This window comes from Syzygium oleosum, unplaced genomic scaffold, assembly GCF_021117445.2.
Source record: "Syzygium oleosum isolate NSW1041296 unplaced genomic scaffold, Sole_v2.1 Sole_v2.01, whole genome shotgun sequence".
NCBI classification, from domain to species: domain Eukaryota; kingdom Viridiplantae; phylum Streptophyta; class Magnoliopsida; order Myrtales; family Myrtaceae; genus Syzygium; species Syzygium oleosum.
The window spans coordinates 28098263-28169756 of NW_026607485.1; the positions used below are offsets into that span (position 1 = coordinate 28098263).

Consider the following 71494-nt stretch of genomic DNA (forward strand, 5'->3'; position numbering starts at 1 on the left):
GGTTTGCGCACCCGCATGATCACCTCACATGTTAGTGACTAAGTTAAAATGAATCCAGACCGCATGCATAAACATTTTTTGAAAAGTAAAGGTACCGAAAGGGCGTTAGATTAGATCTAGCGTAATCAAGTCCCTGAGCTTAGAATCTCTGGTTCGTAGGAATAAAACATATCTCCCTATGTTTTATTTAGGTTTCTAATCGACCTACCACAAATAGATTAGTGGCGACTCCAAGCATGAAAACTTTTGCATGTTAAAAACTTAAATCCTAAGTTGCGAATTGGTAGGGCTTGGGAGGGCTCGAGTTAAGCTTAGACTTAATAATCTATTAGCCCGAGAGAAATTTTTGGTCGCGACACTGGCAAACTTACTATTGTAATCCATAGGAACATTTGCCGGTTTGGCCCCCATTTTCCCTGTTTCTTTTAACAAGTTCAGAATGTACTTTCTCTGTGACAGAAACAAACCCTTGTGAGAGCTGGCTACTTCAATTCCTAAGAAATACCTTAGTTTTCCAAGATCTTTGATATCAAATTCTCGACGAAGATATTGTTTGAGAGCCTCAATTCCAGATTTATTGCTTCCGGTGATAACAATATCATCAACGTAGACGAGTAAAATTACAATACCACCCTCATCAGATTTGGTAAACATTGATGAGTCGGCCATACTTCGTACAAACCCAAACTTTGTAAGTGCACCACCGAGCTTGCCGTACCATGCTCGAGAGAGACTGTTTAAGTCCGTAGATGGACTTCCTTAATTTGCAAACCATCCTTTCTTCATTTTGCAAGGCATGACCGGGGAAGATCCATATACACTTCTTCTTCAAGGTCTCCATGAAGAAATGCGTTTTTCACGTCCATTTGACAAAGCGACCACCCACAATTGATCTTACGGACATAAGAACACGAACCGTATTCATCTTCACAACTGGAGCAAATGTCTCCTTGTAGTCAATGCCGTAGGTCTGGGTGTAGCCTTTAGCTACAAGGCGAGCTTTATACCTTTCGACTGAGCCATCACTATTGTATTTAATCTTGTAAATCCAACGACAACCAACAGAGCGCTTTCCATCAGGTAATCGCACCACATCCCAAGTGTGATTTTTATCAAGCGCCTGGAGTTCCTCCTTCATAGCTGTAATCCACACTGATTGATGTTTGGCTTCTTCATAACTGTTGGGTTCTTTTAAACTTTCAAGAGTAGATAAGAAACACCAAAATTGATGCGAAATTTTGTCATAATTGACATAGTCTTGGATGGGATACTTGACGTGTGATATGTGGTAAAATCTCGAAGTCTAGCAGAGGGCCTAGAAATCCTCATAGATCGGCGAACCGGTGGTGAAGATGCTCCTAAAAATTCTTCTGTCATGATTTCTTCCCGGAGTGAGTTTCAACCCATCGGCTCTAGATTTTGTTGTAGCTCGGTGTCATGTTCTAATCGTCCTCCATCCCTTGTTTCTAAAGTGGGTACATTCGTGGGTACCACAGGTGAAGCAAGCAATAGGGACGAGGGCAGGTGAAGCAAAGAATAGGGACAGGGGCAACTTCTCCATAATCCGTTGAGAGTTTGGTGTACTCCCCCGAAGTTGGCTCCCTGTCGAATAATACATATTAGTCTCATCAAAGTGAACATCACGGGATATATAGAGGCGCTTTGTGGTGGGCTCGTAACACTTGTATCCCTTTTTAGCTAAAGAATAGCCAACGAACACGCACTTCCGAGCACGTGGATCGAGTTTACCATCGTTCGAGTGAACATAGCATGTACGCCAAAAATCCTCAAATGTGAGACATTGAACTTCTTCCCATATAAAATTTCTACCGGAATCTTATATTCAAGCACTCGGCTAGGGAGCCGATTAATAATATAGCAACCGGTGAGAACAATCGTCTCCAATATGTTTTGGGCATATTCCCCAAAAAGTAAGGCCCGAGTAACTTCTAGAAGATGACGATTTTTCCTTTCTCGCTATGCCATTCTGTTGGGGCGTCCCAACACAGGAAGTTTGATGAATAATACCCAAGTTGCGCAAATAAGCTTGAAATGCTTGATTGGTGTATTCCGTCCCATTATCCGTGCGCAACACTTTCATGTTTGTCTTAAATTGATTGTGTATCATAGCACAAAATTCTGAAAAACAATAAGAACCTCACTTTTGGTTTTGAGCAGATACACCATGTAGCGCGAGACTTATCATCAATAAAAGAGATGAAATATCTATAGCCATCCCGAGACTCAATGGGAGCACTCCACACATCGAATGAATTAAATCAAATAATTTTGAAGAGAAATGTGTACTCTTAGGAAAAGGAAGTCTATGTTGTTTGGCGAAATGACAACAATCACATGAACTAGAATCATGAGATAAAGATCTATCAAGAGTGTGTAAAATCGATCGACGGATGACCCATGCGTCTATGCCATAGTTCCGACATCTTCTTAGCATTCTGGATTGCACTCAATGCCTTGGGGTATTGATCTATGACATAGAGTCCATTCTCGCAACCTCCCTTCACCAATCGTCCTCTTGGTGATGCAATCCCGAAGTAACACCTTAGAAGCGAAAAAATGACATTGCAGCTCCATTCTTTCGTACACTTACTAATGGATAATAAATTTGAAGATAAATCGGTACGATCAAAGCGATAGAACTCTTAGACAACATCTTAAATTTTCCCGCTCCTTGTGTCGGGACCCGTGCTCCATTAGCAACAAGAATAGGAGGATAATCATTGGAGACAACTTTAACCATTATTTGATCCGAATTACACATATGGTCAAGTGGCACCCGAGTCTATAACAAACCGATTTTTGAACCGAGTCAAGAACACCTTACAGTAAGTTTGAACCATGTGGCTTGATTCAAGCGTAGATGAGCCAGCTTGATCCAATTGCCTTAATGTTGGACCCTTGGCCCCGCAAAAGTTGTTGAAATTGATTCGCAAGACTTTCAAGTTTGGCCTTGAATTCGTCGGGTTAATTGGATCATTTTGGGCAACCAATTTTGCTTCGGCCCCTTCTCTCTACCAACCCGCAAGTGAGGATGAAGAACCCAAGATCGGTCCTTGGTGTGACCATCACGATCACGTGTTCGCAGTGGAAACGACCGGTTTTCTTGTCTTTCCCTTGGCAAATCTAGTGACAGCCTCCGCCGATTTGTTGGTTACGACATTGTGGGCCGAAATCTCAGCAGCTTGCTTTTACGTCGCCGGGCTTGGATTCATGACTCGACGCCTTGTTTCCTCTCCCCGGATCGTGGCACGACTTCGGTGAGGACGGCAAGATTGGGCTCATGAGGATATGTCGTCTAAGATTATCGTATTCGGCCGAAGGCTAGCCGTGTTGAAAGATCCGATCTTCCTCCTCTCTGCGAACATAATCGCAGCGGATTGAGTGGCGGGGCGTGACTGTCGGAGCTCGTCCCACCTCCTCTTGAAATTTCCGAGGTGTAAGGTAAATGATTGATTCTCTTCTTGCCTTGAACTTGCCAATTCTTGATGGATTTCAAAAATCCGAGAGGCATTTTGAGTTGACCATACATTCCAACCAACGCATCCCATAGTGCTTGATGAATTGGAGTATGCAAAAATCTCGTAGATTTGGGGCTCCATGGAGTTGAAGATCCAGGACATGACAGAGTTGTCACCGGCCAGCCACTCTTCGTATCCGGGATCATCTTCTCGGAGGAGCTTTGATTTTACCATTGATGTGGCGAGTTTCGAACGGCCTCAAAGAGCTACGGTTTGCTCGTGACCAAGGAAGAAAATTCCTTTCGTTCGAAGCATGTTCGTGAGACGTTGGTTGTGAGATTCTTTTAAGACCTTTGGTAGAAGGAGTTGCGTCGGCAATTTCTTGCCGCATCCTGTTCTCCCATGGTGACAACACAAAGCAACAAGGTAACTAGAAAAAATCGTCGAAACAAACAATAATAAAGTTAGGCTTGAACCCGCTCGATACCATGATAAATTTAGAGACAAAGAACGCAAACACAATTTAATGAGGTTCGGCTAAGTAAGCCTACGTCTCTGGGAATCCTCTCTCAAAGTTTCTTTTGTTATAAATTCTTTGAGAGAGGGACTGCCTTTTTATTGATAGAGGTACATAATTGTTTCGTAATTACGGGAATATACGAGTAACAATTGAACAAGGAAAGAACACCAAATCAGGAGAATATCCTATAATTTTCTCCTACCAAAATAGGAGGATCCTGTTGATTCGGTCAACAGCATATTTATATGGTTTGACGTGCTTGCAATTTCCTAATTTTGAGCGAATTAAAACAATGGCTGGAGATCCTTACGTCATGAATTCCGCTGTTGATTATATTTGTTGCATGAATGTTTTATTTGTTGATTTACATCATGCCATGCTATATGATTGCTAGAAAGGATGTGATCATTGTTTTAGATATTTTTTGTGAATTATCTAGTCTAGTGGGAGTTCGTAGGTTGGTAGAATTAGAAGAAATTCTCACCTAGAACTTAAAATTTGCACAAATTAAACAAGTTAATGATAGTAGAACAATCGTACGCCGAAGCTGATTGGGAACATCGTGAACTTTCGTTTTGGTGTCTTTTGTTGAATTATCATTAATTTAGTTTGTCTTTGCTGCAAATTAAAACGTGTGTTTATGTAGAAAATGTGCTAGTATTGATTCTGCGTTTATTATGTCAATGTGTAGTAGATAGTGATTATGGCTTCGGCATCCAAGACCATTGTGGCTGACCTCAATAAGGGTGAGAAGCTGAACGGTGACAATTATGATATTTGGCACCGAAAAGTTCAATATATCCTTGAGGAACAAGAGGTTTTGGAAACCCTCAACCACACCATGGATGAACCTGAGCATGGAACTTCTGCTCAACACAAAAGAGATCAAGAAGCTTTTCAAGCTTGGAAAAAGAAAAATAGCATTGCTCGCATCACGTTGCTGAGCTGTATGTAAGATGATCTCATATGTGAGTTTGAAAGTTATGACAAAGCTCAAGCAATATGGGTTGCATTGAAAGATAAGTTTGGGGTACGTCTGCCACTAAGTTGAGGAGGCTCACCATCAAGTTTGACACGTACCGGAAGTGCCCAAATTTAACAATGAGGCAGCATCTTCGGGAGATGTCAAACATGGTACGTGAATTGAAGTCGGCAGGTCATTCCCTAACTGATGAACAGCAAGTTCAGGCTGTTATAAGGTCTCTTCCTGACAGTTGGGAACACATGAAAATCAATACGACGCACAATGAAAATATCGTCACTTTTGGTGATATTGCGCGTCATTTGGAATTAGAAGATGAGCGCCTAGAGGTCGCAAAATTCTCTACCCATGCTTATGTTGTTGAATCAGGTTCGCAGAAAGCTTCGGGCTTTAAGCGCAAGAGGAACGATAAATTCAACAACAAAGGGAAAGAGACTGATCAAGCACCCAAGAGAGCCAAGACCTTCCGACGCAAGAAGCGCGACGGGAAGAAGGACAAGGCCAAGATGATGTGCTACAATTGTGGCAAACTGGGCCACTTCGCTCGTGAATGCACTGAGCCGAAATAGGTACCACATTACTCCATCACTTTGAGTAATGCTTTTGTTTTTAGCACTGTAATGCTTGCTGAATCTCATCCAATGTGGACTGTAGACTCAGGAGCAACAGACCACGTAGCTAGAGACCGAGGAGCATTTGTGGAGTATCGTCGGATACAGCCTGGAAGAAGATGGATATATGTTGGAAATAACTCAAGAGTTGAAGTGAAGGGTATCGGCACATGTAAATTAACATTTCGTGGTGGTCGAAACCTATTCCTACATGATGTCCTCTATGCTCCAGATATTCGGCGAAACTTGGTCTCTGTAGTTGTTCTTCTTAGCTTAAGTTATGTATTTAATTTTCATGGTGATTGTGTTGACATTTTGTTTGGAACAGTTTGTTACGGTTCTGGTTATGTATTGAATGGTTTTATGGTGTTAGACATTGACTATGATGTGTACAAAGTTAATGTTGATGGTTGTTTTTCTTTAATTGCATCTTCTAGTAATGTGGAGATTGATGCAAGTACTTGGCATGCTAGACTGGGTCACATTGGGTTACATAGAATGAAACGATTAGCTAGAGAAGGCCTTTTGGGGTCACTCGCTAATGTTGAACTATCCGTATGTGAACATTGTCTAGCAGGAAAAATAACTAGAAAACCATTTGGAAAAGAAACCAGAGCTGAACTTCCATTGAAACTTATACATTCTGACATTTGTGGTCCTTTAAATGTGAGGGCGAGGCATGGAGCCTCATATTTCATCACTTTTATAGATGACTTCACGCGTTTCGGTTATGTTTTTCTGATCTCTCATAAGTCCGAACCATTGGATTGCTTTAGGCGGTTTATAACTTTAGTAGAGAATCAGTTGAACAACACAATAGAGGTATTGAGAACCGATCACGAATGTGAGTATCTATCTGAGCAATTCAAGGCTCTTTGTGATGAAAAGGGAATTGTAAGACAATTGACTATTCCTGGTACCCCGCAACAAAATGGGGTTGCAGAGAGAAGGAATATAACCCTATTGGAAATGGTTATGTCTATGATGGCGCAGGCAAATCTACCTGTCTCATATTGGGGAGATGCGTTATTGACTGCTGCTTATATACTTAACCGTGTCCCCTCTAAGTCAGTCACTTCTACCCCCTATGAATTGTGGACTGGTAGGAAACCAGACTTAAGTTATCTACGACCTTGGGGGTGTGCAGCATATGTTCACGATTCTTCTCATAAATATGGCAAATTAGGCCCTAGAGGGAAGAAGTGTATCTTTATTAGATACTCTGAACACTCCAAATGATATGTGTTCATAGGTGAACAAGCTGATGGAAGTGTGACTGAAATGGAGTCACGAGATGTCACGTTCTTGGAGAACGATTTTCCTAGTAAAGGTGAGATCGATAAGGACTTCCAATTACATGAGATGGAAGATCCCGATAACACATCCACTAATGTTATTGAGAGAAATACAGATTTATCTCAACATACAAGACCTAGTGGGAGTGTTGCATCGCCTGACGAACTGAATTCACAAGAAGTTCAGTTGCTTAAAAGTAGTCGTAAAAGTATTCCCCGTCGTCATTTTGAGATTGAAGAGGAAGCATTTATGATTGCTCCACAAGACGATGCGGAGCCTAAAACAGTTCAAGAGGCTCTCTCATCTCCTGACAAGGAAGAATGGAGAAAAGCTTTGGAAGACAAAATTGAGTCTATGAGGACAAACCACGTCTGGGACTTGGTTGATCTACCACCTGATCGCAAGGCTATTGGAAACAAATGGGTTTTCAAGCTTAAGCGAATGGCGGATGGATCCATTGAAAAGTATAAGGCTCGCCTTGTGGCGAAAGGCTATACTCAACAAGAGGGTATAGACTATGAGGAAACTTTTTCACCAGTTGTAAGGTTTGCCTCTATACGCTTTATCCTAGCCATTGTTGCACATTTGGACCTAGAATTACATCAAATGGATGTAAAGACAGCATTTCTCAATGGAGAACTAGATGAAGAAATCTATATGAAACAACTGATAGGTTTCATTGCTGAAGGTCAAGAGCGTAAAGTTTGCAAACTTCATCGCTCAATTTATGGCCTTAAGCAATCATCTAGATAGTGGTATTTTTGTTTTCATCGAGCCATAACTTTTTTTGGGTTCACGATGATCGAAGAGGATCACTGTGTGTATATCAAACGGTCCGAGGATAAATTTATGATTTTATCTCTTTATGTGGACAATATTCTGTTGGCTGGGAATGACAAGGGTTTGGTTATAACTATAAAAGAATGGTTGTCCTCTAATTTTGAAATGAAGGACATGAGAGAAGCTGCATATATATTGGGAGTTAATATTGAAAGAGATCGATCAAAGAAACTCCTTGCTATGTCACAAGAGTCTTATATAATGAAGATTCTTGAACGCTTTAATATGCAGCACTGTAATCCCATTGATACCCCTGTCATGCAAGGCGAAGGCCTAAGTACTAAATGCGTCATAAGACTCCAGAAGAAAAGAAAGAAATGGTAACTGTTCCTTACGCTAGTGCTGTCGGAAGTTTGATGTATGCTATGATGTGTACTCGACCCGACATATGTCATGCTGTGGGGTTAGTAAGCCGATATCAATCAAATCCTAGTCCAGCACATTGGAAAGCAGTTAAGAGGATTCTGAGATACTTGAAAGGCACTATGGACTATTGACTTTGCTATCAAGGGAGTGATCTACGCTTATTAGGATACTTTGATGCTGATTGGGGAGGAGACCTAGATGAGCATAAATCGACGTCTGGATATGTGTTCTTGCTTAATGATGGTGCAATTTCTTGGAATAGCAAGAAACAGACATGCATAGCTTTATCTACGATGGAGGCAGAATTTATTGCATGTTCTGCTGCAGTGCAAGAAGCAGTATGGCTAGAACGTTTCTTGGAAAATTTAGCCATTGTCACTAATGTCCCAAGACTAGTGACAATATATTGCGATAGTCAAGCAGCCATTGCCTATGTGAAAGATCCCAAGTACCATGGTAGGACAAAGCACATTGACATAAAAAATAACTTCATCAGAGATATAATAGCGCAGAAGGAAGTAGTCCTGCAATATATTTCAACCAACAGGATGGTTGCTGATCCATTTACGAAGGCTGTTCCTAGAGACGTGTTCTTGACCCACAGGATGCCTCTAGGATTACGTAGAATGTGATTGTAATATGTAATATTGTTGAGGATCACTGGATTACGTAGTCCTGCAATGTATTGTACTTGTTTGTTAATGAATTGATGTTTTATCAATTAGTACAATGTTATGAGACTAGCACAAACACACATATATTGTTGAAAGGTATGTCACCAGGCAATGATTGGCTCACTCGCACGAGCAATCACCTCCAACGCTATAGTAAGCGGGTTGAGATGAGACGATATGTACTATAAATGCTGGAAGAGCAGTTTAGTACATAAAACAATTTAATGTCGCCTTGATTGGAATCAAGATGAGGTTTGTTATTCGTATGTGATAAGACCGAACATGATAGTCCCACAATCATGTATGCCTGAAGGTAGCCGGATGCGAGTACTAAATTAGGCGTTGTGGAAAGCGAGCTGATATAGCACTCGGGCTAAACATGAGTACGTGAGAAGCATGTGACTATGTTTAGGCTAAGATTCGTATAGTGGATATGATTAATAAATGACATACGCTCTTATAGAAAGAGAAATCCACTATAGCATGTAATTGATACTACATGTGCTTTATTTGACCAATAAGGGAGATGAGTACAATTATCCCTATTTATTCATCGTGTGAGTCCTTAAGGTAATTTATAATTTACCTTACTTTGTGCCCTATGTTACTTCTGACTATGTTCTCAAAATAGAAGATCAATGTTGCTACTTTAGCATGTTACCGGCGGTTATAAATAGATATGGCTTTATGGGACGTGTCTAGGAAAGCAGTTGTTCCGAAATGGAGAGAGACATGAGTGCGAAGGAAGACTATTGTTGTTTTACATCTATCACATGTGTTTACTGGTCGACCAATTATTTCGCATTCAATTGCTTTCGAAAATAATTGTAAATACATGGTGTTCTTGAGAAAAGTCAAGTATAGCCTTTAAGGGATAGGTATACTTGGACTGATGTAACAAAATATGTCTAGGGTACTGTGAGACATCAATTGTTTATTTATTTTTGGGGTTGTAGCCATTATGTTGTCCCTAACAGGTGCATAATTAGAGCTCCCAAGTGCAGGTGTACTCACTGGTCGCACGGCTTTCTTGCCAATATGAATTGTTTCTAAAGTAGATGAATGTTGAATGCCTCATGTTCTTAATAGAGCATCATTAAGCCTATCATGTGTGAGTGGGAGATGTTATATTTTGTCGATCCGCCCATGATGTATGTGTCCAAGAGACACCATTTGCTCTAATAAGAAGTGTGTCTGAGAGACACCTTTTGAAGTGGTGCGAGAAGAGTTTCTTAAGGGAAGTTAAGATAACTTCCTCAGATGATGAACAAGAGTGAAATTCAGAACTCTCTCTCTCTCGACGTATTTAGGATTCAGTATCAACTTTGAGAAGACAATCGGCATTAACGCTGTGGAACGAGAATACTTTCTTTGTGATTGTATTCGAACCAACGTGTAGTAAATTCGTTCATCGTTTGCTGGTGATTCAACGTACGGTCCTGGAAAATTTATTTGGAGTGCATCGAACAGCTTAGTCGATTCTCCTGAAACTCGCTTCCAACAGTGACATTATCCCCCACTCAATTCTGCAACACCCTCGCTGTGATCTGTTCTGTCACTTCTCTATGCTTTCCAACCATCAACGCCACTGACTTACATGAATGGCAACGCTTGCCCAACAGAATAGGCCACTCCACTCCACTAGTAGCTTCCCTTGATCAAAGCTATTCGCGAATCTTTGATCACTTGTGCTCCTTGACAAGTGGGGCATCCTTAGCCAACTGCACTCCCTCGGCAGCAACTTCTTTCACCCACAATGCTTCTACTGATCTTAGCAAGCCAATGGAGGGTTTTCCCCTTGTTGGAAACGTGATAACAAACCTCCTCTTAAAATTCTCTAATTGATCCAGGAATATTATCCCTATTCAGTGAGCAATTCGGTTCTGCCTTGTGCCCCCATTGCCATCCTAGAAGTTAGACGAGAGCCGCACGTTGTCCAAGCTTTCTTAGCCCCGACGATTCCCTCAATGCCCTAGGAAGGCAATCTCTCCTCAAAGATGGATGGGCTCCGCCATAGGACTGAGTAGACCACGGAATTTCCTTGAATCACCCATCGCCTGGAGAGATCCTGCTTTGATATCATCTGTCACGGGTCAACAGTTCCTTGGCCGCAGAATAGCCCGTGTGGCGCTTGGCGAGTCGAGAAGACTCCAGGCCAGCCTTCATTTTATAGTTGTTCCTAAGAACAGTACGACGAATCGTATCCTTGTATTGGATCGTACCACGCCCAGCTTAATTGAGGCATTCAGCCTCTTGAGTGAGACACATAGAACACTTTAGGCACAACAACTGATTTCGGCCTGTCATGGCCTCATCAGTAGAGCAGCATCAGCTCCCGACCACTTTGTGCATGGGAGGCCAATCCCACCTTCAAAGCTCCTAAGGGTATATTTATTCTAATCTAGAACTCTTAGTACAATCCATCCCGACGCCACTCCCACGAACTAGTTGTATCATCCCATCTGCGTCACTCACTTATTCATCCCTATGGCACCAAGCTCTACTCATAATAGTACGAGAGAATCATGACCCGTGACATTCTCCCCCACTCAATTCTGTAGCGCCCTTGTTGGCTTTGGATTTCTCTTGAATGTGTCCTTTTACCTTTCTGGTGTTATCTAGCTTTCTCGTATGCTTGTAGGTTTAGATTGCAGCTTCGGCTTTTAAGTTTCTATACCTTCTCACCATGTTGCTCTTAAATACGGGCAGGGTAAACACCTTTTGATCTCGAGCAAATATCTTTCGGTTCAGTTTAATCTCCTGCATGCAGTTTTAGTTTTAGCAAGATTTGGTGCCCTGCAGTTTACATCTCTTGCAATTCATTTTCAAACCTGGATTTACAGTTCCGACACTTCAGGTTTTCTAACATTCTCCTTCTTGCTTCCAAGAGCTACCAGAGCAAACCTTATCGGAAACACAAGAAGATTTTCATGAGGTTAGTACTGTTTCAAGACTCGAGCACTTTGTCTGGAGCTCGGAAACCAGAGCGGGAGTTCGAACTCGAGTTCTTAGACAGATTTCTCGCGTCAGTTCAGGGAATTTCTTCCCCCCAACAACATATATACGCACACCCGATAGAACGAAAATACAAGTGATCTGGGCAAAGAGAAATCGCCTTCAAAGTCATAATTCCTTCAACTTCTTGTTAAGTTGTAGTCTCTGCTCGAGACAGTCTACAGACAAAAAGAAACCCACATGAATGAAGGGCCAAAAACAATGAAGAAGGAAAAACACAAACAGAACCCAACGGAGAATCAAAACTGCATCCCCTGCTCTCCTCTTACGTGGGAAAAGGAAAGGATGTAAGATCTTCTCTCTCTCTCTCTCTCTCTCTCTCTCTCTCTCTCTCTCTCTCTCTCTCAAGAACCTTTCAGAACCTTTTAGGACGGAGCGACAAAAAGGGCAAGTCCTGTGGTCGTTCTCGAGCCACCTCTCCAAACACTCCCCGTGGAAGAAAAGCTTGCAGTTGAGCTCGCTCACCTCCTCCTCTGCCTCGAACCGGCACAGGCACACGCAGCAGGAGCAGCTGCACTCGCTCGCCGATGTTTCACGGCACACTATCTCGAACCGCTTCACGTGAACCCCCCTGCTCGCCGCTCCTCCGCCGAGGCGCGAGATCACGGGATCGCGGGATCGCGGGCTTCGACTTTGGCCGCGATGCTGCCGGCGATGGCTCGCAGGACGGATCTCCAGGTGCTCTTCACGTGCGACACCGAGAGGGCCTTGTTCATCAGGAGCAGCGGCAAGAGCCCTTCTGCTGCTACCGGGAAGCTCGACAGCCCCATTGTTGTTCAAGTATTTCGCTTCTTTTCTCTATTGGGTTCATCAACGGTAAAAACGCAGCGGAATATCTATGTAAACCGAAACTCTAGAACCCTAGATAGGATCCATGTGTATATTGAAATCGAGAGAGAAGTTCGATACGTACCTTTTGCAGATCGAACGTAAATTAACAATTGATTGTGTCTGGATTAGTGCCCCAAGTGTTGCGCCTCTATCGGTATCCACACACGCGAACAGAAGTCTCCAACGATTCAAGTGCTAGTTAAAGATCTTGAAGTTCGTTTTCTTCAACGCTTTTTGATTTTCGATACTCTATCAAAAAACCCTAGATAGAGAACGATTTTCTATCTATTTATACAACCTCATTATCCAGCGGAGTTATAAAAGAAGTGGGCTAGGCGATTTGGGCCCGCCAAACCGTCCACCTTCCATCGTACGTTTAATCGTTATTTCATAACGTGTACGACCGCGTAGATAAGTTGAATAGGAGAATAAATTAAAATCTACTTCTTATTTTAAGTAGACCCCGGTGCACAGAAAATATTAACTCAGTTCATTTTTGTGTGCGACCCTGTAGATTCACTAAACATTAGCAGTGTGCTCAAAACCCTTTTTGACCCACAAGTCATAAGCGGTCTCTAGCAAGACATTATGACTACCTAAGTATAGTGAATGTCGATTTTCCGACACAATCTAATCCACAACTAATATTAGAGTATCAACCTTGATTGATTCCTAGGGCAGACCACTAACATTCTCGACCTTCAATGGAGGTGAAACCTGCTTGACGCTTCAATATAATTGGCTTGAGGTTTTCGACCGCGACGGATGGCTCGATGCGGGACACGTGGCGACACGTGTAAGGCCAGGAAACGATAGTGGGATGTTACTCGGGAAGAAGGCCAAGGGCATTGCCTCCACAAAAAAAAAAACTATGCGCGCGCGTTTTGGCCATGACAGTAACGGCGAAGGGTGCACGACACGTGGCGTGGCCCTTTTTGTCAGCAGGGGAAGGGCCAATGAGGCAGCGCCATTTGGCAGTCGAGGCATTTTTGTTTTTGGGTTAATACCACGAAAATCTCCAAACTGGTACACCTGTGATAATTTTATCTCGAACTAATTTTTTGACCATAAAAAACCTTACACTGGTACACCTGTGACAAATTTACCCCGAAATATTTTTTTGACCACCAAAGGCCCCAAATTGGTACACCAGTGGCAATTTTACCAAAAACTAATTTTTTGACCACCAAAAACCCCAAACTGGTACACTTGTGACAAATTTACTTTCCGTTAAATTGGATTAATATCACGAAAATTCACAAATTGATAAACTTGTGACAAACAGAGGGGTAAAACCCTAAACTGGTACACCCGTCAACTACCACGTCTCATTAAACTTAGCAATTTGACAGTAAAATTTAACGGAAACTAACAGATAGTAAATTTGTCACGGGTGTAGTAGTTTGGGGTTTTTGGTGGTAAAGAAAATTAGTTCGGGCTAAAATTACCACTGGTGTACCGTTTTAAGGTTTTTTCTGGTCAAAAAATTAGTTCGGAGTAAAATTGTTACAGGAATACCGGTTTGGGATTTTTTGTGATCAAAAAAATAGTTTGGGGTAAATTTGTCACAAGTATACCAGTTTGAGGTTTTTCGTGGTATTAACTCTTTGTTTTTTGATTGGAAGTTTCTTGATTTTCCGGTTTGGGGATACCTGTGGCGGCACAACCACCACATTGTCTAAATCAACATAAGATGTGACTTATCTATCTGGTTTTATGAGGTGTCGGGTTAAATCGAGTGCTCGAAAAATGTTGCACAACAAACAATTTGTAGCGATCCAGTTCCGGGTTAAGGAGAACTTTTTAGGAAACCATCGATTAATGTATCTTGGACAATTATGATTTGAATGAGCGGAATCGGAATGGTTATTAAGTGAATGTATATCACCTTTGCAATGGAACAGGAGTCGATGAGTGGTCTTTGAAACCTCTGATTACAACATCTTTATTACAGCTCCAAAGAAAAATTGACATGCTGAATAGCCTTGATTTAAGAGCTCTCTCTATAAAATGGGGAAATGAATTTGTAACTTTAACAATGTGAGTATGTGTGTATGCTCGTAACGCTATGGTACAAGTGCAATATATAATTTACCAAGTATCCTAAGAAAATTCTGAGTTTCTGGGGAGTGTAACTTTGATATCTGAAGAACAATCTGTTGCTGCATCTGTGCTGCTATGGCTTTACTTTGGAAGGATCAACCCCCATTTGCCCGTTGTTGAGCGAGTTCGGCATCTCTCAATCGGCTGTTGAAGATCCCCCACTCCTTCCCGCATCTGTCCCTCACCTGCAATGCAAGCCATTGAAGCACGAGGAAGGTGAATTTGAGTGGTCCGAAGGGAAAAAGACCATTGTCAGAAGATTTAGCCGACGCTCGATGATTTCACGTCTGAATCACTAGTGTCGTGTAACAAAAGCATCGATCCACGACCTCAGAGGGTGCATCTTGACAGCTTAAAACACAAGTAGTCTCGAATTGCAAGTTCAGGAGGATTTAGAACTAACGTACCCCTTGCCATGGAGCCGCTCCATTCCGTGATTCGCCCTGAGAAACAATCCCCACAAAGCAAATGGTATCAGCTCAGCGAGAACAAAGCACATGGAAATGCTGGCATTCTTAAGAAGACCACTTGTGAAGGGGCAATGTAGCGACTGCCGTCATTTTTTCACTTACCTGGTTGCCCAACGAAGGAAATGATTGATGCACGATCCACTGAGCATCGACGACTCCTATTTTTTCATGGGCAGGCTGTTCAAATAGAGATTGTTGTGTATATGTTACGTATGTATAACAGATGATGTTGAAATTGCAAATAGTGTAGGCACAGCCTCACCTCTACACATTTCCTCAGGGCAAGGTCAAAACCCCATCCATGGACCAAGTCATTCTGTAGATTCCCAGATAAAGAAAACAAACATTTCAGTAAAGAAGGTGCTTCTCTCGCTGCTCTTTTTTTTTTTTTTTTTGGTGCGGTGTGGTGGGTTGTCGTACCTGAAGCAAATACCATACGCAGCGCCATGCCTCTCTCGAGAAAACTGGAGCCATGATCTCAACAAACCTGCGTAAGCAGAACATGAAAGTCCAAATTTTTCATCAGGGCGCAAGAACGATGTAGAGCAGATGTAAACTGAAGCAAGCAAAAATGAAGTTGATGGTCTAAGTCATACATACGCTGCACACGGGGGCAGATGTGGGTCACGACATCTGCCTGGTTGTTCTTCTACTTCCCTGAAGTGAAATGCAAACATTAGTCAACTGCCTTGGAATTACAGATGATTATTGTTTGGAGGCCTCATCAGACTTACTTGTGAACTTCACTACCATTTATTCTTTTAGTCATCAACCAGTTTAACTTCCTGTCAGGTTCCAGACCAGGCTGTGATATCTCCAAGCCATGCTTCCTCACCAATTTTAAATACCTGGATTTACCATGTTTAGCAAGGTGAGACCAAGTAATTTAGCATTGTCATGTACAAAGAAGCTGTATGCTGTACTCACTCCTCTGCATCAAAATGCTCAACTCCTAGGTCTTCGTCCCATATAAATATGTACTCGTAAGGAGCCACGATGTCGGGATGTAAAAACCTCTTGGCATACCACCTAGGCCAAAATATTCGGGCAGTTCAAGAAATAGGATATGTAGAAGATCATAGTCAATCTCAACAATGAAGTGGATGGCGCTTCCTACCATTTTGTCTGCTTTGGAACACTGACATGTATGGCTCGCTTGGACCACTCAAACTCATTCCATTCTGTTGTTTGCCCATCGTAATGAAACAGAAGAATCGTGAAGTTCTCTGAAAACTGATGGGTGAAGTAAAGATATCAAGCTTATGAATTCACAACTGAATGCATACGAAAAATGCACCTCCACATATATAAGAGAGTTTTCACCTTTTTGACTACTGTATCAACATTCTTTCTGTGGGCATAACCAACAGTGAAGGTTACCAGATACCTCTGTTTGAAAGTCAAGTCCTGCACAGAGCAATTTCACCAAAAGATCAACATAGTGTTAGTCATCTTTGATACATCAGCCAGACATATCTCAGTGGCTTGGAAGTACTATGGAGAATGTTGCGAAGTTCTAATCAGTAACTTTGCAAGATGTTCCCACCATTATAACATCCAAGCTGTCCGTTTGATGAAAATGTTAAAGCAATTCGTTAGTACTTCTCCAGCTGCATATTCTACTTAAGCGCAAGAAACATTTGTATCTCTCCTCTAAAAAACGGTTTTTCTTATACAAAAAATTATCGAAGAATATCCAGTTACTTATTCTGCAAATTTGGGGTGCTAGCTACCTTGCATGCTAGAATCCATACCTCATTGGGGTCTCCCCACAATCTGCGCAAATAAAAATCTGATTCAGCAGCTAGTATTCCTGGTGGCAATCTTTCTGCACCTCTTGGATTTGATCGGACCAAAATCTGCAAGAGATCAGGAGCAAAACTTAAATTTAATAAAAAAAAAGTTCAAACCAGGTTATATCAGTAGGATGACAAGTACTGGATCTATGGTCCAGCTCATAAGATATGCATTGTGCGAATGAATATGCTCCCACAAAGAGTAAGCAGCAGTTATAATCAACCAAATAACTCGCATGCATTAGGAAGTTCAGAACAAGTCCACCTCACTTAGACAAAGCGATTATATCATCTAAAACAAATAGATCAATAAAATGATACTCTACTCAGTCTTGTCAATTCGTGGGAACTGCAAAGACTACTGCTAGAAGAAGGAAATTGACAAATCAGAACCACTACCACTAGCATATTGCAAAAGATGCTGATATTTCTTTGAGCCATGCAATACCCATAAAAAAAGGAACCTGTCAGCAAGATGTAAATTATGACAGGGAAATCAAAACAAGGATAAATTACTCGAGTCGATTTGGTACTTGGCAATGGCATGGCATGAGTTTGGACTCTGTAGAATCCATCTAAGTCAACAATCATAAGATGAAGTGTTCAACCTCTTCCCACAAAGAATAAAACTGCTTTTAAGATTGAACCGAAGTTGCTTGAATGGGTTTTTTCCCTCCTAAACATTCGTCAATCTACATTACTAGAGCTCAATAATCAGATAAAAAATTCTAAGACCTAAACGTAATGAGGACAGAGCAGTATCACTAAAGCTAGAGATGGGAACTTCACCTTAGAAGCATCGTTCACTTTTGGGGCTTCAGTTGAGCTGCTGTTGCAGCCATTCTCGGAAGAAATTTGAATTAGGGGCCTCATTTGTTGGTTATCATATTTGGAGAGATCAGGGATGGGAAGAAGGCAGGATGAAAGGTTAAACTGCCAATTTGGATGTGGAAATTTTTTCAAAAAACAGAGTTAATTGAAACTACTAAAAGCAGTGATCAATCACATACCTTAGTTAATGACAGCATTGGAAATGATAGTCCTAAGAAGAAACCAAAAAAGATTCCAACCAAAGTTGTTATTATACCCCTCGTTGTTCCACCGTAAATTGTACCACCTGCACTGCAACCAAAGAAGGCGAAAGCAAAACCTCGACTTAAGCCACTCTTAAAACAACAAAAGTGAGAATAGAGAAAGCATTCAAAGTTTGTAACCTGTGTGAAAAGTTTCCCATTTTATTTGCGCTCTTCCCAGAAAGTACTCAAGAAATAAGCTACAGAGTTTTGGAGAACTCTTCTGCTCTTGTTAGCAGATTTGGAGTTCCGTAGTTCTCAAATCTCCAATAGAACATAAAGTTGCTTGTGGAATGTGTACAGGGGACCTGATATGACACAATAATTAACACTAGACAGTTAGATTAAAGAGTTCACATACTTTAACAAAGTGCAGAAGAATATAAGTTGAACAGAACTTATGGTTCGAAACATGAAAAAACACACGCACTCATGTGGCATGTCAACGGAAAATTTGCACAGCGACAGAGATTTTGTAGCAGTGAGACATCATATGATCCTATTACAACCCAAACCTCCTCAGGCTATACAATACAAATTCAGCAAAAGAATAAGAACATGCACAAAAGTGAAGCAAAGGAAGATTCATACAAGCAGATGACAGGTCACCGAAAGACCCCTCGCCCGATTCACACCAAAATCTCTTCTCCAATGCGCTTTAAGGGTGTGCTCCCACTTCATTCAAACAACAAATTGTCTCCCTCTCCCTCTTATCCTTCAACCCCACCTTATGCCAAAGATTGACCCCACAATGCAAAAGGGAAAATGTAAAGCTCAAGAATTCAGATTTCCCATTTCACACCAGAAGCAAAATGACTGTTTAGAGATCTGCACGAGTGATTGAAGGAGCAAGCAATCATGTGCTCCTTCCTCATAACCTGCTCGAAAGTTTGCTTTTATGAACAAGCGAACATGTGATCGTGATCCTTTTTTGACCTTTGACAATTGAAACCCTCTAAGGCCCTTCCAGGTTCCGATCCAGTATTAAATTAACTCCAATTGAAAGCAACCGTGTGCCACTTTTAAGACAAAATTTCTCCAGCCAATATTATAATGCTATAGCCCCACGATTGAATCCTGATGTTCCCGCCTATGCAAACAAGTAACTTTGCGTCCAACTGAAGATAATGAACTCAAAAACGTCCACTCGCATCAAGCCTAAGCACGAAGTTAGCTCTGAACAGCAAAAACCCAGCAATGTCAACGTATCTACGACCGCATAAATGAATCCCGATCATCAACGCGATTTCACGACAACAATCACTAAGCAAGCACAAGAATCAATCCGCATGCCTCCAGCAGACGAACTTCAAAAGCACGCGCAAAACTTAGGAGTCAAACCGACAACATCGGAGCCGATTTTAGCTCCGAAATCCAACTTTCCCAGTTCATACAACAACAGAACACATCGTTCGAAAAAGCAAAAAAATCACCACACGCGCGTCGTAGTCGCGTCGCAAAGACGGGGAAGGCCCTCCGGCTCAGGGATCGTGATCTCAACCTCTTCTCGTCGACGGTCCTCGGGAACAAAGCGGGAACATCTGCTGCATCAATGAATCAAAAACAGGGTGTTCGTTCGCAGGCGAAACTGCGGTCCTCAGCTTAGCTGGACGACGAGACTGTCTTCGAACGAAACGGCGGAGGAGGAGGAGGAGGAAGACAATTCGATCGCCGAACGCGAGGGAAAGAATGTCTGATCCGCGTTCGTTTTCTCTTGCGAGCTTTTGAGACGACAGAGAGGTCGATGGGAAGGGAAACGAAATTTAACTGAATGGGGCGATGCATGGCATTGAATGGACGATGCGTGCGTTGAAAAGGTTAGGCATGCATTGAATGGGCGATGCATGGCATTTAGTTTAGAGAACTTATTTAATTAAATCACCTAATATTACATGCTTTGTCTTCGGTTTTCTCCATTCTTTCTCGTTTCGCCGGGACTCCAACCCACCCTTTTGCTTAAGTTTTTCAGAAATGGTGCTATTGTCCGGAAAGACATCAACCTATTATATGGATTCTAATTCGGTCCTTAACTTTTCAATATGGCCGATGTAGTCCTAAACCTCTTGACTTTTATCGAATATAATCCATCCGGTTAATTTAGGTCGGAAATCGCTGATGTGGCGATCCAATTAGTACCAACCGTCCTACGTGGCACGATTAGCGCGAACGTGGACAATTTTTATAAGAATTCTTTTATAAATTTTTTTTCCGTTCCTTTTCTTTCTTTTTCCTTTTTCTTTTTCCTATTATGCTGTTCATCTATTTCCTTCGTCGGTTGCCAAGGCCTTGCAAGGACCACGGTCGCACAGATCTGGCGAGGGCAACGCTCACCTGTGGCTGGCATCCTTCGTCTGCCATCGCCGAGGCTCAGTAACCGGCGGAGGAAGAAGATGCATGGTAGAATAGGAAAAAAAAAAGAAAAAAGAAAAGGAAAAGGACACGAAACAAAAAGAAAAAAATGAGAAAATTTTAAAAATTTGTCCATGTCAGCATCGGTCGTGCCATGTAGAATGACCGGCGTTGATTGTACTACCATGTAAGCAGTTTTCGGCCTAATGTGGCCGAATGGACTATATTAGAAAATAGTAAGGTTTATGACTACATTGGCCAAATTGAAAAGTTTATGAGTGAATTGACTGCCATACAATAGGTTTATGATTTTTCCAACAATTTTTTATTTCAAAAATTAAAAAACGATTTTTCACTTTCCAATCAACATTAAAAATATTATCCAAATTTCAAAAAATTATAAAAAAGAATAATACGTGAATCTACGTGTCAATATGTGTATATTATGAAAGTTTTGGATGTCTCAAGTTATAAAAATATAATGTATCCACTACAAAATATAACTTAGAAAAAAAAAGTAAATTGTAAAAATCCATCCAAACACATCAATGGCATATATACGCCTAAGAAAATAATTTCATTCATGAGGAATTTGAATTAGAACGAACTAGATTCTATATAACTTATTTAATTTAATAAAAAATTAAAAATATTATTAAAAATTGTAAACGTAAAATACAGGTCTTGCCAAATAGAACGGCTGATGTCTGTGTAAGCTATTTTCGATCAAAATTGGCTGGATGAACTCATTTGGCAAAACATAAATATGTTTAAGACTTAATAGGTACAATTAGAAGGTGAAGAACTGAATTGGCAAAAGTGTAATAAGTTTAAAACTTTTTGTATATAGATGACTGTGCAAAATGACAAGACATTAAGGAGACAAACCACGTAACAAAATCAAATGGGTTTGACGTAGATACACTAAAAATCAAATGGCGATGAAAATACATATATAATTCTTGTGCTTAGCTACCAAACTTTGACCGTTGTTATTTAGTTTTTGGTCCTTGTCTTCCCACATTGCTTTGCTTAATTCAAATGGTTTCCTCAATATTGGGCTGGTACCAAACTTTGCTCGTCTCATGAAAATTGCACGTCCGGTGTCAAGATTTGGGCGTTTCCATGTCATGAGACTAGGGGCGTCCGACAATGAAATTAAGAATCGCCTACGAAATCAGTTTTTGCTCGGTGACATACGTGGCGGATTCTTGTTGAATGCCTGAATGGGCCGCTAAATGATTGAGATAACCGCTCAGAGAGTGCAAACAAAAATATAATAGAATTTATTGCAAATGAAGTAATTCTAAATTTCTTTTACTCTTTTTTGCCATTCTGCTATGTAGGCAATAGTAGTATAGTACAACTATTTCTCTTATTTAAATTGTAACTCCTATATGTATACGAAAGTATTTTAATCAATACTCGGCGTTAAAGGATTTCTAGCTCAAAAACTGAAGATCACTCGTTCGTATCTCGCCAAATACGCGCAAATTATTCTCTGTCGGTTCACTTGTATAGACAAAAGATCTAGACTTAACTAGTTCATCATAAATTTCTAAAATATTTCATGGGCCTGTATCCCTGAATTACATTGGAAAAAACTGTCTTTACCTTTACTTTTAATATTATCTATTAATTATATAAGATATCAGCCACGATATCGTAATTTGCTAATTAATTTGTTTAAGTTGCTCCAACTTCTTTACATTAATGAGCTTATATCACGAGTCTTATAATCAAATAACACGTTAACATCAAGCGGCCGCTATGCTTGAGTGTATCGTACATCATTTCCTACGTCCTAAACTTTATCGAAACGATCCGCACGTAACGCGGTTTAGTGCCTGATAACTGTATCAACTAGAATCTCGACTCACCTTTGACCTGGTCTACAAGATTTTTACTTGTGGGCCTTACTCAAGATGGAATTTCCCCGCAACAAGGGGAAGAAAAAGAAGGCTCGTCATCAGATTTTGCGGACATGGTATGAGAAGTCATTTCATGTTCATTGTCCTAAACCTACCAGCACGGCATCTTCTTCCCCAGTGGCGAAATCAGGCTAAATCTGGTCTTTAACTCACCGTGGGCATGTACCAGAATGTAAGAGGGAGGAGAAGCTTTCTGTCTTTCTAATTTTGATTTATTCGTAGGAACTTAGGAGGAAAAGTACCTAAAACTGAGAAGATTAATATGGTGAACATAGAACCGAAACAAAGACGGAAGCCAAAGCGTTGACTTTGCGTTTGCAAAAGCAAATTTGTGTAGGAGTTTGGCAAGTTTTGCATGGACTTGATTGAGAATTGACATTGGGCTTCATTGCATTTTGCACCCCTTAGCTTTGGAGATGTCTCGTTTTGATCCCCGTAAAATTAATCTTATCTCAAATCGTTTTGATCCTCTAAGTTTTGTTTTGTGCAATCCAATACCCTAACTTTCTTGATTTGTGCAAATGAGTGTTTTTGTGTGTTCACTGTGATTAATACTGTCAAACCAAGATTTCTTTTCTCTTGTTTCTCCCATTTGTTTTCTGCTCATTTGGTGCCAAATTAGCATCACTGGTCATTTTTTGTCACATAAGCAAATGCCACGTCGTTAATTAATTTGATAGTATAGTTGGAGTTGTTGACCGAAGGATTCAATTTTACAAATCGAGAAAATTAAAAAATAAATTGATTGCATAAAGTAAAACTCAGAGAACTGAATCAACACGATTCTAAAAAGCTAGAGGACTTGATTGAATAAAGCAATATTCAAGAGGACCAAATCGCAAAAAGCCGAAATTTTGAAAGGATTGAATCTGTACTTAACCCTAACAATTTTACGATGCGTGGACTTGAGCCAAAATTCAGGCCCGACTTATCTCGAGCCTGCCCAATAGTCATCTCTTCTCGATCGAGACAATCCTGAAATAGTACGAGGCACAACAATGATAGGTCATTAACCCCTGCTTGACATTCTTTCTGTGGCACATCCGCAGACATGCAAACCTTACCTTAGCAGTTTTTACACCTTTTTTAAATAGAGCTCCCAAATAATGGAAAATTGCATTCCTCCCCCAACTTTCTTCGCACACTTTTCATTTTCACCCCCCCTCGCCCGCTTCCCAAACGCAGCAGAAGGTCCATACTCAATGCAGTTTCTGTTTCCATTACGCAAAGAAGAGGACATTGCTTTTGCCTGCACATTCAAAGTTAGGCCCCGTGATTGCAGTTTCTGTCTTCGCGAAATTGGCGCGCATGGACGCTGACTTGACCGTTCTCTTCCCTCATTTTTTAAAAGGCCAAAAGGGTTGACTTTGACATAGACGGGTTGTTGCCCCTTGAGCAATTGGAGCTCGATGATTGCCGCATGGCTAGTTCAAACCCGGGGCTTTAATGAACGTCCTGCTTGCATCTTCGGCTTCGCGCATGGAGAGATCCAGTGTCTAGCCAAAGGCTTCAACATGACTACCAATTTGCTTCACGCCAAAGAGCGCGCTGGCTTTTCCACGCAAATTTAATCGAGAACAGATCCTGCTGCACCAAGCAGAGGTCCAGTCTCAGGTCGGGCTTGGCTCGAGCGAAATGAGTTCCATGCAAAAAGTCTGTAAAATTTCCAACATCTTCACTGGATATAACACTGCGGGTTTCTCGGCATCGACGTCCACCATGAATTTAGAGGCATGCGTGCCAAAAAGTCATTATCGAGCTATTATGTCACACAGAAGCTACGAGATGGAGTTTCAAAAGCCAATACCACAATCTGCCCTTCTTTAATTTAGTATAGATCTCACAGCATGACAACCAACAACCAAGCTTGACCACCTCATTAGATAACAATGGTGGCAGAGCAATTTCGACTTTCTAGTTTCGCAAAACTGGCACAGACATAAACTGGCTCAATACATCGCCTTCTTTGATTTTCACATCACTATATACCACATGCGGTATGATCTATGGGTTTCCGACTGAACGGTGAGCTTCGAATTTCCTACATAGCACGTTTATTATGCAAGTTTGTCACTGCCTATATCAGAACAAGACTAAACCTCCTGTACAGGACCTCCCGCATATTTCCGAAGCGGGAAGCAGTTGAAGGGCAAAACCCCCCATATCGGTTCCTAATATTAAGGGGGAAGAAGATTTGCACCACGGAGACCAGATTCATTCTTGCTGAACTTCCCGTGCAGGGTTATCTGGATGGGATACAGATGCAAAAGAGGGAAGCCATAGCTCGATGCGAGTTCCACCAGAACCAAGGGCAGCCTCTGGGGTCCGCGGTGATATCACGCGGACCACACAACCGTAGCTCTCGAGTATCTCACGAGCAACAGTGAGCCCCGCTACAAAGTTCCACGTCATGTTGTCTTCAACCATATCTTTGGAGAAAAGATCTGATCCAAATGGTGTCAGTGAGTGCATCTGTGTCTGTAGGCAAACACAAAAAGGAAGAGAAAAAGTATTAGAAGGCCTAAATTTAAGGTATAAACCCACGAAAAGTATTAATTGAGTGAGCAGCGACGATTTATTCATTATTAATGGTATAAAATGTGGTACAGACCCAGAAAAAGAAAATGAGTGATCCCTTGATTTCACTCGAGTAATTATCAGATGTCTTTACTCTCATCTCTACAGATTGCATGCCAGATCCTACAGTGCAAAATTGTCCAGACTAGCATCTCACTATCTACTTCCATCCAGGGTCTCTTTTAAAATATATTTTAATATTCCTAATACCACCAGAACTTTTACGTAACAATAGATTTGATGCTTCTGTCATGCCTCAGTTCAGTCAGTGAAGTAAATACGACCTGATCTCACAGTATAAACTATTAACTCCTGCATATCACTCCCTAAACCTATATCATAGGAACATCTCTTTCTTTACCAAGAATGTATGCTTAAGGAAGGCTTTCCATGTATCACTAACATATGTCCACTTTGCCTATCTCCCAGCCATCTTTCTTTGATCAACAATAACAATTAGGTAGTCAATTCTTCAGTTTCAGATACTACAAACAAAAACAAATTAACATCAAACCCAAAATCTTAAGCTATGACATAAAAGCAGATGCCATCAGTATAAGGCCTAGACAAACCCCATAGACGAGAAATGAGATACTTTAGTATCTTCTCTCATGTGCAAATCGGATGGAGAGAGAAAAGAACTACACTCCAATGAAACATTAAATGGGGGTATAAAGAGTTAAGGGTCTGTTTGTTTGAAGGAAAACTGTTTTCGAGAAACTGTTTTCCGACTTTCCAGTGTTCGGATGACGGAAAGCTAATCAATCTACGGAAAACGTTTTCCATGGACTGAAAACAAGCTTAGATTGGGGGAAAATGACTTTCCCTTCTAGTAGGAAGGAAATCACTTTCCCTAAACAATCAAACAGATGAAAACTATCTTCCTTGAAAATGATTTTCGAGGAAAAACTCATCTATCATAAGGTTTTCAGTGAAACAAATGCACCCTAAAACTTGCCTTTCATGCTATGTTAAACTGTCAAACTAACAAATTTAAGCTATTAGGTCAAAAGGGATTATATGAAAACAAACCTAAACAAACTAGTAAACAAGCGAGATGAAATACTTAATATAAAACACAGCTAGTGATATTTGTAGTAATCAAGCTCTAACCACATACCTCTATACAAGTCCAAACCAGAAATTCAATTAGCTATTCACGAATTGAGATAAGAAATGGTGAAAACTCTTCACACATACCATGTAATGCATATCGGGCCCATCATCATCAATTACCACGAGAGTACCACCTGCTGGTGCTCCTGTTAACACTATTTCAACTTTTCCCCCGACATGCGTACGCAACAATGCACCCTCGATTAAGTTGCTCAGAGCCTGGCGGAAAGCAGGTTCTTCTATGGCAACTTGCAAGGGTTGTGAAAGTTCACTTAGTTCTACCACACGTTGCTGTTTATGGGCAAGAGGTCTTATGGCACCAACAAGGTCCGAAAGCACATCAGAAACATTGCACGGTCTTCCTGACAAGAAGAAAGGGCATTAGGGGATAATCAGGTGGACTAACGTAAAATGATAAAAATGGGATAATTCCATGAGAAAGCATTGTAGAAAGATTTATCCATTTTGATTATTTCCATCAAAACTTTAAGTTTCTGCAAAAGCAATGAAATCATGAGCTCTCTTCCTAGAACACCTCAACATTTAACAACTTTTAGATGTCATGATGAAAGTGGTCAAGTTTCCTTTAAATAGTTCAATGTCGGTAAAAAGCAATGTGTATCTTTTCCATCTTGTACACGAGTCCAATTTCAGTTCTCTGCCAAGCTCTTACGAAAATCAGTACCCAGACTTGTAACTTCTAAGGTCCAGTGGTATCAAGTTTTCAGGTTGACATACTATATATGCTCTCTGAGTGTCCTAAAATAGAGAAGGTGGTGATCAGTGTACATTCAGAAGTATTAATGCACATAAATCAAATTACGGAAAGCACAAGCTAATGTAAGAAATCGTAACTGTAATTAGCGTTGCTTAAAAAGGTATATTTTGTATCATGGTCCACATATAGAGATTCATTGTCTTAAGAATAGTAAAATCGTCATCCATGAACACATTTGTCAGCTCAAATCATTGCCTATGATAGGTAAAAGTGATAAATTAAGTTACTTCCCGATAATTAGTTATATATGTTCAAAAGTAGGTCTAAAGCTAGCTCTTACGGCATTCCTAGCAGGAGCGATTCAAGTGATGAACAAAAGCTACAGTATTCACAAATAAAAAGCAAGAGAAAAATGCTCTCAGAATAATGAAAGCATCTGATCGAAGTTGAGGAATATAACTACCTAATTCCATGTTGTTGAAGAGGTGCAAGAGCAAGAGGTGGCATAGGCAACTCTAGATCTTTCACAGCAGAATTCTGAGAGAACCGATCACCTTTTGAAAATTCGCTTTGCATTTTATCTGCCAATTGAGATCTTCCAGAGCCAGGATGGGCATAGGTTGAGTTATCCATTTTCTTTAATGTTTCTTCATTGTACCGCATTATGTTAGCCTGAGATATATCAGATGATCAAGAGTCAGATCTATTGCCAGCTATATGAATAGTTAGGCTGACTGTCTCTTCGCAGTACCAACAGAACCTGAAGAGCTAAGTTTTGTCTATTCTTAAAATTGTAACAACAACTGTGAACTGCAGATATTGTAGAGGTCAGCAACTTAAACAACAAGGTCACATCTGTTACTGCGTACAAAAAAGATTGACAAAGAGGTAAATGATTGCCAAAACGGAAAGCACTGGTGACTAAGGGGTGCTGCAGGTTGGCGAAAATTGATCAACAGATACGCATGTAGAAGTAGATAGTCTACAATAGAAGAAGCATATCATGCTTCACCAAGAAGTGTTCTAACATGGTTGGAGAACAGAAAAAAAACCTTAAACATAGACAAAGGTTCTCAAATGCCATATTAATCAACTCCATCCACCCTTTACAACATTTTTTCCTCCATGAGAAACTTGTATGCGCCACAGAGATGTCAATGAGCAAGCATGTGTGAGCAACTCTACGTGATCACTGTGACCAACTACTAAACAGCTGCGGTATATATCAAGAGATGAAAAGCTAAAATGACAATTCTGTGTCCGGAAAACGACAACTGTGAAAAGAAATGATGCATGCACCTTTGTAAAGTATACTGCATCCTGAAGTTGTTGAAGAGTATCTCGCATTCGATCACCTTGCACCAAGATGTCTTCAACAATGTCATGGGAAATCTGCAACCATATGTCTTTTAGATGTGGAATTTCAGGCCAGAAAAGGGGGAAAAGAAAGAAGTGAAATTCACAAACCTCACTTCGTTCCATGTGTAGAGACAACATTTTTGTCAAAGTTCGAATGCTCGATAGAGGACCGCGAATCTGTAAAAACTTTCATAGATTACACTTCTTACAATCACTTCAAGTAACACATGCTGATGCCAAATGATCCTTCTTACCTGCTCCACTAAGTTGCTCATCCGGACGTTATTTTGCCAGGAAGATTGCTGGAGCAACATTGCTTTCTGTTTGGGGACAAACGCAAGCAGAAGCAATCTCAGTTGAACAGCACACAATAAGGAGTAGTCCAATGTAAATATGCAGGAAGTAAAGTTAAAGTCCTACAGTGAGGCAAGCTGATCACACGTTGTGCATACAAGCAAACCAATAAGCTGTTCAGGTCTATGAAGGGCGAATGGCAGATAATAATATCTACCAAACCAAAAAGGCATCAATAGTAAAGCTCCTAATAAATACTGGACTCCAAACAGGTTGAGCTTTTAGCATATTCTCCATGGAGGATATATCTTAATCAAACACCCTAATTAAGAGTGCGACATAGCATGACTAACATGTCAATCACAAGATTTCACTGGAAAATGAAGCATGACAACCTAAAAATATGTCTGCCCAGCGGAAAAAGTGCAATTATAATCTAGGTAGCAGAAATTGCTGTAAATCTCCTCTAGAGACTCATGGAGCAAGTAAAAGATCAAATTGACTCCCTCACAGACCACGCATGCCTATGTAGCTACGATGGATTATGCAATACGGAAGTAGATACTGTTTTACCAAAGTAGTGACTGAAGTGTATCATAAAAAAATGGCGCAAAAAATAAAAAAAAGAATATCATCAAAAATTTGTCAAAAGGATTGGTGTCACTCATGATCAACCGTCCTTGCCACAGCAGACTAGACAAGTAATCCACAGCCCTGGAGTTCAGATTCGGCATGCACTTTCTTTATGCAGTATGCATAGAAACGAGACACATAGTATCCACATGTATCCAATTACACAAGAAAGCAGCATCCCGGCTTAGCAGAACACTTGTACCTGATCCATAACGTAGGCCATTGCAATAGAACGGGAGATGTTGACCGCGATCGATCTCTGCTCAGGACTCAACCGGCGCATTCCGAGTTTTATATCGTTTACACTCGGAACATCCCTCATTTTCAAGTCACGTCCTGAAGGCGGCAATGCATACGCATCCTCTGGAGATGGCGAATGCAAAGTGTCCTGCTCTTCCGCCGTCGGAAACTCAGCAACCAAGAATCCAACCACAAAGGGGTGCTTCACCATCGGAAATACGACGGCCCTAGACTCCGGTATCTCTTCAACCTACAACGTAATCCACGAACTAACTTCCAACTCCTAAGAAAAAAATGAAGCAAATGGCCATAAAAGACCGAGCAACAAAGGTGATCAGATCATTTACTTGTTGGTTAGAAAGTGCGGCTTCCGCGGCGCGCAATCCAGTCGGAACGTTGAAAGTGCCAACCAAAATAACAATGTCAGACGCATTCAGCTTGCATACCGGATGAGAAGTGACACGACGCAGCTCCAGGCGGTCCATCACATAACTACCAGCCGGCCTCACATAAACCTGTTCCAATTCGAATACAACACTTCTCACGAACATTGAAAAACTCATCGATTCAACGATCTCGACTGTCTAACCAAAACGAAGGCACGGATGAGGTTGAAAGCTTCGAGGAACTGACCGAGAGAAGAGCATCGGGATGGACGATCCGGCGGAAGAGGTCGAGCTGCTCGAAGCAGAGCCGCTGGAAATCGGGGCTCGGGAGCACCAGGCCGCCTCTCTGGTCCCGCTCGACCCTCTGCGCGAACTCCACCGGCGAGTTCGAGGCCCTGCGGATGGCGGACGCGACGGCGGAGGCGGAGGGCAGGAGCGGCCGCTCCGCATCGTCCGGCGGTGGCGCGCCGCCGTGAACCACGTGGCGGAGGGGACCGCCGCCGGGGGCGGGGGCCGAGAGGGAGCCGGAGCCGGAGCCGGACCCGGCGAGGGAGAGGGGCTTGGGGGAGGGGGAGCTGCATTTGCAGGCGGCGTGGGGCTTGTGAGGCGAGGAGGAGAGGAAGCAGAAGAGGAGAAGGTTGCCGGTGGCGGTGGCGGCGGTGGCGGTGGCGGCGGCGGTGGTGGAGAGGAGGCTCTGGGGAGAGGGCGAGGAGGAGATGAGCATCGTAGTGGCGGTTTAGTTTACAGTGTAGAGAGAGAGAGAGAGTGAGATAGATGGAGGAGGAAGGGGACGATCGATGACGACGGTTGTGCGGGGTGCAATCTGAGCCAAACGACTCGAGGCAAAAAGCTCGGCAACGTGGCCTTAGGAAATTCATGAGTGAAAAACAAAATAATTTGCAGGTGTTTATTAGAATTAAGCTTAATATTATTAGAAAGTTTGGTCAAAACTTCAAAATATTATCTAATTTAAAATATATATATACACACATGTAAGTCTGAGTGGTAATATTTGGATTCATTTTTGAAAGCTTCAAGTGTCTTAGGTCTAGAAAAGGTCATGATGCATCAATCATAAGACATTGGTCAAGTAAGAAGCAAAAAAATAGAAGTCTATATAAAACACAACCTAAAATTCTTGGACGATGCATTATTACAAATATTAGACCTATCAAAATGGGTCATAAATTTTTTTGTTAACACATGTTGATGGGTCGGATTGTTATATATGTTAGTTATATTTAGGAGATTTGTCATAAATAGGTTTAAGATGGTAAAAGCCAAAGTAATATATGTGTTAAATGGGTTTACAGCTTACTTAGACCCAACCCACCTCTATGGCCCTCTCTTCGCTCTCATGTGCCCTCACTCGATCTCACGTTAGCTAATTTGGTGCTCTCGCCTCAATTTTGGTATGGATTTCCTAGATTGAGTTTATATATGTAAGTACTGTAACGATATGAGTCGGGTCGAGTATGTGTTTGATATGGATCACTAGATTTGTATTTCAAGAAAATTGGTCAAAATGGATTAAATGGGTCAATTTTGGTTGGACCATTTTTGACTTGACTCAAACGAGATCTGACCCACTCATTTGACGGGTTTAACAAATACCTCCATTTGACAGTCAAGCATGGTAGTTTAGTTGTTAAATTGTCACACTGTCTTCCATGAGCTCACCGGTCGAATGGTGTCGTGAGTGAATGAACCTCCACAAACAACCTCATGTAGATATTCTTCCTGGCTTTGTTTAGGGCCCGTTTGGCAAGTTGCCAAATAGTGAAAATTTCTATTCTTTTGTTTTCAAAATCAGTTTGGGAACAGAAATCCGTTTGTTGAATTTTTTGTTCTCGGTCACAAATTTGCAAAAAATTGTTCCCAGAATTAGTTTTGGAACATAATCAAAAAGCAAAAAAAAGTAGCTTCTTGATTATGGGAACAATTTTTCCATTTCTGATTTTTCTTGATTTTCTTCTTCCTTCTTGGTTTGTTCTTCTTCTTCTTCCTGGCCTACCGCCGGCCGTCAGCCACTGGCCACCGGCCATAGGCCAGGGCTGGCGAGGGCGGCTCGCAATCGTGACGGCAAGCCAAGGCGAGACCGACCTCGCCGTCGCAACCCAGGCGAGGGAGATGGGTCGCAATGGCGAGGTCAGTGGTGAGGGCCGTGACGCCCTCGCCGGCCCTGGCCTGTGGCAAGTCGCCGGCGCCGGCGACCGGCCCTGGCCTGTGGCCAGTCGCCAGCGCCAGCGACCGGCCATGGCCAAGGAAGGAAAGAAAAAAAAGGAAAAAAATATTAAAAAATTCAAAATATTATTAATTAAAAGAAATTTTGTGTAGTTACCAAATAAATTTCTATTCTTTTTCTATTTTAAGAATATAAATTTTGGACAATTACCAAACTCCTTCAAATGCTTAGAAATTGTTCCCAGGTACATAATAAAAAAGAATCATTTCTAAGTAGAATCGATTTTCGGACATAGAATCGTTGTCATGCGCATCCTTAGTCGACCAACGAACGATGGGCTCACGATGACTTGAAAACCACTGGGAACGAAGGTCGCACGAACCCTGACGAGGCAGAAGAGTCTTCTCCCGGCACATTTGCAATTTCCACTCTCCTTTTCTAGCGTTTTCATTTTTTTTTCTCATTTTCAAAGTTGCTCTTTTGTGAGAATTTTACATAAAGCAAAAAACTACTTGCTTTCAATGAAAATTCTCCGAAATTCTAAAGGCAAAACATTCCCAAACTACCCTTAGCATCTCTATTGCCTTGGACAATTTTCTACACTTTAAGTACCTATCTCTAAAATTACCTCGACCACATACAAATTCCTCTTTCCAGTTTTTCATGCAAATAAACCTCAGCAAGGTACAAAATTCAAAGCTCACTAAGCACTCGACTCTTTTTTTTTTTTTTGTACACCGATAAAGTAATTATTCGCGCACATAAAGCTCATGTCAAGAATAGTACAAGGAAAAAACTAATCTTTTAAGAGACGAATATGTAATGTGTACAACCACTTCAATTCTTCTTAAAGATTCGATTTTCAAATATATCTATATGTAATTAATATTTCTATGTTATGTTGCCAAGTCACTATCTTATAGATAGGTATTTTCGGGTAAGAGAAAAAACTTTATTGTGCGAACCAGAGAAAACCACGAGAGAACCGCTTAATACAGGCTCAAGGTGGCCCCCATGCATAGAGAGCCAGCCCATCCACTCATTCTGTAGATATTAGGTAATGATTAGAGACTATCATTGGTCGGGTTGAAGTAGTGCTTGGGTCTGAAAGTCGGGCCTAATGTTTTCCCCAAACCTGCCCATCATATATAACATATATAGAAATTTTCGAGCAGAGCCGAACCGAGCTTTCTCATGTAAGAGCATTGCCCGATCTCATTTATCTATCTCTCGAACTTGGTTGAGGCTTGGTCAATCACCTCTAGCGATGACTCCTGTTAGGACTTGACAACTTTAGTCACTTCACTTTCTCCCTCATCACCTCCCTTATCCTCACGGAAACTGTCTTATTATCAAAGGGTCTTCCCGAGGGATTCCTAGGAGGGCTTCCTTTCTCTTTGGTGAGTAGATCCACGACCGCCAGAGGAGCTCGACATGGTCTGAGACTGGCCGAGGCCTTCACGCATAACTAAATGTCATTCAAAGTAGATTTGCACCCGAAACTTTTCATGTTTCGGTTGTTTTTTCAACATCCATAGGCAACAACTATTCGACCAAAAAATAAAAAGTAAGAAATTCAAACGTTTAAGAACTTTAAATTTTTTCTGCAAAATGTTCCCTTTTCTTTTTTATGTTTATAGTTTTAAATAAAAACTATTCCAAACTGATCAAAAGAGACTCCGTGGCCCAATGGATAAGGCGCTGGTCTACGGAACCAGAGATTCTGGGTTCGATCCCCAGCGGAGTCGCTACTTCTTTTGATTTTCTCTTTTGTTCTTTTTAACTATCAGCTCTTCTTTTCTTTTTGTTCTTACAAATGCAGCTCCCAAATGATGCACAATCTAATGTAATATCCCATCAGACACATATCAAAAGGCAAGCGAACGCGGTCCGTTTCATTCGACTATTTCGACCCGAGAAACCATGTACGTCGAGGACACCGAGAGAGCTCGGGATTTCGAGCCTCCTCTGAGACAGACATGGAGTTCGATTCGCTCTTTGAAGGGATGCGAGCGAACCGCTTGTTCTAACTTATACGTAATACACATGACTAGAGGGCCTTTCGACATGCTTCCGTTATGGCGGCGGGGGGATCGGAGAAAGAGCCGTCCAGGATTTTGTTCGCTATCCAAAGGTTCGCGGCGTGAGAGTAGTGAATCCCGTCCCAGCTTATGTGTTGGGAAGGATCGCTGCAAGAATCCCCGGAAACTTCAACTCCATCTACTGCTATTTTCATCCCGCACGGTACAAAGTAATCTCCGTCACGGCCACAACAATAACTAAGGGGATCGGTGAAACCTGTGCACCAAATTGAGCCATGTCAGTAAAGGAATGCAAACATGTGCAAGACTGCAAGAAAGCACTTGCTGCCACCCAATCACTTGTGACGATGATATGGACTCACCATGCTGCTTCGCTTCGCTTATCAGCACGAATTTCGCAGAATACATGTCGACATAAGTGAGAACTGCATCGGTGAGTTTGGCTCTCAGATCAGAGACTCTCTCCTTGAGCAGCCTGTTAAATTCTTGAGCTATTTCATTGTGCGACTTCACGCAGCCGAGTTCGTCCACCTTATCGGGCTGCATGGCGGAAATGTGCCTGGCTGTCAAGGGCATGCAGCCGATGGGACCTGTGTTGTGTATCCAGAAAGCTCTTGCCCCTTCTTGGTATAGCTTCTACAGCAACAAAGAAGGACGGTGAGGTCTAGATAAATAGCGCATACTTCTCTCTATTTGCATTAGGTAAGAAGCTAAATAGTATGATCACGAGACAGTACAATAGTTTAACATCTTGTAATTTGAAGTAAGAGGTTACGGTCTCATGATCACACCATACCATTTTATTTCATCAACAGATAATGCAAAAGGATTAACCCAGGCTTTTAGTGTTTGGACTGGAAGCATGGCCAACTACATTAGCTACTAGTACTACTATTGAAAAACGAGCAGACGCATATTAGAGCACACAAGAATTGCTATGTAAACCGAGGGAGCAACACTCGAAGTGATCGATTTCATAGGTTGAACAGTATTTCCAATTCATGTGTGATAAACATAAGGACTTGCAACTGCCTCCAAAGGACCCATCATGTGTTAACATCGATACGATGAAGAAACTTTTTTAGGCCACAGAAAAGCTAATTAGATGAAGAATGGGAATCTCAATCCATCACATTGAATCCAATCCCGGAAGTTTGTGGAGTCGATGACACCAATCTCAACATGGGATGTGTTAAATTCTTATGTAGTTAGTGGTGGAACTTGTAATCCTTTCTGTAATAGAAGTAGTATGACAGCAACACCTTTTGTTTTTTCAGCTAAGTAACAGAAACCCTCGGTTTAGGAAGACGCTATATGGAGGCTACAAACCTCAACAACTGAAGCAAACCGATGTGTGATGTTGGGAATAGAGGCCTGCACTTGTTCTTCTGTCATAAATTTAAAGCCGGAGTGCAGATCGTTTTGACCGATGTCAAGAGTGTATAGAGCCTTGGAGAAGTCACCCGGTAGTGGAAGATGGCTTTTGACACCGTTACTGAATAGCTCATTAGTCCGTGCCTTGAACTGCTGGAATTGCATAAGCTGTACATCGAGAGAAATAGGGCTAAATCTTGCGTCAAATCCTCTGCCGTCAATTGGCTGGATAGTAGAGCCTCCAGTGGCAAAATTCACTCCATGGCGATAATCAGAACCTACAGAGTCCAAATACGCGGATACAAATGGCAAACCAAGTTTCTCAGCTGCACAAAAGACGACAGCAAAGTTAGCATTACGCTTAAGGAGAATCCCATCTAATGACATCTGAGAGAGAGAACAATGCATCTGCATAAAACACATCAAACCATTTAAACTACATCTAACAAAAGGCAACTCATAACATTGATCTCAAGTGACAACTCTCAAATAAACCGAAAGAGCGACCTGCTCAACAAAAGTTCCTCACATTCACTACGGGAAACTTGGTAGTAATATGTCCATCACCACCAGCATTTAATTAAGAGACTGGAAGTCGAAAACACGCAAGCGCTTAAAATGTTATCATAATCTGGACTTTTTTGCACTACTTACTAATGGGGTCTCGCTAGAAACTAGATCGTTGAGCAGGAAATCAAAGCACAAAAGGGAAAAGCAATCCTCCTAAAATCAGGAAAAATCATCCGATATTCCTACAGAGAGATTATATTCGGAGTCATTGTACACACTCGAGTAAAACATACCTATGAAATCAATAACGACTTGGCCATCTGAGAACCGGCCCGATGATTTACCGAAGAAACTGTTCCCATAAGGCGAAGGGAGCCGGTAAAACGCGGCCGATCGACCGCCGGTGTCGGAATTCGAATCGCCAAAGTTGTAAATTGCCGGGAAGCGGCAAACCCCAGAGTCCCCGAATGTCCACCTATTCTCTGTTTTTCCAGGCATCAAGACTGAAAATGCAATAGCCACAACGACTCCGATCACCACTGTCACAATGCCCCTCGTGAGCCCAAAGTTTTGCTTCCCCATATTCAATTGGGCTTCTCTTGTACCAACCATCTAAACCTAAACAGTGAAATATACCAGAGAATTACGTCAAAGCTAGATACAACTGGCTAGAGTGATGATACCAGGGGAGGTTCTTGCATAAAAGAAAGAAGTAGGAAATAAACAAGCACTAGCAGAGCAGTCTCCAGTGAACAAACGTATGCAAATGAACTTCCGATGCTGTACAGTATACGTCGCTGCGAACACTTGAGATGGGAGAACCGTCAATCCCAATTCTTGCTGTAGCTCTTGAGTTCGGCAGAAGACCCAACAAAGCACCTTCCCAGCTTGAGAATGGGCGAAGGTTTTTGTAGTTTCCCAGAGAGAGAGAAAGAGAGAGTAGCAGAAATGGTCAGCAGAGCTGTGCAAGCTTTTGCGCAGTGGTCAGCAAAGGTTCGCGCCCGAATTCCACATCCACGCACAGAAGTCAAACATGGATGAAACACGTTGTTTGATATATTAAACGAGAGAGTTTCGGCCAAAACAAAATATCAAGTGATAAAAGTATTCAGCCGCCGTGTATCAGCAGCACAGTCGCATCTGTCTTTCACGAGAACTTGACCCCTTACGGTGACCCATTTTGTAAATCTCGAAAATATAGAGTCCAGATGATGTTGAATGCAATCGTAACGATACTGAATGATTATAACTCAAATCTAACGCGTGTGAATATCTCCAAAGGTTGCCCCATAGTGGTGAATTCAGCTAATTTTCACTTGTAATAATGTTGTGACAAAATACATTGTAAGAGCTTTTCAACTTCGATAATTTTCTCGATTGCTAAGGAAAGGATGACCGCTAACTAGTAGGCCGCTCTTGTAGCCTCGGACAACCCAACATTTAGGGAAACAGGGACAGGGCACATATTCCATGATTTGAACTCCAAACAATGCAATAGTTGCCAATAATGGAAAATTATGAATCCTTGAAGAATCAGAACGTAAGCAACGAAGGTGTTCGTTTTCTTGTTATGATCGAAGGATAAGGAAGTATTATTGGTGTGGGTTCAAGTCGCTGTCTTGCCACTTCAGCCTCGTCTTTTACTCTTGTGTCCTTGTGTCTTGGTCTCGACACTAGTATGTTGTCGTCTTCTTGATCGATCATTGAAGCCTATGTAACGCTAGATGTTGCAGTTGAAGATTAGACTGTTCTGTATTCTAGCTGTTATCTTCTGGGGGGCAAGAGAAATATTTGTTCTTTTCATAAATGACAGTGAAAGTAAGTAGACGAATTGCATTTTGGAAGGCAAGAGTAACTGCTTAATGGGGATTAGGTTCTCTAGCTTGCGTGCCTATTTTAATTGGGCATTTTTTAATATGATAATTGATATTCTTCAAGTCCTACTTTACCTTTTTTGGCTCCTTTTCTCAGAAATATAAAAAGGAAGAAGGAAAAAAAGAATAGAGAAACAAAACAAAACCAAACAAAGGAAAAAAAAAAAAAGGGAACCGGTGGTCCTGAACTTTTCCATGTTGTTTGATTGGGTTCCCGAACTCTTTTTGTGAGCAAATTTTAAAAATATAAAGAGGTGTGTTCATCGGCGATGTAGATTAGTTCCCGCTATCGAAGCATTGGTGAAGTTTGCATGACCTCAATGGGGCGACTGGCTGGGGTCGCATGACCCCCAGTGGCGCGACATCGGGGATGCTTAACTCTGGCGATACAAGCGATTATTTTTAGAACAGTGTTTTCCAAAACATTCATTTTTTGCGAGACAAACAGAGTCTTCACGTTTGGTTTTTACTTTTAATGCTCTTCCAGGCTACATCTTCAAGTTCAGACGCCCTTCCAAGATCAGCCAAAACATTTTTATATCAAAATGGCGGTGTCTGTGTCCCTCTAATTTGGCATCGCCCGCCATTGACAAGAATCACCGGCCTTCGTTTTCATCACTGAAAAGGATGTTGTCCCTTCCTTTTAACACTCAAATCAGTTAGCTTGTCTTCATCGCGCATCGTCATCCAGGATTAGCTTAGTAAGTAGCGCGGAGCTAAAGTCCGCCGTACGGCGAAACCCGGATCCTCCAAATGTGTCGGAGACATCAGCCGGCTCCCTCGCACCGTCCTTGAGGTAGTTTCTGATTCGACGTCAAATATATTGGGATCGTATGGCAAACCCGACAAATAAAAGTTTGTCGCCCTGCCTATGACATCAACTTTGGCTTCCATATCATCATTCGAGACTGAACCCTTTCACGAATTAAAGTCACAATCTTTGTTGCGTCGGCTTCGTAAGAATAGAATCTGATCGAGATACTTAGAAGCGTCCCGAATTTCTGTGAGTCCCAACATTTGACAAACACCGGTACGAGTCAATACCAGCAATGTCGGCAACGTTCAGGTTATAACACAACTCGATGGGACTCGGGTAGCATGGACGGAGGCGACGGGTGGAGCTGTTTTTGCGGGTCATGGCTGCCTTTTCTTTGCCTGGATATTGTAATGTAGATTTGTTGGGTTTCAACATTGACATTGCCTTGAGAAAGCATTAAAGAAGATGAATCATGGAGTGAGGAAGGAAAAGAACCAAATGGTATTGGATAGACAAAAAAGAAAAAAGAAAAACAAATGTTGTTGATCTACATGTGAGAAGGTGTTTTTGAAATGAAATAATAGATTATTTACATGCTTGCTGAGCGGTGTGCCGACCGATGTCCACTGTCATAGAATCTACCACAGCTTTTGAAATTGCAGAAGAGAACTAAGCACGGCAATATCAGGCAGCTCGTTGTGGCTTCTCCACCGTGAACTCGAGGAATGTTCTGATCCGCTTCGATTTAGCTGGACTTTGGGATGTAAAAACTGGAACATTACTAAAGTGAATCGCGACTTCGGGGCTGTTCACTGCTTGGACACAATGATCATGAGCGAACAGACTTGCGACATGATTCCGAGAGAGGAACCTGAACATCCGAGAGGGAGCCGTCAATAACTCTGTTCGCCACCCACTGATTTGCAGCATGAGAATAGTGCACTCCATCCCAGCTTATCACCTTCAGAGGGTCGCTGCAAGAAGCACCGACTACTTCAGTTCCATTCACAATCGCCTTCTTTCCGCATTGTACAGTGTAATCCCCGTAGTGCCCGCAACAATATTCCAGTGGACCACCAAAACCTAGAAGAATCCAATTGAAACTTAAATTGATGTCAAATTCTGCACTCTGTCCATATCTTACATGTCACGTGTTATCTGCAATTTAGGTAGCTGCAGGATGCTTACTGTGTTTCTGAGCTTCAGAGATCAAAGTGTATTTAGCTGTATAAATGTCAATGTAGTTTAGCATTGCACCCAGGAGTTGAAGTCTTAGCTTGGACACAAGCATTTTGAGCTGCATATTAAATTCTTGTGCAATTCTGTTGTGGGATGCCACACATCCATTTTTGTCCGTGTTGTTCGATTCTGGAGGATAATAGATGATGTCATAGGGCAAACATCCAATAGGTCCGGTATTATGTATCCAAAATACCCTTGCTCCTTGCTGATATAATCTCTGAAATCATGTAATCAGTGTTAGGTACCTAACAAGGCATAATTAGGCATTTAAGTAAAGCTCTGAGGCCGACCAAAAAAAAATTATTTAAGGGAAAATGGCAAAATTCTCTGTTAGAGCATGGTATTTGTTACTGACAGATTTTAGTTACAACTTCTGAAAGTTCATTGTGAAAGTCTCACAAGCATTAACAACAATACAAAGGCCAGAAAAGTCATAGTTTAGAGTGGTTGCTACTTCTTTGAGTATTCCATGACATGAGAATTTCTAAGAGTATAGCTGCATTTCATAAAGCTAGCCAATCACATCAAAAACAACCAATCGAGTATCCAAAGTAAAGGCAATATGTCTCTCATGTAAGATACATTGAGCAACTAAAAAAAAGCCCATTGTGATCAGGAACATTCCCCCAATTTCAAACATCTTATGCCCACATCCAGCTTCTTCACCCATCCTTTTTGTTCAAAATACTGATTAAAAGCCTCTTCAATAAGTCCTTGTTAACGTCAACGAACATTAAGCAAAACACACGAGTCTATTCTGCTACGGTGCAGCTTTGAACTTACAAACTCCTTTTTCTTTCATGCAAGAGATAATGTTAGAATACAAAAAAGATGAAATGTTCAGATAATGCCCGGTCAAGCCGCTACTTTCCTTGGTAAAGGGTCTAGACGGTACTCACAAACTAGAGAGTTGATAAGCAGTTAATCAGAGAAACTTTTACTTACCTCTACTGCTACAGCAAACTTATTCAAGATGTTGGGAATGGACGCCAATGCCTGTTTCTCAGTCATGGAACTCAATGTGGCATGAAGATCATTCTGACCAATATCCATTGTGTATAATGCCTTGGAGAAGTCCTCAGGTCTCGGCAGACTACTCTTCGCATAATAACTCTTACCTGAGAAACATAACGCACAAATTTTCACACTTCCATGCTCGTGAGTTAAAACAGATTCTGAAAATGCAAAGACCTAAACTTGTCCAAAGTCGGAGAATCAAATGAATAGTCAAGTACCGGCATGAAGCTCGAGAGTACGTGCCTTGAATTGCTCGAATTGCGAAAGCTGTACGTCGAGCGAGATGGGACTGAAGCCTCCCTCGAAGATTCGGGTATCCAGTGGCTGAACCGTGGACCCTCCCGTGGCGAAATTTGCCCCGTGGCGGAAGTTTGTCCCCATGGAATCCAAGTATGCACTCAAATATGGTAATCCCAACTTCTCAGCTGCCAGATTTGCAAACACACCACACAATGAGAGGCTAAGAGAGAAACTAACTTATCAAGGAGATCAAGCTGAACCTCATAACTCTGTCCACAAGATTTCAAACTACATCTTTAACCTCGGGTCTTCAAAAATGGCATTGAAAACCGTAACGATCCAGCTCGATTCATATGGATCAAACCCCAAAATGAGTATGACCCAACAATCCCTCAAGCACTCCATGTGAGAGATGGAGTGTGGTTACACATACCCAATGGAAATTGCAGAGAAATTCAGCAGGACAGTCTAAAACCTCTTTCTTGGCTTTTCTTGAACAAATTTTTTTAATCAAAACTCTAGCAACTACGATCAGCAGTAAGAACGAGCGAGGCGAGCTAAGCAAATTATCAAGCAATCGGCAGGCAAAGAACATTGGGCCCGAAAAGGGACAGCCCAACCCATCCATTCACCTATGAAATCAAGGATCACTTTGCCGTCGCAGTATCGCCCGGAAGGCTTGCCGAAGAAGGTGTCGCCGTTCGGGGGCTGGAGACGGCGGAAGGCGGCTGATTTGCCGCCGGTGTCGGAGTTGGAGTCGCCGAAGTTGAAGATCGCCGGGAAATCGCAGGCCTCGGACTGGAGGGAGCCCGCCGAGCGTTTCGCGGAGGAGAGAGCCGAGAACGCGACCGCCGAGAAGACCAGGATCGCCGCGACTCCGGCGGCGTTTCTCGGGGAGGAGCGGTGCCTCAAGCTCCTGAGGACGCCGCCGGGTCGTGACCAGTCCATGGCGATTCTTTGCATAGGCCGGGTCGATGCACCCGACAACAGACGAAGCACTCGTGTGGGATCCCCTCAATTGAGACCCATGCAACGGAATCAACCGCCGCAATAAATAAGCGTGTTACAAAAGTTAGTGGTTGAGTGATCGATTGAGACAATGTGTCGATCAACTGAGTGCGGTACAAAACTTATAGCATTCGCTAATGCATTGTGCCCTAAACACTCGAAAATTTTGGATCGATTATCCACCTCTAGAGAACTTTGGACATTCAGTATGCTACAAATATGCTGTTCAGTAAAATGAAATTGGAATTTTCTAGAGGTGATCAGTTCTCGAGCGATCTAGTGCGGTTCTCAAGTGGGTAAATGGAACTAAGGGCTCCCCCACCGTGGCCACCAGCGAAGCACCTCTCATGCCGAGCCACTCCTTCCGGCGTCGCTTGTGGTTTTCCAACTCATTGCTCGTCTAGGTTTGGCCTCATTTGTGACTCGCGAGGCGGCTTGTCCACATATTTGGCAAGGTTGGATAATGGAGGAGTGGCTCAATTTGGACGAGTCGCTTGTCCAGCTCTAGAGTTGTGCCTCTAGATCTGGCCTGCGAACTTCTAGATGGCGGGTCGTCCATGGCTGCGAGCGATGACGTAAAGGGCTTGGAATTTTTTAGAGAACTTTGGATATTCGGTATGCTACAAATATGCTGTTCAGTAAAATGAAATTGGAATTTTCTAGGGGTGATCGGTTCCCGAGCGATCTAGTTCGGTTCTCAAGTGGGTAAATGGAACTAATGGCTCCCCCACTATGGCCACTAGCAAAGCACCTCTCATGCTTCTAAGCCGAGCCACTCCTTCTTGCGTGGCTCGTGGTTTTCCTACTCATTGCTCGTCTCGATTTGCCTTCATTTGTGACTTGCGAGGCGACTTGTCCACATATCTGGCAAGGTTGGACAATGGAGGAGTGGCTCAATTTGGACGAGTCGCTTGTCCAGCTCTGGAGTTGTGCCTCTAGATTTGGCCTGCGAACTTCTAGATGGCGGGTCGTCCATCGCTGCGAGCGCTGACGTAAAGGGCTTGGTTTGGAAGTGCGAACCTGGATGATTGCACCAGCGACTCTGCCGGTCCAAAAGTGGAGTTTGCGAACTTCTAGATCTGGAGTTGGCGATGACGGCTCCTCCATGTCCGCAAGCGACGATGGAGAGGACGGAAAGGGTGGCGATTCCTTTTTCTCACCCCTAGAATTTTCTACTATGATTTATCAATAGGGCCAAATGGGGTTAGTTTTGGTCTACTACACCAGCAAATGTACATAATCCAGAAGGGCCTTAATTTCATAGCAAGTAAGTAAGATCACATTCACATTATTATGTCAGGTTATGAGAAGAGTAAAATCGGACATTTCTTTCTTTTTGTTTTTCCTTTGAGGAGATAAAATGAATCAAGCAACTCGATTTGCCAAAATGGTAAAACTTTTTTTTTACCATGTTCTATGGCCTTAGGATCGCGCTTCCGGATAGCCAAAACCATAAAGGCTGCGATTGGTCGTCCGGATTTCTAACTATGATAGGATTGAATAGTATATGATATAAAATCCAAGTATTTTGCCATATCCTATTAACTGTTTGGTGAATCACAGTAATAAAGTCTGATATTTTCATATTTTATCACGTCCATTATTTGTTATTTACGACATATCAATAAAAATGAATCTGCAAATGCATAAACGAATATTGTAAAAATCTCTCATAATTCCCTGCCATATTTAGGAGAGTATAAAAATATGATCGTACACTTTTGCGATTACGAAAAGTATAGTATTTGGACTCCCTCATTACTTTTGTGAAACTTTGACATAAACCACGAAATTACAGAGGAGTTTCAACTTTTTTTTTTTGCTAGAAGGAGTTTTGACTTTGTTGCTGCTTTTGTGGACTTTTGACATGATCAGAGAGCTACGAATGAGAATAAGCTTAGACTCTCTCGCCATTTTCATGGAACTTTGATGTGAACTAAAAAATTACGGAGGAGTCGTGAAGCTTCAACGTGAGCCAGAGATACATAGGAGTAGGAGACGGGAGAGGGTAGATTTTTTAGAAATTTCATTGTCCCTCTTTTTTCGAGAATTAGAAAGATTCTTTTCAAATTTGAATTTGTTTATTAAATCTGGACCTTATTTTAATTTACTCATTTTTTTAAAATTTTTCCATCTCTTTTTTAATTTTTTTATTCCCTTCCATCAGTCCTTTATAAAATTTTATCAACTTATAAACTATACTATTATACCTAAAATATGTAATAATATAGATATTAAATATATATTATAGAGTAGAAAGAAATTCAATTATATAAATAATATAGGAATATATAAAAATGAAAATTATTTTTTTGTTTTTCTAAATTATCTTTTTAATATTATAACTGAAATATTATTTTATATTTAAATATTAATTTATTTTTATTATTTAAAAAGTTTGTTTCAAGAAAAATAGCTTTTATACCATAAATATGAGAAATTCTATCCACCTTTATCCCACCTCTCCCTGGAATAATTTTATCTAGGGTATATTCGGTTTTATCCCATCTTGAGTAGGAACCAAACACATGATAGAATAAATATTATCCTATTCTGAATTTTATCCTGACTACCAAACGCAGCCTTAGAGGAATAACCTAAACTTAATTCATTCGGGAATTTTCCTATTTTTTTAGCTAATTACAAATTTCGGACAAAATTTCCCCTTGCCGAAAAATGTCTGCTGGCAAACATTTCACCGGCCGGGAATTGAGGTCTATTTAGCCACTTCAGATCTTTATTTGAAACAAAATCCACTTCGGGTCCTTATTTGAGATAATGGATCCACTTCAGGTCCTTCTTTGAAACAAAGTCCACTTCGGGTTAGTATTTGAAAAAATTGGCCCCCTTTGGGTCCTTCCCCAGAGAAGTTCTCCCTCATTGCCATTCTCTTTCCATCTCCATGATGTAATCATAAAAGGGATTTCAAGCCCTTTCAACTAAATTAAAAATAAAAAAAGGCAGGAACTTTGACAAAATTATTTTGTTTTATATTCTAATGTCTGTAGTACCAAAATAATAAGGTCGTTGTAGTATAGTGTTGAGTATCCCCGCCTGTCACGCGGGAGACCCGAGTTCAATCCTCGGCAACGACGCTTCTCGTTTTGCCTTTTTCTTTATTTTCTTTCGGTTTTTATTCTGTTATCATTCTCTTTCCTTCTTCATAACATACATTTTGCCTTTTTCTTTATTTTCTTTCGATTTTTATTCTATTATTATTCTCTTTCCTTCTTCATAACGTAGGATTTCAAACCCCTGCAATTAAATTAAACATAACAAAAGGTAGGAACATTGACAAGATTATTAAGTTTTATATTCTAAAGTTTGTAATGAAAACGTAAAAAGGGTAAATGTAGTACAGTGGGGAGTATCCCCGCATGTCACTTAGGGCGCGAATGATAACCATTCTGCTTCAGAAATCAAATTCTTGCCAGAAATTGATTTCTGGAGGAGAAATCTGTTTGATAAAACATGACTAATTCTACTCCAAAAATTGATTTCTGGAACAGAAATCTGTTTTGATTTGTTGATTTTTTTTGCACCTAAAAAAATTTAAATTTCACTCAAAGTGAGTGGCCACAGGTATTCTAAGCCATTCTGTGAAGTTTTAAAATTTTTTATTTTTTTATTTTTTTTGGGCACCTCAAAAAATTTAAATTTCACTCAAAGTGGGTGGCAAAAGGTATTCTAAGCCATTTTGTGAAGTTTTGAAATTTTTGATTTTTTTTGGGCACCTCAAAAAAATTAAATTTCACTCAAAATGGGTGGCCACATGTATTCTTAAGCCATTTTGTGAAGTTTTGAAATTTTTGATTTTTTTTGGGCACCTCAAAAAATTTAAATTTCACTCAAAGTGGGTGGCCACAAGTATTCTAAGTCATTATGTGAAGTTTTGAAGTTTTTTATTTTTTGATTTTTTTGGACACCTAAAACAATTTAAATTTCACTCAAGGGTAGCTACATGTGTTCTAAGCCACTCTGTGAAGTTTTGAAAATTTTCATTTTTTTTATATTTTTTGAAAATAATTCACCAGATTTCCTATTTTCCCAAAATCAGACTTTTTTTTTTTTCTGGAAATTTTTATGAACTTTTTTGGAAATTTTCAATTTTTATGCATTTTTTGAAAAAAATTAGTAAGATCTCAAAATGTGTTGTAAAGGCGACGAAAAAGAGAGAAAATAGGGAGAATGCATTCCGGAGAGAGAAGCTACAAAAAGTAGCTTCTCTTTTTTCTTGCCCAAAACTCATTCTGGAATCAAGTATTTTTAACAAACGCATTTTTATTCCAGAATGTAAAAATTGCTCTAGAATGCATTCCGGAAATTTTTTAACAAACGCATTTCTGTTCCGAAATGCATTCTGAAGCAGAATTTCTGCTCTAGAATGGATTCCATGCGCGCCCTTAGGTGACCTAAATTTTTTTTATTATTGTTATATTCTTTTCTTTTCTTTCTTGGTTTTTTTTATTTACAATTCTTGTCCAGTGAGAGCATCGTGGCCCTCTCCTAGATCTTGGAGAGGGCGATGAGGCCTTCGCTTAGACCTCGCCGTCCCACGGTTGGGAAAAAAAAGAATGGAAAGAAAAGAAAAAAACAAAAAAAGGTAATAAAAATTTAGAAAATTTTAAATAAAAATTCAAAAATTCGTTCACGTCAGCACATGCCATGCCACGTATTTCCTGCCATAATTGGCCTGATGGACTACATTAGTAAATCTGTTAAATATTTATGACTCAACTGGCACAATTGAAATGTCTATGACTGAATTGGCACAAATGCAACGGATTTAGTACTTTTCCCTATACAAATGTCGACATGTAAATTTATGTTAATATTTTCATAACTTATAAATATCCAGATAATATTTTAAGCTCTACGAGAAAGTAAAAAGTTGATTTTTTCATTTTTGAAGAGCATAGACAAACATGCACGTATAACATGCCTCTTCTTTTTTTATTGTTTAGGTACGTTTTTTTTTTAGGGGAGTGATGGATGACTGACCAAAGCCCATTGGTGACATAGGCTGAACTCCGAAGGTTAGGCTATGTTGGGGGCAACTTAAAGAAAAAAGTTAAAATGTGTTTCAAATTGTCATTATATTAAAGAATTAAATTAAATTTTTAATCATTAAAGCCCTAAATGACTTTTTTTTTTCCATAACATGACTTAAAAGATGATAGTGATATGTTTATTAAAATTTGAAATGTTTGATTGTAACAAGGCATTTTCTGACGTTCCCCAAATACAAGTAATGAAAGCAAAGTGCACAAGTCATTCTAAGATTTTAGGGTCTCTTTGTTTTGCGAAAAACTTCATAATTGAGAAAAATATTTTCCATGAAAATCATTTTCAAGGAATTTCTAGTTTTCGGTTGTTTGTTACTGTACTTGAAAGTGAGACGGAAACATTTTACGACGTGTAGAATTTACTTTCAAAGATTATTCTCGCCATTATAATTATGTTTTGTTCCTAATGTAAGATATTAAGGCTGCGAATGATAATCATTTTGTTTATTTAATTTTCTATTTTTTTGTTTCTTGGAACAGGTTTGGAACACAAATCTATTTGGTAACGCAATTTCATTTTTCTATTTCTGGAAAAAATTTTGATTTCAGAAATAGGTTTAGAACATAAATGAGAAGTAAAATTTTTATATTTTTCTATATCTGGAACAAAAATGAAAAATAAAAATTCTTCTCATCACTCACACTCGCTACTAGCCGGTCGCCGTTTTGTATGACAATAAAAGCTCAGTCGCATTCTTTATCAGCAGAAAGGAGGACATTTCTTTCTTTACTTTGTGTAGCTGACAACATTATGTGAAAAGTCATCTTGATGAAGTGGCATTTCCAGGTGCTGTCAAAGTGACAGTAATCCACTTCTTGAAGTTACTAACCTTTTAGACAAAAAAAAAGTTACTAATATTGAGGAGAACTCCTAATGGATTTTGAAGCTGACAAAAATCTTTATGTGAAACTGACATGCATTCCATTTCAGATTAATGTATTCTGGAAGTTCAGAAGGAAATATCAGACTTTACAAGTCTTAGAACTAAAAGTTCAGACTCAGATATAAGATCTTCAGACTTTACTATAAAAGTCATTCAGACTCTTATTATGAAATACTCAAATTCTACTAAAGACCTACGCTGACTCAAGTTCTGAATTAGAAATTCTTCAGACGCAGTAATTATGCAGACGCAGATGCTGAAATTTTTCAGACGCAGAAGCAAAACTCATTCAGAAGGTATCACAACAGCTAGTGATCTGGCATGGATTTCACAGAAGGAAAGTTTTGACTGTCTCAATCAAAATCTATAATTGATTGACAATCAAATACTATGACAAGTATGCATTATAACGGATAAAGCTCTACTTATGGAAACCAAGATTCTGATTGTATGGGCAACCAGAATCAGCGGGATTCAGATTTTGTCAACCAACGGCTACTCAATCCATTTTATACAAATCTATCCAAGATGAAGATTGGAAGATGATCCTCTGAAGATTGTCCAACGGCTAGTTTGGTAGTGGAGGAGTATAAAAGGAGATCTACGAGGAGCAGAAGGTAGAACGAAATCAAGAATCAACAAGTCCAAAGTCTGAGTATACTCCGATCCTTTTTCTTGTCTTTCTTGAGCCAAACATTAAGATTTTGAGGGACACTTTGTAAGAGTGATTGTGTGAGATAGAGAGTCCTATCATACACAAGAGTGCTGTCATTCAGAAGCTATATTTCCTCTTGATTACATAGTGAAATCCAGCCAGTAGGCTGTTGGCGTGGGAGAGTGGACGTAGGCTTGCTATAAGCCGAACTACTATAAACTTGTGTGCAGTTTTTCTATCCCTTATCTCTTACTTTATACACTGCATATCAAGAGCACTGTCTATATAAACTGTTTTGAATCTGAATTTTATTCAGACTCAACTGTGATAAATCATTTCCGCTTAAATTGATAAAAATTATTTAAGATCACCTATTCACCCCCCTCTAGGTGATCCTTGCTAGCTACATCAATTGGTATCAGAGCAGGTTGCTCGTTTATTGAAGTATTTTACTTCTGAGCTAACGATCTATATGGCTAGCTTGAGTGCTCCAGGTCTCATTGAAGGACAAAGCAACAACAGACCACCATATTTCAATGGCAAGGAATATAGTGTCTGGAAGAATAAGATGAAGGCATTCATAAAGTCAATTGATCACATGCAATGGGATGTCATCATCAAAGGAGTCAAACCAAAATCTTCTGATTCAAAAGAAAAGGCAGACGCAAGCATACTAGCAGATCCTCCATTATCTCAAACTGAGATATCAAAAAGAGAAGCCTTAGATTCCAAAGCAATTTATTCTTTCTATTGTGCCATAGCACCTATTGAATATAAAAAAAATTGCTTTTTGTGAATCAGCTAAGGATATCTGGGATATTCTCTACACTACTTATGAAGGAACAGATCGAGCCAAGGAAACTCAAATCAATCTATTGCTTGGTCAATATGAATCCTTCAAAATGAAGTCTGGAGAATCAATTGCTGATATGTATGACAGGTTTGCTGACATAGTAAACGGTCTTTCATACCAAGGACAACCAGTCTCAGACGCGATGAAAGTCAACAAACTACTGAGAGGACTGTCAAAGCAATGGGATAATATAAAACATCTCTTCGAGAGACACAAAGGATCATGCTTCTATCAGTGAATGAGTTAATTGGAACTCTTCAATCATATGAGACTGAGCAACTGAATGAGGAGAATGAATCCAAAGGTAAAAAGTCAATTGCATTAAAAACTAATATTGATTCTGATGCAGATTATGAAGATGAAGATGTTGATTATGAAGAGCTGGCTCTCTTCATAAAGAAGTACAAGAAGATGAAAATCAAAGGAAGAAATCTCAAAGGAAAGAAGTCTTTTGAGAAGAAGAAGGCTCTTGATAAAACAGAAAAATCAAAGGAAGTAATCTGCTTTCACTATAGGAAACGTGGACATATCAAGCCAAACTGTCCACTTCTGAAAAAGAAGACCAAATTTGAGAAAGCAAAGAAGGCTTTAAAAGCAGAAACCTGGAGTGATACAGAATGTGAAGACAGTGATGAAGATATCTCAAACTTCTGTCTGATGGCTAAGTCAGATTCAGACTCAGATTCAGACTCTAATGCTAAAGTTGAGATTGAGGTAAAATATCCTGAAATGCCCATTGAAGTGTCAAATTACATTGATGAATTATGTTTTGAATTTAAGACTGCTCTTAAAAGAATCTCTTCTTTGAAAAACGAAAATTCATCACTGAGGCAACAAGATGTTTCACAAAAAGAAAAAATCGATTTCCTTCCCTGAAATGCCCATTGAAGTGTCAAATTACATTGATGAATTATGTTTTGAATTTAAGACTGCTCTTAAAAGAATCTCTTCTTTGAAAAACGAAAATTCATCACTGAGGCAACAAGATGTTTCACAAAAAGAAAAAATCGATTTCCTTCAAAAAGAATTTCGTCAAGTTAAGGAAAGTCGAGATTTTCTTTCCAAAGAAAATGCTGTTTTGGAAAAGGAAGTTTCAGAAATTACTTCCAAGTTTTCAAAAGGTTCAGAAACCTTGAAGCATATTCTTTCTATACAAATTCCTTACTACAATAAATCTGGTCTCGGATTTGTGAAGGAAAGTGATAGTTTAATTGATTTTCCAAAAGTCAAGGAGAGATTAAGGCAAAGACCTCCTCGACAAGTTTATAAAAACCATTTCAAACGGAATTTTGTCAAACCTGTTGGCTGAAGTGCACTCAAGTGCTCAAAATGTGGAGATCCACAACATTTTGAGAATGAATGTCCTAAGGTCTGGAGACCTATTCGAAGAGACTTTGTTAAGACAGCCTATACTAATTCTCAAGGACCCAAACAAATTTGGGTACCAAAGAAAACTTGAGATGTTGTGATTTTTGCAGGTTACCACAAAGAGAAAAAGAAAGTGGCACCTATATAGTGGATGTTCTAGACACATGACAGGAGATCCAAGCATATTCGTTGAACTACAAAGCCTGAATGGTGGAAAAGTTTCCTTTGGAGGAAATAACAAAGGAAAAATAGTTGGCAAAGGAACGGTTGAAATTGGAGGACTCACAATCAATGACATGTCATTGGTAAAAGGACTCAACTACAATTTGATAAGCATAAGCCAACTATGTGATATAGGTTTCAGAATCAATTTTCAAGAAGATACATGCTCAGGAACAAGCAAAGATTCTTCTCAAACATTCACAGGAAGAAGACATGATAATATTTACCTACTAGATGTCAATCCAAACTCCACTCATTGCTTGATCTCAATCAAAGAGGATGAAGATCTATGGCACAGAATATTGGGCCATATCAGTATGAAACAAATCTCAAAAATCTCAACCAAGAAATTGGTTCGAGGTCTGCCAGATTTGAAATACAAGAAAACAGAGATATGCAATGCCTACACTTTAGGAAAACAAGTAAGAAGCTCTTTTAAGTCTATACATCATGTTTCCACTAATCGTGCTTTGCAGTTTCTTCATATGGATCTATTTGGACCAACCAGAACACAAAGTATTGGTGGTAAGAAATATTGTTTAGTTATTGTTGATGACTTCACAAGATTTACTTGGGTGTTCTTCCTTGCTCATAAAAATGAAGCATTTTCATATTTTTCAAAATTTGCAAAAAGAATTCAGAATGAAAAGGGTTATACCATTTCCTGCATTAAAACTGATCATGGGGGAGAATTTGAAAATCAAAGTTTTTTCAGAATTCTGTGAGGAAAATGGCTTTCAACACAATTTTTCTACTCCTTATACACCAGAACAAAATTGTGTTGTGGAAAGGAAAAATCGTTATTTGCAAGAAATGGCAAGAACTCTATTGATTGAAAGTAAGATTCGTTTTCATTTCTGGGCAGATGCAGTTTTTACAGCATGTTATATTATTAACAGAGCTTTTCTCAGATCTATTCTTGAGAAAACCCCTTATGAGCTTTTCAAAGGTAGAAAGCCCAGTATTTCATATTTTCGTGTTTTTGGTTGTAAATGCTTTATACTAAAAAATCCAAATGACTGCTCTGGTAAGTTTGATGAGAAAGCAGATGGAGGATTTTTCCTTGGATATTCTACTACAAGTAAAGCATACAGAGTCTTCAACAAGAATTCTCAGACTGTGGAAGAAATAATGAATGTAAGGTTTGATGAAAATATTCAGACTCACAAAGATGAATCTGAACCATCTTCCAATATTCAAGAGTTATCTGAAGCTCAACAAGAATCTCCAAAGATCGTTGAATCTGTAGAAGAAGGAAAAGAAGATACAATCCAGACTCAATCAGAACCTTCAGAGTCTGATGATATTCAGAAGGAAAGATTCGACAGAAATTGGAAACATAAATCTAGTCATCCGAAGAACCTCATCATTGGAGAAATAGAAGATGGCATCAAGACTAGATCTAAATACAAAGAGAACATCAACAACTTGGCGTTGATATCAGAAATAGAACCAAAAGAAGTTGGTGAATTATTATCAGATGAAAGCTGGATAGAAGCTATGCAGGAGGAACTTCAGCAGTTCAGAATCAATAAAGTATGGGAACTTATGCCGAGACCCAAAAATCATCCAGTAATTGGAACAAAATGGATATTCAGAAACAAACTGGATGACAAAGGGAAAGTCACAAGAAACAAAGCAAGACTAGTAGCAAAAGGCTATTCTCAAGAAGAAGGCATAGATTATGATGAAACCTATGCACCAGTTGCCAGGTTAGAAGCCATAAGGCTACTATTAGCTTATGCTTGTTTCCATAACTTTAAATTGTTTCAGATGGGCGTGAAAAGTGCTTTCCTGAATGGATATATCAAAGAAGAAGTATATGTGGAACAACCACCTGGTTTTGAAGAATCAAGGAAGACTGATTATGCCTATAAACTCAAAAAGGACCTTTATGGTCTAAAACAAGCACCATACGCAAAATGACTTCATAAAAGGTAAGGTTATACAACCTTGTTTTTTTTTTTTTTGGGTAAGGATAAAATCCTTACCTTTCCTTAATGAACAAAATGACTTCATAAAAGGTAAGGTTGATACAACCTTGTTCATTAAGAGAAAATGTAAGGATTTTTTACTTGTTCAAATTTATGTTGATGATATCATTTTTTGATCCTCTAACGAACTACTTTGCAAAGAATTTTCTAAGAATATGCAGAATGAGTTTGAGATGACTATGATGGGCGAATTGACATTCTTTCTCGGCCTACAAGTGAAACAAACCAAAGATGGTACATTCATTTGCCAAGAGAAGTATGCTAAGGAGATTGTCAAGAAGTTTGGATTGCAGAATTGCAAGAAAACAGACATTCCTATGTCTCATTCATCCAAACTGGATAAAGATGAAAATGGTAAAAAGGTTGATCAGAAGGTATATAGAAGCATGATAGGATCATTGTTATATCTTACTGCATCTAGACCTAACATATTATTTAGTATCTGTATGTGTGCAAGATTTCAATCTGACCCAAAAGAATCACATCTTTCTGCAGTTAAAAGAATAATCAAAACATTGGAACTTATCCAATGATAGGTCTTTGGTATTCCAAAAATTCAGATTTTACTCTTACTGGTTTTTCTGATGCTGATTTAGCTGGATGTAAAGTGGACAGGAAAAGTACTACAGGAACATGTCAACTACTTGGGAATATGTTGGTGTCCTGGTACTCAAAGAAGCAAAATACAATTGCACTTTCAACAGCAGAAGCAGAATATGTGGCTTTAGGAAGTTGCTGTGCACAGATTCTGTAGATGAAGCAACAATTGCGAGACTTTGCTATTGAAAATTCAAGTGTTGCAATCAAATGTGACAACACAAGTGCTATCAATTTGATCAAGAACCCAATTCTTCATTCACGTGCTAAGCATATTGAAATCAAGCATCACTTCATTAGAGATCATGTTCAGAATGGTGATGTGAATATTCAATTCATTGATTCTAAGAATCAATTAGCGGATATATTCACAAAATCTCTTGATAAGTCTTCATTTGAGTATATTAAAAATAAACTGTGCATTACTTATCCATTTTCTTGAAGTATTTGTTAGACAGGAATTTTTCAGACTCAAATGTTCTCAGTCTGAATGTCCTTTTCAGACTCACAAAGAAAGGTACGTCCTTAATTCAAATTTTGGCGGGTATATTTTTGGCATTTCTAGCAGGATATTTTTGTACTTGATACTTTCGGAAGCAAATCAGGTATTTATTCTAATTTATCTGATTGATTGTTTGTGCTTAAAATATTGTCGTGATTGTTTATGCTTAAAATATTATATTTCCTTCCTATATAATAAAATCATTTATTATATTTTCTAAAAGGGGTCTTTCTTTCCAAAACCTCCTCTTTTTATAAAACCCTATCAGTACGAAGCCCTTTTTCACTCCAGACCATCTCGACACTCAGAGTCTACTCCTCCTCCTTCTCCAAGATCAAATCTTTTCGTCCCTGTGATTCAATATGCCTTTCAAAAGACTATCTTCGCGTATTCTCAACAAAGATTCAAAGTCTTCAGCACCAGCAGAGTACATGGAGTTATCAGACACAGAATCGGACCAACAACAAAACCCTTCAGAAGCGTCACCACCACAACGATCGTCGCCACCCAAAACCACCGGTAAAACTGACTTTCGCTTCAGTAGCATCAAACTTGTGTGGAATGCTTATGAAAGGTTGAAAAGAAGTAATGCTTCTGCATCGGTCCTTCGTCAATGTCTAAGAGATAACGGCTTTCACACTGAAGAAAGCCTTGTGCGAAAATATTCTCAATATTCCTCTGGAACTGATCACGATCAGGCCAGCACTACTCCAAAGGAGACTTCTTCTAGAAAGGGAAAAGAGAAAGTCGGGGAACCATCCACTCCCTCTGACAAGAAATCCGTTCGCATAAGCCCTAAGTCTACCAGTGCATCTAAATTTGTGATTCCTGATGATGATGCTAGATTCTTTGATAATTTTGAGATGAAGGTTGGAATTGCATCTGGTGTGCAAGGTAATGGAGGTTTATTCAGAAGTACTGAGCACAATGTCTACTATCAGTTATTACTTGCTAGAGGGGTTATGAATCATCGAAGTGTGGATTTCGAATATCTTGAAAAGGTTGGCATTTCTGTGAAACATCTGTTTGAAAGATTGGGGATTTATGAAATCTGTCTGCAATCTGCACATGTATATGCAGAACTGACTTTTTATGGTTGATTGGCTCGGCCAATGTACGCCCTAACCTTACCTTATTAACAAGTTTAGGTATACCTTTTCTTTTACCCTGGATGATGATTGAGCCAACCCAATTAACATAATAAAACATTGCATGTTCGAGCGAAATCAAATTAAGCAATTCATTAAAGTAATTGGCCAAAAACGAAAATATCCGATTCTTCTCACTAGATTATCTTTATCAATAAAGCGAAATAATAGTGTGAAACCTAATTACTTTCTATATAAATGCGGATGTTCTGGATCTGTAGATTTTGTTAATCTGAACAATGGAATCTAACCCCATTTGGAGTCTTGGACCTAATATTTGACACTAATAACAAACAGGTAGCTTCCATATTTTAGTCAGCAGTTGGAGATGAGAAACATTGAATAATAGGTAAGTAGAAATAAAATTGCGTACCCATTAGCATTGATCCACATGGCTAATTTTTTTTGCTCGAATTATTAGAAATTTTGTACGAAGTAGGAAAATAAAAGTCTAACAACAACTTGATGTATCTTGAAAGCCGTTGAATTACAAAGCTACCCCTAACATAGCCAAGCGAGCACTATATAAGCTTGAGTTCTGCCACTTTGCCACTCCCAACCCTTTCACACACTATTCATTGTCTATGCTGTAATGTTTCAGTATATTTCAGTTCACTCTTGTCCAACGCATCAAACCGATCGAGTTCTTCAGACTTACTGGTTTGCTATTTTGCCTTCTTGTTCTTGTTGTAGATTTTGATGTTCTCATGAAGTTGAGTGCGGAAAATGATGAAAAAACAAATAATTCACATGATGCGCAACAAGTTGATCTTTCTTTCTTAAAACCGAAACAAAGTGCTTTGTCCAGGTAGCAAATACCCTCGGTTCATTGACCTCTTTCCGGCTGACCTGCACCCTTGTTGGTTTGTTTAAGAGCGATATATGGCGATAGACAACATACGTAGCTCTTCGATTGGTTCCAGGATGCTAAGGTGTTCCTCAGGTGATCGGTTCTCAAGTCAAGACTTGATCCTAAGGTGTTCCTTTCTCTGCTAAGAAAGGGTGATCGGTTCCAGGATGGATAGGTTCCAGACTTAGAACTTGAAACTTACCTGTTATAATCGGTTCCTAATTTTTTAAATCTAAAACCTAACTTGTTTTTCCGATCTGGTTTTAGGTCTACTCGAGAACCTGTTTTTCTTTTGTTCCTTTTTTTAGTTTCATTTTTTCCAACAAAATAATATGAGTAGCAATGAAACGATTCATGGTAAAAGATGAATAATAAAAATTACTATCCACCAAAAGAAATAATCCCTAAGATGAGCTATAGAAATTACTATCCACTAAAAGCAACATGTCCATCCAGCCACCAAAATAGCTAATAATCTCATCTTTTTGTTTTGCAAGTGAAAACCGACTTTGAAATGCAACATAACTCATAAAGACCGAAATTCTACATAAAGAAAAATCAACATGAAAATCTGCTCTAGAGACAAATGCAAAAGTGATTAAAACCTATTTTTTTTTTGAAGCTTGCACGCCACGCATAACTCCTCCACCAAGAGTGAAATGAGGCGAGCCAATCCACTTGGTACAAAATCTCCAATAAAGACCTGAAATTCATACATAAAGAAAAATCAACATGAAACTATGCTCTAGAGACAAATGCAAAAGTGCCGATTAATGAAGCCTATTTACTCACCACAAAATCGGAGTTTCCACAAAATGAAGTCTATTTACCAATGATAATGTTATCGGTAAGACAATCCAAATCTAAAAACCAAAAAAGAGATTAAATAAAGTATTCACTTAAAAGATATGCAAATGAATTACAAGATAATTAGAAATATACACTAGTTACCCAACTCAAACTTTCTGCATTTTTGATGCTTTTTGCACTTATCTACACCATAATACTTTTTACACTTTCTCAAGTGCTTCCACATAGTAGACATTCCATAATCAACACAATACCCATACTCAGTCCCACGATGAATGGACTTTACCTTAATTGTTTTATGTGTGTTTTCATCTATGATTCTCAAAAAATTATTCCAGGTCTATGATTGATTAGCTTGCTTTTTATCAAGAGGAGTACGAGAGTTAGGTACCCTCACCTTGTTTTTGCACTCACGGTTGTAGATTCCACTTCATCAGCTCCATGGAATGGCAATTCCATGTGCGGACTCATTTCATTATATCCATTCACTTCCATTGATATGTCTTTGTCTTGATCTATCAACTGAAAAAAAAATTATACAATAATGTCAAGATTCTATTGAAAACAAATTATACCACAATGTAGGACCAAGGAGCATTCCGTGTTATCCAAATTCCAATCATTTGTTTCTTCTTTTATGAATTATTCAGTAAGTTCACCTATGCTCCTCGAAAAAAACTGATGATGCAGACAACAAATTCTTTATATGACCATAAAATCCAAGGTCATCACCTCGGTAGTACTAGTAACTATGTCTCAGACCCAATAGAACAATCTTATCTTTTAGCTTGTAACATGCAACGCAAAATGCAGATCATCCATCGCTTTGTAATCAAATCTCCAACCCTCCCAAAAAAGCAAAGACTACTCTCCAATCTCTCGTCGACATTGAAGTAGAGTGCAAAGAAAAGCAGAGTGAAAAAGGGTTTACGAGTCGGAGGTCATAAGATTCAATTACGAGTTGGTGGCGAAGCAGAGGGAAAAAGGGTTTACTAAAAAAAGTACAAAAAATTCGGACTCACCTCGCTCTTGATAGCTGCATCGGAGTCAGCGAGCTGCAAAAGAGAAGCGACAATGAGAGGCAATGGTGGCGAGTCTAGTGACAAAGAACTGGGTTGCATTCTTGCGGCGCCAATGGTAGTGACAATGAGAGGCGAATTGACTGGCGATGAGGGTTGCAACTGGCGAGGGTTCCTGCGGCGGACCTAGGGTTGTTGGGCGCTGGCTTGCTGCATATAAAGAGAGAGATTGACAGAGAGAGAGGCGACTGAGCTGGGGTTTTATTTAACACTAATTAAAATCCAATTCCAAAACAGGTCCAGTTGGTCCGGCACCTGAGTTGGTCTTCACTTGGAACCCAGTTCCTAGACTAGTTCAAACAGGAATTGGTTCCCGAACCTGTTTTTACGGTTGGTGCGGTCCGGGTCGCAGGTAAATCCGGTCTGGTTGCACACCCCTACCGATAAGTACAATGGAGATGCAATGTCGTGGTGCCGCTGCCACCGGCAGTGCTACAGTCGGAGTGGCTGGGAATGCGAATGTGGGACTTACAGGATCCATCACAGGGCATGTGAACCTTGTGGAGTCCGAAGACTGTTACCTATTCCAAGTGTCATTTCCAGGGGTCAGAAGAGATAAAAGTAAGTTCTTGATGGCCTAGAAAAAATCAATATATAAAGGCGAAGAAGCTAATTACTGAGTTTCGAGTTTTCTTCTTTTTGTAGATTCTGTGTCATAGTGATGGTGAGGTAATAACGGATTTCTTTGAAAACTTCCTTTTGGATGCAGCAACATTCAGTTGTGAATTCAACATGGATGGCGAGGTCTTGATTGAAAGAGACACTGTGACGAGTGAAAAAAGTGGCTGAGATCAGAATAGGAAACCTTTTGTCCACCCGGACACTTCTCTCTCTGTTTTGGACACAAATCGGGTCCTATGTTTGCTCCTCCTATACCTTTTTCAGATGTAGGTATAATGCAGAGAAACAATGTTCATTATTTGATCGAGTTCTCTGCATCTAAAAAAATTATAGGAAGAGGAAACATTGGACACGATTTTTGTCTAATTGAGCTTCAGTAAATCCCAACATTATTTTTACTAAGTTGGAGATACCTAAGAGTCGTCGATTGTGGGGCTTTCAGAAAGTCCACTGCGAAATTCTGCTCATCCAATAGGTTTTTTTAGGCCATCAGGAATTTACTTTGATCTCTTCTGATCCTTGGAAGTGAAACCTGGAATAGGTAACAGTCTTCGGACTCGACAAGGTTCACATGCTCCAGAATGATCTTGTAAGCCCCACATTTGCATTCCCGACCACTTCGACTCCAGCACTGCAGGCGGTGGTGGCACCACGACTTTGCATCTCTTTTGTTTAGCATAATCACTCTATAAAAAATAGGTCTAATCTCATTTATAAGACAAACAAGACTTGAATTTGATGAATATATGAGATTTTTATCAAGTGAGCGAAATCGATCCTGGTTCTTTATCCACGTTCTTTGGTGGTGAATCAAGAATTTTTTGGTTGGTGGGTTTCCTATAGGCCTTGGTAAATGAACTTCTACTATTTTGAAGCTCTTTATCCTTGTGGGTGGCATGGCCTTTGAACTTGATGGTGAGCTTCATCTAACCCGATATTTATCCTCGACCGATTTCTTTTACCCTAGATGATGATCGAGCCAACCCAATTGGCATAATAAACATTGCATGTTTGGCGAAATCAAATTAAGCAATTCATTGAAGTAATCGGCCAAAAACGGAAACATCTTATTCTTCTCACTAGATTATCCATATCATTAAAGCGATATAATAGTGTGAAACCTAATTACTTTCTATATAAATATGGAAGTTCTGGATTTTGTAGATTTTGTTCATTTGAACAACTGATCTAACCTCATTTGGAGGGAAAATTACCAAAACAATTCTAAACCTATTGCAATTGTGCCAATTCAGTCCCAAACTCTTTTTTTTGTGCCAATTCAGTTCATCCGGCCACTTTTGGCCGGCCGGCGCTGTCATGGACGCCGACCGTCTGGCCGACGCTGACGTGGCAATATTGTTAATATATATTTATTTTTTTTACTTTTTTTTTATCTCTTTTTTTTTCCTATCTTCTTCCCTGGCCGGTCCGGCAACCGGTAATCGATCGGAGACTGAGGTTGGAGAGACCTCGCTGGCCATGGCCGAGGCTGGCTCTCGCCGGCACTGGTGAGGGTGAGCCTCGCTGTCGCAAGGCAAGGTCGAGCCTCGCCATGGTCGGGCGAGCTTGACCTCGCCTCGTGACGGCGAGGTCGAGCCAAATCTGGGCGGCCTCCCCGTCGGTGGGCGAGGTTGAGCCTTGCCATGGTCGGGCGAGCTCGACCTCGCCCAGCAACAGTGAGGCTGCCCAGATCTGGGGAGACCTCGCCCACCAACAACGAGGTCGAGCTCACCTGGCCATGGCGAGCCTCAACCTCGCCTAGCGACGGCTAGGTTGTCCAGATCTGGCGAGACCTTGCCATCAGTGGGCGAGGTTGAGCTCGCCCGGTCATGGCAAGGCCCAACCTCGCCGTTGCTAGGCGAGGTTGAGCTTGCCCGGCCATGGCGAGGCTCAATCTCGCCGGGCGACGGCGAGGCTCGCCCTCACCAATGTCGGCGAGGGCCAGCCTTGCCCATGGCTGGCGAGTTCAACCTCGCCAGCCTTAGCCTCTGGCCGATCGCCAGTCGCTGGATCAGTCAGGGAAGAAAATAGGGAAAAAAAAATAGAGAGAGAAAAAAAGTAAATAAAATAAATAAAATTTGAAAAAATAAAAAAATATTAAAAATATTATCACGTTAGCGTCAGCCGGACGGCTGGCGTCCACATCAACGCCGGCCGGCCAAAAGTGGTCGGATGGACTGAATTGGCACAAATGTAAAAGGTTTAAGACTCAATTGACACAAAAAAAACATTTAGGGTTGAATTGGAACAATTGCAATATGTCTATGACTGTTTTGGTAATTTTTCCCTCATTTCGACCCAATATTTGACACTAATAACAAATAGGTAGCTTCCATATATCAGCCAGCATCTGGAGATAAGAACCATTGAATATAAGTAAGTAAAATTAAATTGCCTACCCATTAGCATTGTTCTTTGCACATTCCCTTTTCTTTTTCCTGGGAACAAGGCATTAAGACAATCCAATTAAAGTAATAAAACATTTTAGAGTATTCCTATTTTGAATTTTGCGACATACCTAATACATTTAATCTACCCGTTCTGATTGACACAAAAAAGAAAGAAATATCCTATTTTACTAGGTCTAGTAAAATCGGATATTTAATAATGTGAGTGTGACCTTTAATTACTCGTTATGAATTTCAAACTCCTGGATTTTTTGGTTTTGGTGGTGTACTACATAAATCTCACCTCATTTTGAGCCTAATAATCAAAATTAGTACCAAACATGAACTTTCCACACTAGCGGCGCAGAAGGAGAAGTAGCTAAGCGCATTATTAAATAGATGGAGATAAGAGCAAGGAGCTAAATTAAACTGCCACCCTAGTTGATTTTCTTTTTTGGGGAATTATTGAACTTGTCTCCGAATGCATAGGAAAGAAACTAGAAATTGGCCAAAACGATATAAAATTTGAAAAATATTCAATTACAAAACTACCTGTAACAGAGTCAAGCCAGCAACAGCAGAGTAGAAGCTTGAGTTCTATCAGGACTTAGTCGGAGGTAAGAAAAGATGAAAGCCTAATGTGTCATCACATGACTTGAAACAAGTTGGTCCTGCTTCTGGTAGATCTATAATGAAACCATAACTTTGATGGCTCAAAAACGGTTCTTACAACGTCAAGAGTGCCTTAAGGGCATTTGTCGAGGTTCTTTCCATAATTAACTTTATTAATGGTGTTGTTATCTTTTCCTTATCTTCATATCCATCACGTTAATGAGCCACAGTTTGCTCTATTAAAACCGGATCTTTGTTACCTTTCCCAGGAAGACAGACTGGGTGAGCAATTTTATTCGTCTTCAACTTCTTTTTTCTTTCCTTTGATTCTTGTTACTGTTCATCTTCTTCACCACCAGCGGTCTCTCTCTGTTTCAGCCATTCATAACTTTTTCGGGTCACATTTATTTCCCTCTTCTGCATTGGACAAAGCTCGATAATTTCCAGAAAAAAATAATTAGCCAGATGGACCAGTGCTAATGAGAAATATGGTAAGTACCTATTTGTCGCTATTAGTAATTATTTGGGCCAAATAAGGTTAGATTTGGTCAATTACACCAGCAAATCTACAAAAAGCAGAAGGGCCTTAACTTTATAGCAGGTAATCAAGGCCACAAACACATTATTATGTCATGTTCTAGGAAGAGCAAAATTGGATAATTCTTTTTCTTTTGCCCCGTCGATGAGATTGAATGAATCACACCACTCGATTTTGCCAAAATGGGAAAACTTTACTTGTTGCAGATTAATACATGTCACAGTCCATGCTGCTGCGCTCTAAAGTGTGAGACCAAGTTCGGAGATCAACCAAATCCTCAGAGATTTAACTCCTCCACTTGTTTCTTGAACAGAAGAATTGGCCATTCGACAAAACTCTATCTGATAGATTATGTTCTTTGTTTAGTTCTTTTGTTTTTAATAAATAAGACAGATAAGAATATATGATCCTTTTAAAGAAAGCAGATATCAATAATCGACAGTTTACAGATCTCAGCAAAACAGAGAATAGCTATGTCTCAACTCAATCAATATCAGCTTGTCCTTTTTCATGCTACCCTTCCCATTTTCATGAAAAAGAAAGTAATTGAACTCTTGAATGTATCAGTGGAGGTTTGCACATTTCTTTTCCTTTTTCCCCGGAACAAGGGATTAAAACAATCCAGTTAAGGTAATAAAACATTGTAAAGTATTCCTATTTTAAATTTCTCGATGTACATAATTCACTTAATCTGCCGATTCTGATCGACACGAAAAGAAAGAAATATTCGATTTTACTTGGTAAATCAACTCTAACCTCATTTGAGCCTAATAATCAAACCAGCAACAAATGCATACTTCCATATTTCTAAATATATGGAGAGAAGAACATAGCAAAGAAAATCAACGTTGATTTTTTCCTCAGAATTATTCAACTTTTGTCCGAGTGCTTACTGAGAATAAAAAATTTGGCCGAATTGTTATGAAATTTGAAAACGGTTGAATAACAAAACTACCAGCATAGTAGAAGCTTGAGTTCTGTCAGCACTTAGGGCACTCAGTCATTACTTACTAGCTAGAATATCAGCTCACTCTGGTTTGATTAAAACCCCGAATCATTTTCATCCTAGTTCAAAGAAATAACGAAAAACAATAAGAGCACTTCCCAGTGCTTGTTTACCCTTCTACATGTTTTAGTCTTTAATTGTTCATGAAGTTACTTATTTGTAAACAATGATGAAAGTGAAATGTGTCATCACACGACATGAAACGAGTTGATCGTGCTTTCTGATAAATCTGAATAAAAAAACCATTATTTTGATGTCTCAAAAATAGTTCTTACAATGTTAAGAGTGACTCAAGGGCACTTGTCAAGGCTCTTTCGATAATTGACTTTGTTAATGGTTTTTTTATATTTTTCTTATTTTTCTTATTTTCGTATCCATCATGAATGAGCTACAGTTGTTTTTTGGTCATAAAATGAGCTACAGTTTGCTCTTTAAAACTGGATACTTGTTGCCTTACCCAGGGAAACAGATTGCGCAAGAAACTTTTATCCGGTTGTGATTGTGCCTAGTCTTTCTGTTACCACATCCTGACTCTTGCACGCTAATGACCATTCAAAGCAGATGACAACAAATCAAACGGGTTAAATTCGATGATAACGGACACTTATGACCATATCAAAGCAGATATCAGCGAATCAAATGAGTTAACTTTGATGATTACAGACGTCTCCCATAAGCTGCCATATGAATTGAAGTTCTGCACTATGTTTTCATTGAATCGTAGAGCTCAGAGGAAACTTAACATTTGGGTTCTTAACCTGTGGAGACCGAGCTAAATCTGGCAAAGTACGCCAATACTCTTTTTTTTTTTTTTTTTTTTTTTTTTAAAAAGTACGCCAATACTCTACATACAGCAAAATATCATCTTTGGTTATCAGGAACATACTGGAACCATTGGGAGGCCTTATGTCCAGAGCCATGTGACATTTGCGTCTTTAATTTCAAGTTTCATGAGAAGCATGAGGTAGCATGGAGGACTAAAAGTGTCCCTTGCAGCGTGATTCTTGTGATACCACTGTAAGCCACGCTATTCTCGTGTTCTCCTACAGGAGAACTGCAAGGAGGGCATGAAAGGACAGAAACTGACCTCGAGAATGCACTGCTAGTGCTACTACTTCATGGAATTCATCGTCGAAAGGAAAATCCTCTAACACTGTCAAGGACCTGAAGTTTACAGCGGCCATTTCTTGACTACTCTCTGCATTGTGGACACTTGGAGCTTTTCTTTTCAAAGATCTGGTCTGAAGTACGTCTCAGCCTGCAAATGAGAGGAAGGAAGGCTGTTATCTCTGCTCCATACGCTGTATGTAGTAATTTTAGCATGTTGCCATTATAAAAATGACGTTTGCATTTCAGAACTTAACAAATATTTCAATACTCAATCAGAAAATCACGGAAACTACCTTTTCATAACTAGCTAAAATTGATGGTAGAGAACAATAGATTTCATGATTTTCTTTTCTTTCTTTCATTAAGATAAATGGTAGTCGAGTATCACTTGCTGTTAATTTTGTTTTGTCAGTTTCATGAATTTCACGATGCTCTTTTCATGTTTCTGCATAACTTACGTTTTTAAAGCTATGACCTGTTCGTCACCTGATGCGGCCTTTTGTGCAGATTGCAAAATGGTTGAAGCATTGAATGCTGCTGAACCCGAAAATTGATTCTTTACCTTGACCGGCAAAACAGCAGTTGAGTTCTGATGCTGGAAGGCCGATCTCTGAGGGCCTGAGCAATGTTTCAACGACTGGAACTCCGATGGTTGTCATCTTATCGATATATGATAGGTTTGATATCAGCTGAGAGCATGGAATGTCAGATTTTGAACTCGACGAAAGAAAGAGAATCTCCAATAAAATCTTAACATCGCCCTATAAATAAAAATCCGCAAAATGGAGAACACTCAAAACTTAATAAGTAGCTTTTTGACCTATAACATTGAGGTTTTTTTCTAGCCATCAGGAACTTACTTCGGTCTCTTCTGACCCCAGGAAGTGACACCTGGAACAGGTAAGTCATTGGACTCCGCAAGGCTCACGCCCTGTGATGGATCCTGTAAGCCCCACGTCCACATTCCCAGCTACTCCGACTCCAGCAATCCAGGCAGCGGCAGCACCACGACATGGCATCTCTGTCGTACTGAGCGGAGAAAACACCACCTTAGGATCAAGTTGAGCCTTGAAGTAGGTGTCTCGTTCTCCGGAGGAAAATGATGACATTGAGGTGGTTGAACCTTCATATGGAACCATTCGAAGAGGCATTACATGTAGAGCCTCGTTACTCTTGCGTTTTTTTCCATGAGAACCACGAGGAGGATAAACAAAAATGAGAATGTCCCCCTGAACGCGCCCCTGGTGCTCCCACTTCATAAAATGCCTATAAATTGGTAGCTTGGCAACATCCTTCTCCAGAACAAGCTCCTGCAGCCAGTCAAACTCTTAAACCTCTCAACTAACTCTTCCCTGATGTAAGAGGTGCTCGGGTTATCGATGAAGACTATGTTGTCTATTGCCAAAAATCGATCTTCGACAAACGAACAAGGGTGCAGGTGAGTCGGATAGAGGTCGATGAACCGTGGGTAGTGGCTACCAGAGGTGAGCACTTTGGCTGGAAGCGTGTTGCAGAAGAACTTGAGCAACAAAGACGGGGCAACTACGACAGATTGACTGGCCTTCCTGAGTATATAATAATACACATGCGTCATTTCGGCCATCATCATCTTGGACCTAGCGAGCTGATCGTGAGTGTACTGTGGAAATCTCTCAACTGCTCTCTGCATTGCCGACTTGTGGGGCTGCCTCTCCTCTTTGAGATGAGGCCCGAAGTATATTCCTATAATGACAGTCAGGAGAAGTGCTGGTCATCAGTCATCATTCCTTCGCCTGCGGGAGCAGTGGGGGATGGTGCAGCAGGATTCACCGGTTGAGCCATTTTCAATCAGAATCTGCAGGAGAAAAGAGAACTTAAGCCAATCGAATCTAGGATATGCAATGTAATTATTGTCACACCCCAAATCCTACAAGAGTAGAGGTAGCGACACGGCTGTCCTTCCTCTCAAAGGACAAAGCCTCAAACCTTACCACAAAAAAATCAATTCCCAAAAGTCCCCATCAAAAGCGCTCTCGAACTATTTTCCACTAACCAAGAAACCTGAAAAACACAAAAAGATTAATGGAATGAGCTACCACGGCCCATTGAATAATACATTTCTTCTAAGCGGATCGAACAATCACTATGCATCGTTATAAAATGATATCAATTTCATCATCTCAAATTCAATATACAATATATGTAAACTATCGAAAAAATGTATGATAACTTTCCAACAAAACTCTATGCTTACAAGATCAGTCATCAAAACTTAGTCAACAATAACAAACAACCATCAATGGTCTATTCTATTGATTAATCTAATCAATCACACGTCGATGGCCCATTCCATCGACTAATTTTATGCTCATCATCGAACTATGGTCACGTTTAACGTCGTAACAAAGGCGACCAAGTTTACCTCCCTTGGCTAGGTCTACCACCTATATAGCCGGCGGTTCGGCCCAGAAGGACGTCTTGACAGTATGCATACTCCACCCTCAACGGGTTCTCGTCATAGTGATATGAGCCATATCAACCAAAACATCTCTCCAACAACGCACAATCAACACCAGAAAGTTATTTCATAAACCGGTTTTACAAACCGAATCACATAACCTTTCACAATTCCATTTATAAATTAAAATGCATTTCATAAAACACTTCATAATCAATACGAACTACTTTTGGAAATTCCTTTCACTAAACATTTAACCAAAACATTCACAATTGGTCACTTTAGACCACTTCATGAAACATTCTAAATCCCTTTTCAATCGACTAAAAATGTAGTAAAAGTTCGATCCAATTTATGAAAGAAATATGCTCCTAATAACTCATACTATATTAAAACTCTACCATTTTCAAGACATGAGCTTGTAAATTCATGGAAGAAATAGTACCACTCACCTAGGACTGCCCCAAAACCAAACAACAATTCTCACTCGAACCGACGATATCGAAATCCTAACAATTAAACGAGAATCGACGTCAAAATCAAGTAAAATACTACGATAACTACGAAACGGCTAAATGATGCTTAATCGCTAACGAAACAAGTCAAAGGTGCCCACAAATCGCTTGTCCAGAGCGATTATCCAAAACCTTCCGCATCGCGGAGCTTGAGCGCGAAACTTAGTTGTGCCAAAACTCTTTTCTTCGAACCTTATTTCAAGCGAGCTTACAGTCAAAAGAAAATCCCATTCAAAGAACTACAAGAATCCTAGCTTGGCCGACCCAAACTCGGGCCAAAAAGCGACGAAAATCGGCATGAAAGTTGCTGGTCGCGTACTGTTCACCACGTGCGCTCAACTTCAAAATTTCGTTTCAGGCAAACCGTAAGTCCAAATCGAGTTCCGTAAAATCCCACGGCTCCACGACACCCTAAACTACCAATTCTATATATATACGCAGCTCAACAACTCAAAAATCAAACTACGCGGCTTGAATTTCACCTAACTCCGAAATTTGAGCCCTAACCCGAAAATTACTCCAATTAAACAAATAATCGGCTTCATTACTCACCAGGCGTTGTGATTCGTAGTTGATTCAACTTGTCAAGACGTTCGGATTGTGAACGTGCAGAAATTTTCTTCTCTCCCTCTGTTTCCCCTTTTCCTCTCTTCTCCACGATCGAGCTCCTCTTACTTCTGGTTTAAGCTCTGCCGCTTACTGCTTCTTCTTTCCTTTCTTTATGCTTCCAATGCACGATTTACTGGAGGAGGAAGAAAATGGGCTAGGCTTTGGACTTAACTTATAAAATAACGGGCTAGTTTATGGCCCATATATTACAATTATAATCTTCCGATTAACATCATTAATGTTCATTCAATATGATGGACACACCACCAACGATATCTTTGATTTCTAGCATTTCAAAAGCTAACAGATCAATACTTCCTGCACTGCAAGTTACGTCATTCTGATCACAGAAATAATTAACCTATGACCATCAACATGCTGCTTGATATATACTGAATCGACTGCAATAAAACCTGAATGCTCCAACTAGATTAGGATGAATGAATTTTTTGCGGGCAAATTGATCAACGTAAACCACTGGATCATCACTGGCTCAGATACATAAGTAATGGTTTAACAATCTGCAAGTACTATCCAAGGCAAAAGAGAGTAATATACAAAAGAAAAAAGAAAGTTGGTTTACTCACTCAAACAAACTATGCTCAATCAGATCATGCACTCAAACTCATTAAAAGAATCAATTTGATCCATAAAGAAAATTATGTTCTGGTTCGGTTTTCAAGAAAAGCAAGATCAACTTGTTGCACATTTTGACCAAAAAAAAACTTGTTGCACATCATGTGAATACATATCATCATTTTTCACACACAACTTTATGAGCACATCAAAATATACAAAAGAACACAAGGGCAAAGTGGCAAACAAGTAAGTCCGAAGAACTTGGTTTGATGCTTTGGACCAGGGTAATCTTAGAGCAAGGACAAGAATACTACAAGTGCCAAAACTTGTGTACGGCGCTCACTTTAGTGCCAAAAGTTTTGGCCGGATCACTTAAGTGCCAAACTTTTTGAAAAACGATTACTTAAGTACCAACTCCGGTCAGTTTAGCCGAAAATCCGATGTGATATTTTTTTATTAATTTCTAAAGCCGATGTGGCTTGCCGGAGATTTAGTCAGCATGTATATTTCAAAACGACATAGTTTAGCTTATTCACCCTATTTCGATTTAATTTTATTTTAAATAATTTTATTATTTTTTCTTTTTCGTTCTTTCCTTTTCTGATCTTCTCTTTGTTTTGCCGGTGGTTGGTTGCCGGTGGTCGGCCCGGCCACCGGCAAAGCCTAGGAAGGGCTGGGCGAGGGTCGCCCTCGCCATATTTGGCGAGGGCCACCCTCGCCGGCAACAAGCGAGGCCGCCCCTTGCCCGGATTTGGCAAGGCCATCCCTCGCCCTGGGCGAGGCCGCCCTTGAAAGCCACAGGCGAGGGCCGGCCTCGCCTGGGTGATGGGTGGCCGGCGATACCCATCGCCCAGGCGAGGCCGACCCTCGCCTGTGGCTTTTGAGGCCGTCCTTGCCCCCGGGTGACACCCGGCGAGGGGCGGGTGATGCTTGGCGAGGCCGCCGTGGCTTCGGCGAGTGCCGGTCTCGTCGGATCTAGCGAGGGGAGCCCTCGCCGAGGCTCGCCCGCCCTCGCCCAGGCAAGGGTCGACCGGGCCTCGCCTGTGGCGAGCGACGGCGGCCTCGTCCGAGTGAGGCCAGGCGGCCAGCCATGGCCGGTGACCGGTGTCCGATCACCGTTCAAAGGTAGAAGAAGAAAGAAAGAAAAGAAAAAAATCAGAAAAATATTAAAAAAATCGAAATATACACATGAAAATGCCACATAGACTGATTATTTTTAAAAAACCCAACTCAGATTAAAATTTTAGTTATAAAAGTCACGTATTAATTTGACCGGAATTTCTCGCCATTGGCACTTAAGTGATCGTTTTTTCTCCGATTTAGCATTTAAGGTAGCGCATGATAACCATTCTGGTTCTGTCCAGAACTGGTTTTCTGTTCCCAGAAATAGCTTTGGACCAGAAACCCGTTTGGTAACGCAATTCCATTTTTCTATTTCTGGAACAACTTTTTGTTCCAGAACCGATTCTAAACCAGAAATCAGAAAAAAAAAAAAGTAGGTTTTCTATTTCTAGACCAAAAATGAGAATCCTTTATGAGAGAACTCTTTCTTCAAAACACGTGTTCATCTGGAAGTCACGATCTTTGAGGTGGGAAAAAAAATCAAAAATTTCAAAACTTCACAGAATGGTTTAGAATCTGTGACTACCCACTTTGAGTGAAATTTAAATTTTTTTAGGTGCCGAAAAAAGTAAAAAAAAAATCAAAAAATCAAAAATTTCAAAATTTCACAAAATGGCTTAGAATACCTATGGCCACTCACTTTGAGCGAAATTTAATTTTTTTTAGATGCCAAAAAAAATTAAAAATAATAAAAAATCTAAAATTTAAAAACTTCACAGAATGTCTTAGAATACCTGTGGCCACCCAATTTGAGCGAAATTTAATTTTTTTCAGGTGCCGAAAAAAATTAAAAAAAGCAAAAAAAAAAATTTCAAAACTTCATAGAATGGCTTAGAATACCTGTGGCCATCCACTTTGAGCGAAATTTAAATTTTTTTAGCTGTCGAAAAATATAAAAAAAATAAAAAATTTCAAAACTTCACAGAATGGCTTAGAATACCTGTGGCCACCCACTTTGAGTGAAATTTAATTTTTTTTAGATGCCAAAATAAATAAAAATAACTAAAAAAGAAAAAATTTCAAAACTTCACAGAATGGCTTAAGATACCTGTTGCCACCCACTTTGAGCGAAATTTTATTGTTTTTAGGTGCCTAAAAAAATAAAAAAAAGAGCAAAAAATCAAAAATTTTAAAACTTCACAGAATGGCTTAGAATACCTCTGGCCATCCACTTTGAGCGAAATTGAAATTTTTTTAGGTGCCGAAAAAAATAAAAAAATAAAAAAATAAAAAACTTCACAAAATTGCTTAGAATACCTGTGACCACCCACTTTGAGCGAAATTTAAAATTTTTTAGGTGCCGGAAAAAAATAAAAATAAGTAAACAAGCAAAAATTTCAAAACTTCACAGAATGGCTTAGAATACCTGTGGCCACCAACTTTGAATGAAATTTTATTTTTTTTAGGTGCCAAAAAAAAGAAAAAAAAAAGCAAAAAATCAAAAATTTCAAAACTTCACAGAATGGCTTAGAATACATGTGGCCATCCACTTTGAGTGAAATTTAATTTTCTTTAGGTGCTGAAAAAAATTAAAAAATCAAAAAAATCAAAAATACCATTTGGGCACCTAAAAAAAATTAAATTTCACTCAAAGTGGGTGGCTAGAGGCATTCTAAGTCATTTTGTGAAGTTTTAAAATTTTTAATTTTTTTATATTATTTTTTTTTGGCACCTAAAAAAATTTAAATTTCACTCAAAGTAGGTGGCCACAAATATTCTAAGTCATTCTGTGAAATTTTGAAATTTTTGATTTTTTGCTTTTTTTTTCACCTCAAAAAATTAAAATTTCACTCAAAGTGGGTGGCCACAGGTATTCTAAGCTATTCTGTGAAGTTTTGAAATTTTTGAGTTTTTGAATTTTTTTGGGCACCTTAAAAAATTTAAATTTCACTCAAAGTGGGTGGCCACATGTATTCTAAACTATTATGTGAAGTTTTGAAATTTTTGATTTTTTGATTTTTTTTGGGCACCTAAAAAAATTTAAATTTCACTAAAAATGGGTGGCCACAGGTATTTTTAGCC

At 40.0% G+C, this 71494-nt stretch overlaps 4 protein-coding genes, 2 non-coding genes and 1 pseudogene across 8 annotated transcripts; 2 read left to right on the forward strand and 5 right to left on the reverse strand.

Annotated features, from left to right (window-relative positions):
- Positions 1 to 11879: 11879 nt before the first annotated feature.
- LOC115689969 (probable E3 ubiquitin-protein ligase XERICO) lies at positions 11880 to 12575 on the reverse strand. Its single transcript, XM_030616183.2, is given in 2 exon segments — positions 11880 to 12394; positions 12397 to 12575. Coding segments are annotated over 2 exon segments (660 nt in total). The 5' UTR covers positions 12554 to 12575; the 3' UTR covers positions 11880 to 11891.
- A 1902-nt stretch (positions 12576 to 14477) lies between these two features.
- LOC115689933 (uncharacterized) lies at positions 14478 to 19558 on the reverse strand. Its single transcript, XM_056311313.1, has 14 exons — positions 18198 to 19558; positions 17994 to 18105; positions 17773 to 17916; positions 16942 to 17046; positions 16511 to 16594; positions 16305 to 16420; positions 16115 to 16216; positions 15922 to 16035; positions 15788 to 15844; positions 15608 to 15674; positions 15450 to 15503; positions 15290 to 15364; positions 15125 to 15160; positions 14478 to 14902 (listed from the first exon to the last, which is right to left on the reverse strand). The coding sequence occupies exons 1-14, from the start codon at positions 18215 to 18217 to the stop codon at positions 14813 to 14815; spliced, it is 1176 nt and encodes a 391-aa protein (XP_056167288.1). The 5' UTR covers positions 18218 to 19558; the 3' UTR covers positions 14478 to 14812.
- A 4569-nt stretch (positions 19559 to 24127) lies between these two features.
- LOC115669013 (chloroplast sensor kinase, chloroplastic) lies at positions 24128 to 30419 on the reverse strand. Its single transcript, XM_056320396.1, has 9 exons — positions 29907 to 30419; positions 29621 to 29788; positions 29236 to 29523; positions 28361 to 28426; positions 28215 to 28283; positions 28047 to 28139; positions 27211 to 27419; positions 26114 to 26387; positions 24128 to 24814 (listed from the first exon to the last, which is right to left on the reverse strand). The coding sequence occupies exons 1-9, from the start codon at positions 30381 to 30383 to the stop codon at positions 24551 to 24553; spliced, it is 1908 nt and encodes a 635-aa protein (XP_056176371.1). The 5' UTR covers positions 30384 to 30419; the 3' UTR covers positions 24128 to 24550.
- Positions 30420 to 33519: 3100 nt separating this feature from the next.
- Positions 33520 to 33592, forward strand: TRNAR-ACG (transfer RNA arginine (anticodon ACG)). Its single transcript has one exon. It is a non-coding gene; the product is annotated as a tRNA-Arg (tRNA).
- Positions 33593 to 33710: 118 nt separating this feature from the next.
- LOC115689932 (GDSL esterase/lipase At5g14450-like) lies at positions 33711 to 36959 on the reverse strand. 3 transcript variants are annotated; one of them, XM_030616124.2, is made up of 5 exons: positions 36564 to 36959; positions 36064 to 36388; positions 35216 to 35586; positions 34249 to 34522; positions 33711 to 34142 (listed from the first exon to the last, which is right to left on the reverse strand). In XM_030616124.2, exons 2-5 carry the CDS (start codon positions 36380 to 36382, stop codon positions 33895 to 33897), a joined length of 1212 nt encoding a protein of 403 aa, XP_030471984.2. In that variant the 5' UTR covers positions 36383 to 36388; positions 36564 to 36959; the 3' UTR covers positions 33711 to 33894. The 3 variants fall into 3 exon arrangements, with proteins under 3 accessions (XP_030471984.2, XP_030471986.2, XP_030471985.2); XM_030616126.2 differs by having other exon boundaries at positions 36557 to 36959; XM_030616125.2 differs by having other exon boundaries at positions 36529 to 36956.
- Positions 36960 to 38879: 1920 nt separating this feature from the next.
- Positions 38880 to 41978, reverse strand: LOC115689926 (GDSL esterase/lipase At5g14450-like; annotated as a pseudogene).
- A 2953-nt stretch (positions 41979 to 44931) lies between these two features.
- On the forward strand, positions 44932 to 45003 carry TRNAD-GUC (transfer RNA aspartic acid (anticodon GUC)). Its single transcript has one exon. It is a non-coding gene; the product is annotated as a tRNA-Asp (tRNA).
- The last annotated feature ends 26491 nt before the right edge of the window (positions 45004 to 71494 follow it).

Coding starts and splice junctions, on each gene's coding strand:
- LOC115689933 (XM_056311313.1), bottom strand. CDS start 18,217: ATGGGAAACTTTTCACACAG. Junction 16,595..16,941: donor TGTGGGGAGACCCCAATGAG/GTATGGATTCTA, acceptor TGCTCTGTGCAG/GACTTGACTTTCAAACAGAG. Junction 15,504..15,607: donor GCGTATGGTATTTGCTTCAG/GTACGACAACCC, acceptor GGGAATCTACAG/AATGACTTGGTCCATGGATG.
- LOC115669013 (XM_056320396.1), bottom strand. CDS start 30,383: ATGCTCATCTCCTCCTCGCCCTCTCCCCAGAGCCTCCTCTCCACCACC. Junction 29,789..29,906: donor ATCCCGATGCTCTTCTCTCG/GTCAGTTCCTCG, acceptor GAATTGGAACAG/GTTTATGTGAGGCCGGCTGG. Junction 29,524..29,620: donor CCGCACTTTCTAACCAACAA/GTAAATGATCTG, acceptor ATTACGTTGTAG/GTTGAAGAGATACCGGAGTC.
- LOC115689932 (XM_030616124.2), bottom strand. CDS start 36,382: ATGGTTGGTACAAGAGAAGCCCAATTGAATATGGGGAAGCAAAACTTT. Junction 34,523..35,215: donor GGTTTGCTTCAGTTGTTGAG/GTTTGTAGCCTC, acceptor TTGTTGCTGTAG/AAGCTATACCAAGAAGGGGC. Junction 34,143..34,248: donor AAGCGAAGCGAAGCAGCATG/GTGAGTCCATAT, acceptor TTTGGTGCACAG/GTTTCACCGATCCCCTTAGT.